The 57,528-nt window shown below is 53.4% G+C and overlaps 1 long non-coding RNA gene and 1 other non-coding gene across 4 annotated transcripts; one reads left to right on the top strand and one right to left on the bottom strand.

The window, feature by feature from the left end:
- Window positions 1-11,553: 11,553 nt before the first annotated feature.
- Window positions 11,554-51,922, bottom strand: KIAA1614 (KIAA1614 ortholog). 3 transcript variants are annotated; one of them, XR_013528963.1, is made up of 10 exons: window positions 51,725-51,922; window positions 47,098-48,044; window positions 46,286-46,349; window positions 35,319-35,462; window positions 27,775-29,342; window positions 25,723-25,879; window positions 23,258-23,498; window positions 18,705-18,832; window positions 17,744-17,928; window positions 11,554-12,781 (listed from the first exon to the last, which is right to left on the bottom strand). It is a non-coding gene; the product is annotated as a KIAA1614 ortholog (transcript). The 3 variants fall into 3 exon arrangements; XR_004736526.3 differs by lacking the exon at window positions 51,725-51,922 and adding an exon at window positions 50,593-50,702; XR_013528962.1 differs by lacking the exon at window positions 11,554-12,781 and having other exon boundaries at window positions 17,103-17,928.
- LOC144580086 (uncharacterized) lies at window positions 37,473-50,281 on the top strand. The gene is made up of 2 exons (XR_013528965.1): window positions 37,473-37,591; window positions 48,666-50,281. It is a non-coding gene; the product is annotated as an uncharacterized LOC144580086 (long non-coding RNA).
- Window positions 51,923-57,528: the final 5,606 nt, after the last annotated feature.

Genomic DNA, 57,528 nt, shown 5'->3' with positions numbered 1-57,528 from the left:
GTTGGGTAGAGTAGAATGATCCTTCAACCCTGAGCAGCATCGCTCTGAATCTCATGACTGAAGCCCATGCTTGGTAACCCAGGGTCAGGGTGGAACTCCAAAATAGCTGCCTTCTGTAGTTATCAGATTTAAAGACAGACTCAGAGGGGCTTGGGATCACTTAGTTTAGTCCCCTTATTAGCCATGAAGACAGTTACAGCTCACCCCAACATATACAGGAGCCATTTGGTGCAGTGCATTCTGGACTTGGCCATCAGGAACTGCACTCTGTCTGGGACCACCCGAAGGTACTTACCTGGGGGCAGACTGATGCTAACTTGTCATGCGTCCTCCTCACCACCACGACCCGATGTGGTGTTTTGCCTTTTGGATAAACACCAAAGCTCTGAAAGTTACAATGACACTTTGGTCAGGTTGCTGCAATCTAGATGTATTTTGGAATTCTTTATTATATTAAAGTCTCTTTATTAATACAGATTGAGGGGCCGGGGAAGAGGAAGAAAGAATCAGCTTGGTTTTTCTCCCCCTTAAATGAACATGTCGGTGCTGTTTTCCTTCAGACATGCTCTTTGTGCAGAGCTGCCCTTCCCCGGGGCTGTGTGGGCGTAACTGTGCTTAGACAGCAATTGTTCCAGCTGCCTGCTGGCCCTACTGCCTGGGTTTCACATGAACATTTCATGCAGTGCACCTGGTTTGCCAACGGCAGCCAGACCTTTGTGCAAAACTGTACTTTACCACTTTTTAAAAGGTTATGAGCTGTCAAGCCTGGAGGCCACTGGTTATTCAGGGAGATGTTTGGAATAAGACCACCCAGCTTCATTGTTTGCTGACCAGGGCCCTGTGCTCTGGCCTTCGTGGCAGCCCAGCACTCTGCTCCAGCCAAGCTTTCCGTCAGCCCTGGGGTAGGACCGAGTTCAGGGTTTTTTCCTGCTCTGCAGAAAGCAGATTTTAGCTGAGATCGTCCTACTGGTAGACAACTGTGACCCTACAGGTAAGGTCTGTTCTGGGAGAAGCAGATGTCTTCATCCTCAGAAAAGTAGCATATCTGTGCCCTGTCATCTGTGTGGGGTGAGGAGAGGACAGCCAGGTGTCCCGCTAATACGGTTTTGGAATTGCTTTGAGGCTCCATGTGATCACTTCCTAACTGATACAGGCTGGGCTCAGCTCTCAACAGACAGACTTCAGAGAATGCTGGGGTGAGGGGTGACCTAGAAGCCATCTAGGAAGGGCGGGAGAAAGCAAGCTGAAACCGGTTATGGGTTCTGTTTCTCTAGCTGCAAATATCCTTTCACTCGTAATCAGAAATTAACGTAATTCAAATAATGTGTAATATGTGACAAAAGTCAGCAGGAATAACCCATTATATTTTTTTCCAAGGATAAATAACTTTATGGTGTTTTTGTTAAATAACTAGAAGACACAAACCAAAGAAGTGGGATAAGAATTAGAATTTCAAATGCCTGGGTGGTTTCCAGATGGTGCCTGAACCCTCAACATAGTGAGAAGAGGGCCAGATCCCCGGTGACAAGGTTTACAGCCCTCAGACAAAGGTAGATTTTTGTTTCCTCTGTATGGCAGGTCTCCAGGTATGATGTGGGACCAGCAGTCACATCTCTGCATGGAGAACTTGCTGGAAATGCAAGGCAAGGACAGCATCCCGGGGGTTCTGATGCTTGCTCTAGTTTGAGAACCACTGCCATCCATGGACGTTAGGCTGCCGGAGAACAGCCCTTGCAAAATGAATTATCCATGGCTTCAATTATCATCATCATGTGAAATAAAATCTGATGATAATCTAAACTTAAAACGCAACCCCCCCCCCAAAATACTATGTAAAACAAAAAACTGGCCATCCTCAAAATTGATATTTTTATACCATGAAGTCTCAGTTTCTCTTGAGATTATATTACAACTGCATAAAGAATATTGTTCAGTTTTAAAGGGAAGTGGAGATGCCACGAGCCTTGTCCTGGGTGTTTTTTGTTTGTTAGATCATTTCTCAGTTTTGTTTTTAGTTCTTTCATACCTAAGCACAGCTCCCTTCTCCTCCCACCCCCTCTAATAAAAGACATGTGCATCTGCCTGGGGCAGGAAAAGTTTGTGACTGCTGGAAGATCTGAATTATAATTGTGCTGTCTCTGGCTGAGCAAGTTATATGAATTCTTAAACCCCCAAGTAGCCTGATACAGTTTGGCTGTGTCCCCATTCAAATCTCAACTTGAATTGTAGCTCCTAGAATTCCCACATGCTGTGGGAGGGACCCAGGGGGAGGTAATTGAATCACTGGGGCTGCTCTTTCCTGTGCTATTTTCCTGACAGTGATTTAAGTCTCAAGAGATCTGATGGGTTTATTAGGGGTTTCCGCTTTTGCTTCCTCCTCGATTCTCTCTTGCTGCCGCCGTGTAAGAAGTTGCTTTCACCTTCTGCCATGATCCTCCCCAGCCATGTGGAACTGTAAGTCTAATTGAACCTCCTTTTCTTCCCAGTCTCGGGATGTCTTTGTCAGCAGGGTAAAAATGGACTAATACCATAAATTGGTAACAGTAGAGTGGGTTATTGCTGAAAAGACACCTGAAAATGTGGAAACGACTTTGGAAGTGGGTAACTGGCAAGGCTGGGACAGTTTAGAGGGCTCAGAAGACAGGAGACTGTGGGAAAGTTTGTGGAATGCCTTTGACCAAAAGCCCGATAGCCATGTGGACAATAAGGTCCAGGCTGAGGTGGTCCCACATGGAGATGAGGAACTTGTTGGGAACTGGAGCAAAGGTGACTCTTGTTACATTTTAGCAAAGAGACTGGCTGCATTTTTCTCCTGCCCTAGAGATCTGTGGAACTTTGACCTTGAGAGAGATGATTTCAGGTACCTGGCAGAAGAAATTTCTAAGCAGCAAAGCGTTCAAAAGGTGACTTGGGTACTGTTAAAAGCATTCAATTTTAAAGGGGAAACAGAGCATAAAGATTTAGAAAATTTGCAGCTAGATAATGCAGGGGAAAAGAAAAATTTATTTTCTGGGGAGAAATTCAAGCCAGCTGTGGAAATTTGCATAAGTAGCAAGGAGCCTAATGTTAACCTCTAAGACTGTGAGGAAAATGTCTCCAGGCCATGTCAGAGAACTTCTTGGCAGCTCCTTCCATCACAGGCCCAGGGTGCCTGTGCTGTGTGCAGTCTAGGGACTTGGTGTCCCCCAGCTGCTCCAGCCGTGACTAAAAGGGACCAATGTACAGCTCAGGCTGTGGCTTCAGAGGGTAGAAGCCCCAAGCCTTGGCAGCATCCATGTGGTGTTGAGCTTGCAGGTATGCGGAAGTCAAGAATTGAGGTTTGGAAACCACCTAGATTTCAGAAGATGTATGGAAATACCTGGATGCCCAGGTAAAAGATTGCTGCAGGGGTGGGGCCCTCATGGCGAACCTCTGCTAGTGTAGCGAGGAAGGGAAATGTGGGGTCAGAGCCCCCACAGAGAGTCCCTACTGGGGCACCACCTAGTGGAGCTGTGAGAAGAGGGCCACTGTCCTCCAGACCCCAGAATGGTAGAGCCACTTACAGCTTGCACCATGCACCTGGAAAAGCTGCAGACACTCAATGCCAGCTCGTGGGAGGGTGGCTGTTTCCTGCAAAGCCACAGAGGTGGAGCTGCCCAAGACCATGGGAACTCACCTCTTGCATCAGCGTGACCTGGAATCAAAGGAGACTATTTTGGAGCTTTAAAATTTGGCTGCCCCACTGGATTTTGGACTTGCATGGGGCCCTGCAACCCCTTTGTTTTGGCCAATTTTTCCCATTTGGAATGGCTGTATTTACCTAATACCTGTACCCCCATTATATCTAGGAAGTAACTAGCTTGCTTTTGATTTTACAGGCTCATAGGTGAAAGGGACCTGCCTTGTCTCAGATGAGACTTTGGATGGTGCGTACTTTTGGGTCAATGCTGAAATAAGACTTTGGGGACTGTTGGGAAGGCACGATTGGTTTTAAAATATGAGAACATGAGATTTGGAGGGGCCAGGGGTGGAATGATATGGTTTGGCTCTGTTCCCATTCAAATCTTAACTTGTATCTCCCAGAATTCCCATGTGTAACGGGAGGGACCCCAGGGGAGGTAATTGAATCATGGGGGCTGGTCTTGCCAGTGCTATTCTCGTGATAGTGAATAAGTCTCACAAGATCTGATGGATTTCTCAGGCGTGTCCACTTGTGCTTCCTCCTCATTTCTCTCTGGCTGCTACCATGTAAGAAGTGCCTTTCGCCTTCCACCATGATCCCCCCAGTCATGTGGAACTGTAAGTCAAATTAAACCCCCTTTCCTTCCCAGTCTTGGGTATGTCTTTTTCAGCAGCATAAAAATGGACTAATACAGGCTGGGCGTGGTGGCTCATGCCTGTAATCCCAGCACTTTGGGAGGCTGAGGCAGGTGGATCACCTGAGGTCAGGAGTTTGAGACCAGCCTGATCAACATGGAGAAACCCTGTTTCTACTAAAAATACAAAATTAGCCAGGCGTAGTGGCGCATGCCTGTAATCCCAGCTACTCGGGAAGTGAGGCAGGAGAATCGCTTGAACCCAGGAGGCGGAGGTTGCAGTGAACCGAGATTCAGGCCATTTGTTCTCCAGCCTGGGCAACAAGAGCAAACTCCATCTCAAAAAAAAAGAAAGAAAAAAAAAAGACTAATACATAACCATACTGTGTATGCAAAATATTACACGGCACAGAGTTTCAATGGAGACAGTGAGCTTGGGAGAACAGACAGACTAGAAGAAAAAGGAATTGAGTCCTTCATTCCCCCCATCACTGAAGTGCTGGCAAATTAGAATATTGGCCAAGCAAACTGGTAGTTGAAAGAGCTTGCCCTAAATTCCATGTGGGATAAGGTGAGGAGGCTACATAGGGTCCTTAAGGGCAGAGAGATCGTGATCATTCCATTTGCCATCATCATCCTCACTGGTATTAACTTTTATCTGCCAGGCACTGTTCTAAGGACTTTGTACTAACATGTAGAATACTAAAAATGAGAAGTTTCCTCATCTGTTACCTCAAATCTGCATGTGAGGAAATTGGGACACAGTAGTCATTTTCCAAAGGTAGTGAGAGGCAGAGCCGCTTACTGTTACTCCCATGCCTAGCACGGAAGGTGCCATATTAGTGCTTGCTAAGTCCTTAGCTTGATTTCTCCCAGACGTAATAGCTAAGGAGAAAAGGTGATGGCAAATAAACATACTGACCAACCTTGTCGGAGAAACGAGTGCTTAGAGAGTTAGGGTTATATGTATCCTTAATAAAAGCAGATCACCTCCCTGCCCCAGGGAGGAATGTGGATTGTGTGGCTTTGGCAGAGGGAGACAGTTTGCATCTGCAAGGCTGAGGGGTCCAGTTCTTCAGGTGGACAGTGACTCTTTTCTACTCATGGCTCTGCTGTGATTTGCTATCATTCCAAAGGTCCCATAATGTTAAAAGACAAGGCCTGAGGCAGAAATGAAACTCACAGGAAGGGAACGCCTGTCCATGCCACCATAATAGGTCACTGTCGTAGAGGACACATTTCAAATCAGTAAATGATCCTTGGCATCTCCAGGTGTCAGCTGTGTGGAAACAGGGCCCGCCTGCCCAGGCGCTGCCACACGGAGCATTAGAAGCGGCAGGTGCAGGCTGGACCTGAGCAAGCATCGCCACAGATGCACCTCAGAGAGGGGGCGACGGGCTCCAGAAGCCAGTGTGGGCACGTGCTCCCCAATCCAGCCTCTTTGGCTGGTGTTTTCTCCCTGCCTCCCTTCCCAGCCCACTGGCTCACATACCATCAGATGCTTTCTCTGGGCACAGTAAGATTGGCTGGCTTTTGAAGAGGTCAACCACTCTAAACTTTCTAAAACTTTTATCTAAACAGTAGCTAATAGTTTTGGCCAGTATTTGATGCAAATCTGACATGTGGGGTAGGTCTTTGACTAAGGCTGTAGGGATGCTCTGAGGAGCAGAACGTTTTCATTCCGTTCTCAACCTGCTGAGGGAAATCCTGTTGAGGCCAGGATTACACCTGAGAACTGGGGATGGAGCAATAAAGAAATTCGCCTAAGGCTGCAGCTAGTAAGTGGTAGAGACAGAATCGGACCCTAGGAGGCCAGGACCATACAAGTCCTCCATGAAAAGAAAAGGCACTGTCCTGACTTCAGTGGTGGCAAGCAGATGTCTCACTAAGCCATCCCTCTAACCTGAGAAGTGGCAGCATAAGGCTGAGCACGGGGCCGAGGGGTCAAAACAGCCATGCCAGTTACTGGCGGATTGAAGCATTGACCTTGAAGTACCTGGATAAAGCATGGATACCAGTTGCCTTGGACTTGACTGTTTCAAACCCCCCAAGCCCGCTGAGGCATTCAAGAGATCTACTGGCTCAGGGTTTCACACAGGTCCACCTTGCTGATAAATGGTTTGGAGCTTTTGTGTATTTGGCTGGAAATATGCAAAAAGTAAATGAGCCAAACAGTTTATTGTATAAACCCAGAAAAGCCTGGAGACTTAGTCTGGAGGGCCCAGAATGAGAATGAAAATTGTGGCTTCTAAATGCTGCCCCCATGACTGCCAGCACCCCTTGTTCCTGAGTTAACACCAGAGCTGGTTGGAGGCTGGTGAGCTTGTGATCTTGGGGGCCATGGGCTCCTAGAGCTGGCTCTCCCGGGAGCCTTTCTGCTCCTCAGGTAGAGTGGTGCCTCCTGCCTTGGGACTTCCATTGTAGCCCTTGGCACTCTGCTCTTTTTTCACAACTGAAGCTGAATCCATCCTGGAGATGTGGGTTTCCTAAGGGCAGGGCAGACCTCTCCCCAGTGCCTGGCACTGGGCCAGAACCCTAAGGGCAGCTCCACACTGTGAGTAGGGGCCTGAGCCCAGACTGCAGAAGGACATGACAAAGGCAGGCCCGGCAGGCAGCCTGGCAGCCACAGGAGAGCTCCGGATGCCCTCCAGGACTGGCAGGGCAGCTGTTAAGCCCTGGCTCCATGGGCACATTGTCAGTGCCAGTCCCCGCAGCCCCCGCCCTCGGGGTCCAGCACTCCAACCTGGCCAAACCCACAGCCAGAGAGTGCTGGGCAGAGCTTCCTGCCAAGGAAGGCTCTTGCCATTTCTAAGCAGGTGCTCTGGCTCCATAGGAAAGAGGGAAGCTTCTCTGCAGATATGTGGAGGCAGGGAGAGAGGGAAGGGCTGTTTATGCAGGTGGTAGCAGCACCTTTTGAGTAGCTCCAGAACTAGCCTGCGGACTGGGGTGGGAAATGGGTTGGGCAGATGGACTAGGGAAGTCCACTTCTTGCCAGGTTAAGTTTGGTAGAGGATAAAGCAATTCTACCTGAAGAATCACAATGAAGTATTGTGTACAAGATCCTGTGGGATCTAAGGGGAGGAGTTGAAGTCAGCATGCAGTATTGGGAATGCTTCCAGAGACAGATACATCTAATATTTTTGAAGGCTGCCATGGGGTCTGTGGGTGGACAGGGAAAGGGCATTCCAGCCAAGGCATGAATAAGCATGAGAGAATGGGGGGGTGCATGGATGGGTGGAGTTGGGGCTGGCAGGATCCAGGCGCCAACAACCAAAGCTCCTGCCAGTAACACCCACCCGGGAGTCCCGTGCCCAGAGGCAGTTTGGAGGACTAAGAAGTCCACAGTCACACCACTGCCCTCCTCTCCTGGGTCACAGGCCACTTCTTGGCACCCCCAGCAAAGAGTGAAAACAAACAGCTGCCCAGGGCACCTATTGAGGATGGAGGCCTCTTCACCCTACCCCAGGGGCTAGGCCATGGCCCTACGGTGTCTGCCTCCCGCAGAGCAGAGCCATGACCCATTTTAAATTACGACTTGGTACGCACATGCAGGAGAAGCATTTCTCAAAACCTAACCTACCCTTGGCTTGTGTAAGGCACTCTAATTTTTATTTTCTATCCTGTCCTTTTTTTTTTAATGATGGTCTCAATCCCCGAAATTGCTTTTATAACCCGTGAGTGAATTTTACCTGCAGTTCGGAAATACTGCCCTGGAAAGGGATGGGCCTGCCCTTTTCCAGCCCTACTTCCCAGAAGGAAAACCGAGACAAAGGCCCTGCATCCTGGTGAGGGTCAGTGGCGGGCAGGCCCAGCAGGGCCTCCAGAGCTGCTTGAGGGTGCCACTGCCCCATAGGCTGTGCAGGCCAGGGAGCCTGGGCTTGAGGGGCTCCAAGCAAGGTGAGCTGCAGTGGGACCCAGGAAGGTGGAAGGATGCTGGCTGGAAGTCGCAGAGGGTCAGGTTCAAATCCCGCCTCCTGACGGGCTCTCAGACCTTGGATCTGTGAATTAACCTTTGAGCCTCGGACTCCTTGTGCATAAGCCGGGCATAATAGTCTCTCCCTGGCAGTGTTGCTGTAGGGACTCAGGGTGATTTAATGACCCCCTCCAGAGCTCTGGAACATTTGCGGTGCTGGCAGGGCAAGGCAAGGCAAGGCAAGGCAAGGCAAGGCAAGGCAAGGGACGACAACCACAGCAGGTCCCTGAAGTCCTGGTTAACACTGGTTTCCAAAACTCCAGGCGGCCTTCGGTTTCTCCAGCATGCTTGAGAGCTGGGGACACCGCATGCACCAGACACTCATTCCTGCATACCCCACCCTCGCCCCACAGACGTGAGGTTCCCTAGCTCACCCCACTTCCCATCCCTCCTGTCCGCCCCAGCTCCAGCTCATCCTCCCAGCCTGGCTCCTACGCTGCCTCCACAGCACCTTTCAGCAAGGCCGGGGACCATGTGGTTCTCCAGTCGGCTCCTGTCCCCTCCCCAACCACGTTCCTGAAGGACAGTGTGAGCCTAGCAGTGTGTGTGTGTGTGTGTGTGTGTGCGTGTGTGTCTATGTGTGCTGGGGTGGGGATGTGTACCAGCACTCCCCCGCCGCGAGCCCGCCCTCTGTCCACTCAGGCTGCAGGCCCCAGCGGCTCTAACAGCCGGTGCCCTGCTGGATACACCCTGCCTCGCGGATGCGGCCTTGGCAGGAAGGCTCCGGCGACCCTCAGGCAGGGCAACAAGCCCGCACCCCTCTCACCTCCGCCCGCGCGAGTCCCCGCGGGAGGAAGAGGACAAAGGCCGAGCTGCCTGGCCCCGCGCCTCCTGCCGGCGTGACAGGAACACTCTGCAGGCAGCCACTTGGCCGGGAAGGCGCCGCTGGCGCGGAGCCTGCAGGTGCAGAGCAAGTGACCACCCGCTGCCCAGGCCGCAGGGACTGCCCGCCCCGCCGGGAAGACTTGCGAGCACCGGCGTCGCTGTGAGGTTGCCTCAGGTGGCCTGAGGGCTGGGAGGGCGTGGGGGGGCTGCCGAGGGCACAGTCAGTCTCCTGCTTGCAGGGCACGCGACAGACCTCAGTCCTCACAGAATCCCTCCCCGCCCCTCGCAGAATACCGGCTACCTCTCACCGCAGCGACAGGGCGGGGTGGGGGGGGGGCGGGTGACTTATGAAAGTGCCCCCAACCCCCAAGGAGATTAGGTGCTTGAGGCAAAGATGGTGCCACTTTCTGCTCCGTGTAGTCCCAGTGTCAGGGGCCTTCTGTGAACCGCGGGATGGACGGACTTTAGACACCAGAAAACCCACACCTTTGCATGTGGCTGTTTCGTTTCTGTGCCTGAGCCACGTGGCCCTTGCTGTAGCTTCCTACTCGTTTTAGAAAGCCCTGCTTGGGCTCACCTGCCTGGTCTGTGCCCTTGCCAGCTACCCGGCCAACCACGAATCATGGCCCCAGGCTGTCCACAGGCTGCATCTACTGTAGCTCCTCTTGCAGCTCAGGAAGCCTCCTGCTATTGTGTATACCTCCCTCTAGGCTGGAGCCCCTTGAGGCTGCGGGTCTTTCTTAAATCCGGGAACTCTTGCCTGGTGCTAGGCCTGGCTCCTGGTGTTCTCAGCAAGAAGGTTCTGATGGGCCAGGCGCCGTGGCTCTGGCCTGTAATCCTAGCACTTTGGGAGGCCCGGGCAGGCAGATCACATGAGGTCAGGAGTTCAAGACCAGCCTGGCCAACATGGTGAAACCCTGTCTCTACTAAAAATTAGCCAGTCATGGTGGCAGGTGCCTGTAGTCCCAGCTACTCAGGAGTCTGGGGTAGGAGAATCACTTGAACCTGGGAGGTGGAGGAGGCAGAGGTTGCAGTGAGCCGAGATTGTACCACTGCACCCCAGCCTGGGCAACAGAGCAAGACCCTGTCTTAAAAAAAAAAAAAAAAAAAAAAGATTCTGATGGTCCAATGTGTGAGGCAGGGCTGCCCCAGGCCTTCAAGGTCAGCAGCTCCCCAGGCAGGCAGATGCAGGCAGACGGGGAAGGTCAGACAGGAGGCTGGAGGAACCAAAGCCCCCTCCCATCCACACAAGGCAGGGCCTACACATTGGGCTGCCCCAGGGAGGGGCTGGGATGCCAGCACCTTTGCCTCCTTGAAATTAGCTCACCACCCAGAGGCCTTGTGCCCTTCCCCTAGCACCAAGCCTTTTCTGGTATGGGGAGGCAGCTGCAGTGGGAAAAGTGGGCCCCAAGTCATAGGGGCAGGATTGGATGCCCTGTCACTGCTGCTGAACTTTGTTCTCTATCTATGTAAACTGAAGACAATGAGCATGACACACCTGGCAGGACTATTTAAGAACTAAGTATGTCACCAGCCAGGGGGTGATATGCCCGAGGTCTTTGCCCATCATCCTCCCAGCCCCAGTGCACCCCTTCCACCTCCTCCCAGCTGGGAAGGCAAGTTGTCCTGGCCATACAGAGAAAAACAGAGCTGTCTTTGGCCCCCAGGAGCTTTTCTCAATATGAAATGTCTCCATTTTTGTGATCTTAAGGCAGGAATTGTGGTAAAGGATGAGCCAGGGTTTCCCCACTTGTAGTTTCTTGCTGTGGGGTCATTTCTATACTTTGGGGTGTGCCAGTGCCCTCTCACAGCCTGAAGCCTCAACCACTTGTTTTTCTGGCCCCTCTGCTCACCTGCCAGAGCCCCCACATTCCTCCTTCATACCCATACCCCCTGTGAGCCATGGGGCTCAGGCCCTCTCTCTCCCCACATGGGCATCATGAAGACAGGGTTCTACCTGGCTCCTGCTGCGAAGGCCCTGGGCAGGGGAACACACTCCAAACCCTACACAGGACTGCCTCCCCACCCCCACCCCCTTCTTCCTGGGCCACAGGCCTGCTTCAGTGCCCTTGCCTGATGAAAGCTGCCCTGACACTCAGGTAAACCTGATTCTGCTGAAGGTTGGGTTTCTTGTCTCCGGGATTTGTTTCTCTAACCACAGCTGGCACCCTGGCAAGTTCTAAAACAGCTCTGGACCTCCTATTCTGCTCCTCAGTTGTGCCCAGCGAAGGCCCCTTGGCTCCTTCTCTCCTGATGACAAACCTTGCCCAGGGCTTCTCTTCCTCTAAAGGACAGTCTGGAGGCTTCTGCATCTACCCTGCCATCACCCTAACCCGGGGTCTCTCAGCCTTTCCTATGGCATGCCCACCACCAGCGCCCATGCCCTCCCCCACTCCTCGGTCCTGCCCGTGGCTAGTGAAGGTCACGTGAGTGTCCAGCCCAGAATTTAGCAACTCAGAGTGGGAGAAGCTTCAGCCTTGCTTTTTAATAAGTTAAGACTGACACATGGCCATCCACTCCTGAAGAGGAGCCGTTCAGGCAGTGCTGACACCCAGGCAGATGGCCCATCCCCGCTCTCCCACCTGCCCACTGACAGCACTGCCAGGAGGTCTGGGCAGAAGGTGTGCAGCTGTGTGATGGCCAGGCACCACTGCAGCCCTGTCTCCAAGCTGGACAGGAGAACTAAGATGAGGCTGCACAGGCCCGGCTGCAGCAAGTCCTGCCTCCATCTGGGCAGAGGCAGCAGGTGGGCAGCTTGGGGCTGGTCTGGCCAGTCCCACTGGCTGGATCCTGGCTGCTACATTTAGCATGTCCTGAAATCAGTCTTCTTTTTTTTTTGTTTTTCAACTTTATATCAAAGAAATTTCCTAGAAATGTTTAATATTCTGGCTACCAGATAATATCTTCCAGGTGTTCCCATACCCAGAGGGGCATAACTTTCCGATTTTGGTTGGGCATATACGGTCAATGGCTGTAAGGCTGGTACTCTAGGACACTGCCCATTTCTGGATAAAGGGAAAAGGCAGTGAATGGGAGTAAGGAGGAACATAGATGAAAAAGGGAAGGGTCAAGGCCAATATGGACATGAGCTTTCTTTGGTTCCACAGTGTTGGAGACTGAGGTAACCTTTGATGGGGAGTGGGACGAGGAGGTGGGGCCAGCTCTCAGGCATCAACCAAAGGGTCCACTGAATCTCCCTCCTCCCCCTGCCAACAAAGGTACAGGTCGATGTTATCACTCCCTCAGACATGGAAGGAGACCCATTTTTTGTTCTCTAGTTCTGCATGAATGGCCTTAAAACACATATGCAAACAGGCTCCTTGCCTCTCCCTAAGGCAGTCCATCGCAGAAGCCCTGCCACAGCGCAAGGGGTTAGATGCCAGCAGGATCCGTGTTTCCGGCACAGAGCAGCTCGGCAGCATGTTCCCGGCCATCCACCCTCAGTGGTTCAGGGCTTCCGAGTTGGTGGCAGTGAGGGCAGTGGCACTTCTGGGTCACCGTGGTACAGGTCTCTGCCTCAGGACACGGATTGACAAGCTCTCTGAGCAGGCCAGCAGCTCCTTAATGTGAGCCAATCCCAGCCCTGCCACCTTGGCCCCGTTCACCTCCAGGATCTCGTCGCCCACCCCCAGCAGCCCCGAGTACAGCTTGGCCGTGCTCATGTCAGCCATCTCCTGCACGTAGATCCCTGCAAAGGAAAACGGGAGAATTTCACATTGACACCCAAATTGAAGATGTGCATCTCTGGAATGCTGATCATGTCAGTGAGGGGCTGTTTGTATGGCACAGGGAAGAGGTGCTCATACAGGGTACTTCTGTGCGCGAACACACACACACCCATCGTTCCACCTCACAACCACAACTGGCTTTAGACACAGATACACTGCGCCTCCTCCATGTCTAACTCCATTCCGCTGTCTCCGCCTTTAACATGGAAATGCTCCTAGTGCAAATAATGTGTTAAGCTGCTGTTTTCATTTATACCTGACTGTGAGTGAGCTGATCTTTTTCTGCGATGAGCTTTTTTTATAGAACAGGGAGGAAAATACTTTTTAAGAATTAAGAACCATACCTACTCGGTGCCTGGCACTGTGATCCAGTTGCTGCCCTCAGGTCGCCCAGGCCCAGCGTGAAGGCCGGGGTGGCGGGAAGGTATCATCAGAACGAAAGTGGCTGAGCTGTATCCACGCCTGGTGTGCTGCACTCTGCTGGCAGGCACTGACCCTGGCCTCAGTCTTACTCAGACATGGCTCCTCAGGTGGGATGAGGAAGCATCTGAGCAAGAAATTCTAGCCATGTATTTTAAAGCTCCGGTGGCCCCACCTCCAGTGGAGGCCTCTGCCTCCACACTGCCTGTTGAGGAGGGCCTGTCCTGCTCGCCTAACAGGAGGGGAGGCTACGGGAAGGCCTGTGAGGACAGACGTTTTACCTTCTGAGCTCCAGAGTGGGGAGAGACCTGTCCTCTCTTCCCCTCACATGCATGTCCAGCTCATCAGCAAATAGTCAAGTCAACCAGAATCCAACCCCTCTCCCCTCTCCCATGTCCACAGCCATTCCCAGCCCAAGCAGTACCACTCCTCTTCTGCACATGCCCCTCCTGCCCACCCAAAGAGGCCCTGCCTGGGTCTAGGAGGCACTAAGAGCCAGCCTTGGGGAACCAGCTTCTCTGCTTCTTTCCCAGGCTCCAGCTCTCAGGGAACCCCATCAGTGCGCCAGGCCCTGGGGGGCTTGGGCTGGCTGGGTTTGCTCCCCTGGCCTCTCTGGGAAGTGTCCAGCTGAGGAGGCCTCCCCTGGCCTCAACCACGGCTGGAAACATTTTAAAATTCCGCTCCAGCTGCTCCCACCTGGGAAAGAAAGTGAGGTGCCAGCTCTCCCAGCGCAGGCTGGAGCCCCTGATGCCCATGCTCTGTGCCGGGTGGACACACAGGCTGAGACACAAGCCAAGTTTGCTGGAGGACTGCAAGGCATGCACCTGGTGCAGCCACCGGCACTGGCAGAATTCGTCAGGCCGCTCAGTGCAGCCTTAGCACCCTCGCTGTTCCCAGCCCAGCTTGGCTCAATCTGCATTTCAAAAATATGAGGCTACTGCCTACACGTTATTGTCTCCACTTCCTTCTCGAATCAGGTTCTTAGCAGGGGCCCGAAAGGGCGGCAGGTCTGTACCTCAGTCTCTGGCTTGACACTGCTGGCCGCATCTTGGACAAGTGGGAAGCCATCTCTCAGGTCCCCCCAGCCCTGCAGGAGCTTTGGGCAGCCCAGCCTCTGGACCTGACAAAAGTCAGGCATTTTAAAGTCTGCCTCTGAAATGTAGGTTTGCAAAAGCACTGATACCTCCTCCTTCACTGAGGTACCTGAAGGTCTGTGGCTCTGAATTTAGCAAATCTAATCTTTGTATACATCCCCCCTCCCTGGGCTGAGGTGTGGAATCCCTTTTGTTGCTTTTTGGCCAAGCTGAGCCTTTTCTGCTGGGCTGTCTCCCCTGACAGTACGTCTGCCATCCTGGCTGCACAGTGCGTTTTCCCTCAGCCCTGTCTTTCACCTCCTCTAGCTGGAGCTTTTACTGCTTGCCCTCCCTGTTTACGGGTTGGTGGCACGGGGAGGGGCAGGTAAGAAGGGGCTCCTGGGGTGAACCCAGGGAAGTGTCTGATGTGCAGCGGTTGTTGCAGGCGGGGAATAATGATAGACCCTGAAAGAAGGCAGCCAGAGCCAGGCCAGGTACTGACGTCACTTCTGCCATTTTGGGGAGACTCGGGTAGATTTCACAACTGAAAGTCATGACACAAATATGACAGAGAGCCTGCTGTCGTAGGCATTTATTGTCTGCTGGAAATGGCCTTTGTTGAGGATGTGTGATCTTTATGTTGTATCCAATTAGAAGCAGAAGGCCAAGCCTGCTGTTCTCACAGGCTCATATAGAGTCGGATGCAAATGGCAGCAAGCTAATACGACAACAGCAGGGGCAGGGAGTGCCTGGGCAGGACAGGGAAAGCTGGCACCAATCCAGTGAGGGGGCCAGGGGCCCTGGGTCACTAGAGACCCCTGCCCATCAGACCTCCCTGACAGGTGACAGGGAGGGGCTCCCACTGCCTACAAGGGAGCCAAAAGGGACTCTGGGGTGAGTTGGGGGCAGGGTATAAGCCCTGTTGTGCACTCACATCAGGTGAATGCGGATCACCCTGGTCCCTGTCTGGGGTTCTCTTCCTCAAACAGACTTTTTCTTTCTGAAGGGAAGGAGAGAAAAATGCTAGGCCCTTTCTCCTGTGTGCCTCATTGAATGCTCCTTAGGACTCTTCTAGGTAGGTTTTGTCATCCTCATTTCACAGATTGGGGAACTGAGGCTCAGCAGGGATATCACCTGCTCAAGGTCACACAGCCAGCAGAGGTGCTGTAGCACAAACATGCTGTGTTGTCCACCTCTGCCTCTACGCCACCTGTCCAGGGGGCCTGTCCTGCTCGCCTAACAGGAGAGGAGGCTATGGGAAGGCCTGTGAGGACAGACGTTTTACCTTCCTGAGCTCCAGAGTGGGGAGAGATCTGTCATCTCTTCCCCTCACATGCATTTCCAAGCTCATCAGCAAATAGTCAGATCAACCAGAATCCAGCTCCTCACCTTTCTCCCCAGCCATCTCCACAGCCAGTCCCAGCTCAAGCACCACCATCTCTTTCCTGGACTGCTGAAATAGCTTTAACATGGGGCTCCCTGGCTCCACCTGTGTCCCACTGGGGTATATTCTCACCCTGCCAAAAGTGTACATCAGAGAGTCTCAGTGCTCCGCTCCAAGCCTCCAGTGGCTCCCATTTCACTTGGCAGAAAGCCAAAGCCCCTTATAGTGGCACAGCCTTGTCTTTCCAAGCTCTGCTCCTCCCGACCCCTCGCCCTCTCTGCGCTTTCCAGCCTGACCTCCTTGCAGTCCTCACAGGCCAAGCCACCCCTCCACCAGGGCTTCGTACTTGCTGTTCCGTCTGCCAGAATACTCTTCCCCCAGACCCCCACGGGGCTCTTCCCTCGCCCCATCCATGCCCCGGCTCAAGTATCATCTTTTCAGAAAAGCCTCCCCACACTCCTGTCTGCACCAGCATCTGCTACACCTGCTTTATCTGTATGTTTCTCAGAACTTTATTTTCACCATCTGACATACGTAGCACATTACACATAAGAGTACACGTTTTATACAAATGATCTAGCTGCTCACTGGGTAGCATATTCATGAAGACAGGGATTTGGTCTGTTGCATTTACTGCTGTATCCCCCGTATGTATAACACATAGTAGGTGCATATATTTGCTGAAACAATGAATGATGGATCAGACATGAGAACTCATGCTGCAGTCTGCAAATGTGGCAGCAGGCAGATTTTTTTTCCAGGCTAAACAACATTGACCTAGGAAATCAAAGCATGGGACTCAACCCCATCAGCAGAGCCCAGCTATAGCAGGCTTCTGCACGTGCCTTTCTGCATCTGTCTCTCCCTTTCTCTCTCCTTCCTTCCCCTCCCCTTCTTCCCCACCCCTGCATACTTGTCTTCCTTCCCTGCTCCTCTGGGGAGTCTTTCATGGACCCTTGCCCTGAAATGCATTCTGGACCACAGACCTTGAGTGTGGGCCTTGGCACGTCACATTGCCCTGAAGGACTCATGGATGGGGCGGAACCGAGAACTGGCCAGAGTGCAGAATGATCTCCAGGATTCCTCCCTGCCCTTGCCTGGGTTTAGTGAGACCCAGAGCACACCCAGCCAGAGGCCTGCAGCCAGGATTCATCTGAACAGAATCCTCGGGCACAGGCCTTAGGGAGGAACGGTGTGCAGAGACAGACAGGCAGTATGTGCCCAGACATGCTCTGCAGCCGGAGGAAAGGAATCATTTCAACACAGCAGCCACATCAAAGGGACTGCTGAGAATAGCAGGCACAGACAGTTTCTCTCTGGCTCTTCTCTGCAAAGATAGCCTTCAAGATTCTAATTTCTTTCTTTCCCTCCCTCCCTCCCTCCCTCCCTTCCTTCCTTCCTTCCTTTTCTTTTTTGTTTGCGACAGTGTTTTGCTCTCGTTGCCCAGGCTGGAGTGCAATGGTGTGATCTAGGCTCACTGCAACCTCCATCTCCTGGATTCAAGTGATTCTCCTGCCTCAGCCTCCAGAGTAGCTGGGATTACAGGCATGCACCGCCATGCCTGGCTAATTTTGTATTTTTAGTAGAGACAGGGTTTCACCGTGTTGGCCAGGATGGTCTCAAACTCCTGACCTCAGGTGATCTGCCCGCCTTGGCCTCCCAAAGTGCTGGGATTACAGGCATGGGCCACCTCTCGCGGCCTAAGATTCTAATTTCAAGATGTCATCAGACAGCAGGGGGACAGTGGAGTCAAACCTGCCAACACTCCCTTGTCCTGCACATTCCCCATGAACCGCAGCTTATTCCTCAGCGGCAGTTGCCCAGGGCAAAAGGCTCTGCAGGTGCAGACTCCTGGGCAGCCCCAGACAATTCAGGAAGAGCCCCTGAGGGGAGAAGTCTAGTCTTGTGGTCGGAGGCTTTGTGATTTCCCAGAGCTCCCCAGCTCAGCCAAGGACCAGAAAAGCCTCTGACCATAGCCAGAAGGCCCTGCTGGGGTTCGCTAAGGCCGCCCCGGTCATGGGACTGAGGAAGGGGAGAGGGCATACCTGAATCCGGGCGCCCATTCCCAGACGCCACGCAGAAGCCGAAAGTGCCCCCCGGGGAGCGCTGCAGCTGTAGCTGGCTGGTGCCGTCTGGGAACACCTCCACCAGGCGGCCCACCGTGCGAACCAGGCTGGGAGCTCCCACATCCTCCACACTGAGAGCACGCCGTGGTGAAGCCCTGGCCAGCCTGTGAGGGAACCAGAGACACAGTGAGGGCAAAAAGCATGGGGCACTGGGTGCAGCTCCTCCCTGGCTTACAGATGACCAATACCTCACAGACTTAATTAAGAGTCTGGCATAGGAGGCTGGGGTTCCGCTGACCTCAGCCAGCAAAAAGAGCCTGCTAGGGCCAGAACTGGTGGGTTTCCACCGCTGTGCAAGGCCTACTTGGAACTAGAAAGCCCACCCTCCCAAAGCAGTGGTTTCAAATTTGGGGGAATAGAGACCTCTGTACGAATCTGAGAAAAGGCATAATTTTATGTCACATTTCCAGGAGCTGACATACACCCTACAGAGCATCCATGAAGCCATAGGCAAGAACAGCCCTCACCAGACAGGGTAGGCTTTATCCAAGCAGGTCACGGGTCATGGGCCTCTCTGGGGGTCTCTGTCTCTACGTGTTTATTTGGATCTTCAGCTGGGCTAAGAACATGCTCTAAACATTCTGATTTCAAGATGTTGTTGGACATTAGAGGACAGTGGAAACAGACCAGCCAACTCTACCTGATCCACAACTCCAGGTCTTCTCAGAGCCCAGTGCACTGAGGGTCGGTGCAGGGCACTGAGGTGCTGAGACTGGTGGCAGCCTTGTCTCCACACATCAGATGTGCTGGAGGGAGGCCTTGCTTTCTCAAGGGACCCTGCTCAGAGCCATGACACTGAGGCACGGAGGAGTTAAGCTTTTGGCTCCACTGGCCACTCTCTAATGAATTTGTCCTCCAAACCGTGTGTGCCCACTCTCACCTGCCAGCTGCACTGTGGTCCCCTGGCCCCGCTACCAGGTAGAGGCTGGACCGGTCCCCCTTGCCGCTCAGCAGAGAATGGAGGTTCTGGAAAGAGGCAGCTTTCCGACGCTGGTGATGGGGTGACACCTGATGGGAAAGGGCCAATATTGCAGGTGAGAAAAGCCACCAGGGTGGCGCTGACAGAGGACGTGGCCCCCACCATGAACCTGAGGGCCCTGGAAGAAAGTGACAGCACAAGCTTTTATCATTGCTTCCAGGAATTCCATGGGAGCCACCATGACTTTACTCAAGGAGATGGGTCTACATAGGCCATCTGGGGAGTCAAGGGATTTTTGGTTTTGTTTTCTCGCTGAAATAATAACTGTAGTGCTATACTAATCACCTCATCAGTTAAGAAAATCGAATGTGCTCATTAAGGAAGAAATGAAAGTAAGTTTGTTATAGAGTAATACCACTTTAGAGTTAACATGCAAAATATTGTTTTGTGATTCTTTATTATGTGTTTTATGATTACTTTCATTCAAAAAGGTAAATTGAATTTTGTACCTTAAAATATTGTGGATAAAAAGATAGACAAGAGATCCTTCAAGGCGTTCGCAAAGTGATGGGGGCAGGGCTGAGCACAGGTAAATTAAAAGGCTCCAGTGCACATTAAAAGGAGATAGTGTGTGCCAGGCACAGTGGCTTACACCTGTAATCCCAGCACTCTGGGGGGCTGAGGCGGTTGGATCACCTGAGATCAGGAGTTCAAGACCAGCCTGACCAACATGGTGAAACTCCATCTCTACTAAAATTACAAAAATTAGCCAGGCGTGGTGGCGGGCGACTGTAATCCCAGTTACTTGGGAAGCTGAGGCAGGAGAATGACTTGAGCCTGGACGGCAGAGGTTGCAGTGAGCTGAGATCGCATCACTGCACTCCAGCCTGATTGACAGAGCCAGACTCATCTCAAAAAAAAAAAGAGAGAGACAGATGATGTGTAGTGTGGTGGAGAGGGACACTGAAGGCGCTGACACTTGAAGCAAGAGCTCACCACACGAGAGAGGTAAGATTGTACCCAGCAGAGGAAAATGGTTTGTCCAAGGCATGGAGAGATGTGAGAAAGCACGGTCATTCTGGAGCATATGCATGGTCTGAGTGGCAGGCCGTACAAGTCGTGGCCTAGAGCCTGGGACCAGACCTGGAAGGTCCTGATGTGCCCTGTAAGGAGCTACTGAGTGATGCTAATACAAGTGACGAGATCAGAACTGTGTTCTAGAAAATGACCCGATCAGGAAGCAATTCTGAAGGTCGGGGAGACAATCAGTGGGGCTTCCATTCAGCCTACATCCTCTTCCCTCCTGCAGTCTGAGAAATGAAGGGGTCAGGGAGGCTGAGGCAGGGAAAAGCAGTCTTTGAAACAAATATCACCCACATTATTGGTTACATTTGGAATCCTTGCTACTGTGGTCTGAATGTCTGTATCCCTCCAGAGTCACAGGTTGAAACCTAATCACCAAGGGTGGGGCTTTTGAGGGTGATGAGGTCATGTGGGCAGAGTGCTCAGGAATGGGATTACTGCCCTCACTACATGAGGTTACAGTGAAAAGAAAGCCACCTATGAAGAAGCTGGGCCTCACCAGACACCAAATCTGCCAGAGTCTTGATCTTGGACTTCCAGCCACCAGAGAATTGTGAGAAATAAATCTGTTTTCTGAAAGCTAACAGCTTCGGGGATTTTGTTATATCAGCCTGAATAGACTAAGGAGTGCTCTAAAAAAGGCAGGTATGGAATCAGGAAGCTTCAGAGGGGGCCTGACCTCGTACCTGAGTTCAAGAAGGCTTCCTGGGAGAAGGGGGATAAGGAGAAGGAAGGAGAGCCTTCTAGATGCAGGCTCAAAGGCTCACGGGGAAGGGCCCCAGCCTGCTAGAGAACATGGGAGCAGCCAGGGTGGGCAGGAGTCATGGCAGGGCAAAATAAAAGCAAACCTCCGGCTGGGAACGGTGTTTCACACCTGTAATCCCAGCACTTTGGGAGACCAAGGCAGGTGGATCACCTGATGTCAGGAGTTTGAGACCAGCCCAGCCAACATGGAGAAACCCCATCTCTACCAAAAATGCAAAAAATTAGCCAGGTGTGGTGGCTGGTGCCTATAATCCCAGCTACTCAGGAGGCTGAAGCAGGAGAATCACTGGAACCCAAGAGGCGGAGGTTGCAGTGAGCCGAGATTGCCTGCTGCACTCCAGCCCGGTGACAGAACAAGCCATGTCTAAAAAAAAAAAAAAATCTACCATTCAATCCTACAGTCCCACTACTGATATCTACCAAAGGAAAAGAAGTGATTATAAAGAAAAAGTTTGGTTCCATATCTTTACAATTACAAATTGTGCTGCAGGGTGTGTGCACATGTATATAGCAGCACAATTTGCAATTGCAAAGATATGGAACCAACCTAAGTGCCCATCAGCCAACAAGTGGATAAAGAAAACGTGGTATATATGCAGCTGGCAGCCTGTAATCCCAGCACTTTGGGAGGCCAAGGCAGGCCAATCACCTGAGGTCAGGAGTTTGAGACCAGCCCAGCCAACATGGTGAAACCCCTTCTCTACTAAAAATACAAAAAATTAGCTGGGCACGGTGGTGCGTGCCTGTAATCCCAGCTACTCAGGAAGCTGAGGCAGGAGAATTGCCTGAACCAAGGAGGCGGAGGTTGCGGTGAGCCGAGATCGTGCCATTGCATTCCAGCCTGGGTAACAAGAGCGAAACTCCGTCTCAAAAAAAAAAAAAAAAAAAATTGCTCGAACCTGGGAGATCAAGGTTGCAGTGAGCAGAGATTGCACCACTGCACTCCAGCCTGTTCTTAACAAACAAAACAAAAAAACTAAGCCTACCAGCAAACACACTCTTGGCAGCATCACTGGCCAGCAGCAAGTATTTTAACCTGAAGAATATCACAAATACTGCGGGGGGAGACAGATCCTTCCTTTATCTTCTTTTTTATTTTCTTGAAAATTTCTGTCTTTTTTCAATTTTTGAAAATGTCTCTCTGCTGCTCATCCTCCCTGCTCTGCCTCCTACTCCTTCTTCCCCAGTCTATTTCCTAGCTCTGTCCACTCAGCTCAGATTGCCTATCAAGGGGCTGTTGAGGGAATCCATGTGGGAAGCGATCCGTGCCTGGGTTCAGAGTCACTCGGGCCATGGAGAAGGTTCCAGGCTCTCTATGACATCGACAGGGGTGGTGTTTCCCTTGGGGGCTTTACAGAGATAGAAGTCCTGATGACAATAAATCTGGACGCCACAGCTCAGATACGTTTTGGACAAATCTAACTTCATGAGAAGAGTGACTTCCTGGAGCACAAGTCACCACTGCTGATTCCCCCCAGCTTCAATCTCTGCCGCTGTTTCTTTGCCTTCTATTCATTCAACCCGCAAATATTTGTTGAGCACTGGCCACGTGCCTCAAACTGTCTTTGGTGGAAGACAGTCAATGGGATCTTCATTCAGTCCACATCCTCTTCCCGCCTGCAGCCTTGGAAATGAAAGGCGCCAGCTATCCAAACCACTCTCATCTGCTTCACTCTGCCCAGGGGAGCAGGGCAGAGAATTAGGAGAAACAGACTAGCTGGAACTCCCTGGAACAGAAGGGGTGTCCAGTGCGCTGGGAGGGAGGGCCTGAGCCTGCTGCCCTGCACTTCCTACCCACTCACTGCAGCGTTCCCTCCAGTAACCCACACTCCAGTGAGGGTTGAGAGACAAAACTCAACTAAACATGATGCCTCAAGTTCCACAAAGGAGGGAGGCCTGGTTTGGCCTGAGGCAGGGTTGGAAGCGGCTCCCTGAGGGGCGCATACCTGCGGTAGGGAAGGTAGGGATAGGAGGAGCAGGTGTTCCCAGGTGGGGAAGGTGGGAGAAAGAGCCCAGCTGACAGTTCAAAGTCAGACAGTGAGTGATCTGCTGACAGAACTGTAAGATGGTCAGCTGTAACCGCGGTCAAGCTTGTGAATGACGAGGGATGAAAGCAGACAGATCCCAGAAACCCTCTGGCCATGCTGAGTGGCCTGCACTTTATCTTGAATGTGATAAGGAACCAATGACAGATGTTCAGCACAGGGTGGCATGGCCAGATTTGCATATCAGAAGGACCACTCCAGAAACCACATGCAGGACCATGGCAGGGAGGCCAGTCAAGGGGCTGTTGATGGAATCCACGTGGGAAGTGATCTGTGCCTGGGCTCAGAGTCACTCCGGCCATGGAGAAGGTTCCAGGACCACCAGGCTGTCAACTCTCTGGGACTTGGCTGAGGTGGCAAAACTGAGGGAGAGGGTGGAGTTTAGAGTGAGCCCAGGCGGCAAGGAACAGCAGTGTGAGATGCTGCCCATCCACCCTGTGTCCAGAGGAACCCAAGTCTCATAAGTCAACCGTGGGGATGCCAGCAGCTTCCCTCTCTGTACCATGGGCTCCTTGGGAGGCATCCTCAGCACCTCCTCCCTCCTTCCATGGAAACCTTTCACTCTGATGGTGGCTGCACTGCCTCTGGCTTCACTCCCTGGGCTGGGGCCCCTCGACTCACCGGGTGCAGGGATTGTAACGATGGGGCCCTGGAGTGTGACACCAGGCGGGGCACAGCGGGCTGCAGCTGCTCCACGCTGTAGCTGCGGGACTTGCCCAACTTGGGCCGGGAACTCTGGCTCAGGGCTGAGAAGAGCTTTTTCAGCCCCAAGGTGGAGGCGATGCTGCTGCTCCTTTTCTTGTTCTGGTCCGAAGGGGCAGCCGAGGGGCAGCCAGGTCCTGTGCCAGCTCCTGCTGATGCCCTGAAACACAAGGGTGGATGTGAGGAGCAGGGGAGGGCCGGGAGGGAGGCGAGGGCCGGCTGTGCCCTGGGGCCATCTCTAGGGCCACAGATGGGCCAGCACCAATGCCTCTGATACATTTGGCGCCAGGAACTGACAACCAGGCTGAAGAAAGAAAGGCCAAGTAGAAGCCTGGTGTGGTGGCTCCAGCTACTCGAGAGACGGAGGCAGGAGGATCGCTTGAGCCTGGAGGTTAAGGCTGCAGTGAGCTGTGATTACACCACTGCACTCAGCCTGAGCAACAGAGTGAGCCCCTAGCTCAAAAAAAAAAAAAAAAAAAAAAAGGCCGAGTGGACTTCTGCCAGATGCTCTGCTTGGGTAGCTTTTGGTGAGAATAGCGCAGGCAAGCACCCTCCCATAGCACTCCTCTAAGTGCCCACACAATCATTCATTCAATTTTTTTTCTTTTTTGAGACAGAGTCTCACTCTGTTGCCCAGGCTGAGTGCAGTGGTGTAATCACAGCTCACTGCAGCCTTGACCTCCAGGCTCAAGCTATTCTCCTACCTCAGCCTCCCAAGTAGCTGGGATTACAGGTGCACGCCACCATGCCCAGATAATTTTTGTATTTTTAATAGAGATGGGGTTTCACCAGGTTGGCAAAGCTGGTCTCAAACTCCTGACCTTGAGTGATCCACCCACATTGTCCTCCCAAAGTGCTGGGATTACAGGTATGAGCCACCATGCCCAGCCCATTCATTCAGTATTTCTTGATGGCCTAGTATGTGGCAGCCTTTTCTAGGCCCTTGGGTGTGTGTATGTAAGACACGCAAGGTGCTTACTCTCAGGAGCTTATGAACAGCAGACCAGGAAGACAAAGGAGACGTGTCCCATGTAGGTGAAGCAGAGGCTGACCAGGTGTTTCTTTAAAATGGAGTGGTGGGAAAGGTCTCTCTGAGAAGAGGAGCTTTAAACTGAGAGCTGAGTGACAAGGAGCCAGGGCTGCCACGGCTGCAGGTGAGTAATCCCGGTGCAGGGAACAGCTGGTGCTGCAGCCCTGGGCAGGAAGAGCTCTGCGTGTTTCAGAACCGGAAGGGGCCAGGCCATGAGGCTTGGGCGTGCGTGACGAGAAAGGGGGAAGAGACGGGATGAGAAAGGGGGAAGAGACGGGACGAGATGAGGTCAGACAGGCAGATGAGGCGGATTCCACAGAGCAAGGCCAGCCACAGCCAGCATGTGAAGTCTATTCCAAATGCAGGGAAAAACCATTGCAGGGTTTTCAGTAGAATGACACCATTTAACCAAGGTTTTAAAGAGCGACTCTTGACTCTTGTGTGGGCAAGTGTGAAGGCGGAGAGCAGGCAGGGGCTACTGGAGTTGTACAGCAAAGAGGCCACAAGTCCAGGCCAAGAGAAGTGGTGGTAGACGGGATTCCGGAGCTGGCAAGGACTTGCAGAGGGCTACAGTGGGAGAGAAGGAAGAGGGAGCAGCCCCAGACCCCCGGATGTGGGCTTGAGCACTGTGCGGACAGACATCCCGGTGATGTTTGCCGGGAAGAGGCCATGGGGGAGGCAGTTGTTGAGCTTTTGATTTGAGGAGCCTATCAGACCCCCTAGTGGAGATGTCCAGAAGAAACTGGGTGTGCAGCTCTGGAGTTCTAGAGAGCAGATGGGGCTGGAGATGGAGAGATGGCTCCGGGTGTCTCTTCAGGCCTGGAGCTGCCTGTGGCCACCAGGCATAGTGTGCCACAGGGAAGAGAAGGCCCTGGCCAGAGCTCCGGGCTCACCAAGGTTTTGAGGCAAGCCAAGGAGGTCCCCAGGGCCAGGACTCAGACCCCACTCCCCCACCAGTTGAAGGAGAAAAGGGAAATGTGACTGCTGGGCTCTGTTTCCTCAACATCTGGTTAATTCCGAGCACAGAACAGAAGCAAGCCTCTCAGACAGGTAACCCCATCCTGGGGGCTCCCCCAGGGTTAGGGCCTTGCTAGCTTTGCCCCAGGAGCTGGCACAGCATCTGCAGCTAGAGGCCATTCAATGGATGGTCCATGAATGAATGATCAGGTGCATCCATCTAAATGGCTTTGGGAGAGGAGTGGTAGGGCTGCCAGGCTTGCTCATAGTCTAGGGATCCTCTGAGGACTAGAAGCAGTGCGGTGGGTCATGCCACCACTTCTGGGGCTCTCTGCCCCTCCCAGAGCCCCCATTCCCACCCCCTTCTGCAGTCTGGGCTCTTTCTCCTGTCACTCACTTCGACAGCACATGTCTTCCAGATCCCGACTCTGTCCTCTGCAGGCTTCCCTCTGATTCCTGGCTGAACTCTGGGTCCTCTGAGAACAGGGAGAGGGTGATGCCCGTGGAGTTGATGGTGTCAACATCTGCTGAGCTGGGAAAGCCCTGGGAGCCTCCTGAAATAAGCACAGCATCCCACCTGAGTCAGGTTGGCTCTTTCCACAGGTCCTATGGGGGAAAGGGACATTTCCAATGACGGGGAGGGTGTGAGGAGCTGGAGAGGCAGAGTCCCATGAGAGCAGTGGAGAGACCCGGGAAGCAGTGAGGGAAGGTGGGGTGGCCTCTTAGATGACCAGGGCTGAGGACCCCTCATGAGTGTCCTCTAGGCTGGAAACTATTTGAGGACAGGGACTGAGTCTTGTTGACTGCTGTAACCTCATCATCCAGCGCAGGAAATAGTCCATTTACTGGTCCACAGTAAATAGTCACCGTGTGTTAAATGCAAGGTTGACTGTGATAAGCTATGGCCCTTCCATATCAAGGGACATAGTGGGAACAGGGAAAATTTTTTTATTCCTGGGACAAACCCCACAATCTTGTCAGTTATGATTTCTAGGAGTTTTCAAGTAGCCATCGTTTCTGGAGATCTTTTATGTGCTAGGCACAGAATGGAATCCTCTCCGGAGGTGAGCTCACAGGATCCCAGGAGATGGCTCCATCATTGTCCTCACTTTACCGAGGAGGAAGCTGGCAGGCTGAGGGATTGAGGGACTCACCCAGGGCCTCACTCACTCTGCTCCAAGCTCCGAGGTGAAGGCCCAGACTGCCCAGAGAGGTCAGCAGGTCTCAGAAAGGAAGCCCTGCAGGAAGTGGTTGGGGCAAGCCCATGGCCTGCCTAGAGCCCACCAGAGAAGGAACCTGCCACTCAGCACAGGGAGGAAGGGAGCCCAGAAACAGGCCAGTTTGTGTAAGCAAGGGAAGGAGAGGAACGGAGTCTGTGTATTCCTGTGCAGTGGAGGGGACTTTGCATCCACATCTTCAATAATGTCTGTCATCTCTCTGCCCTCTCTCCCTCCACTCTGTTGCCAAGCCCTGGATCCCTCTTGAGCTATCCAAGCCCCAGGCCTGTCAGAGCCATGGGCATATTAAAGCAAAAATGTGTGGAGTGTGCCTGTTATCTCTGCCTAAAAGTGAGCGGCAGAGTTGGTCACCTGGGATCACAACAAATGGGTGAGCGGCAGAGTTGGTCACCTGGGATCACAACACTGAGGATAAGGCCTGAGCTGCCAAGCTATGGGATTCTCCCACAGCGTGAGGACCCCTGCCAAGGCAAAGTGGTGAGACCCATACCCTTCGGCAGTCTTGCCAACAGGCCCAGGGGTCACGGAGGGTCTGGTACCAGAGAGCACACCGCCTAGGAGCCCTGTTTCCCTGGTCACCAGGTCCTCTGGACAGTGTGTCTGCCTGGCCACAGAATGCCTCAAGGGCAGGACTCCTGCTGATGTATTCACATATGCATTCCCCACAGTGCCTAGTACAGTGCCTGGCACATAACAGGTGCTCAGCCAATACTGACGGAATGAATGAGTGAATGAATGAAATGAAACAATGATGCTGAAGGGGCAGGGCCTCTGCCATGTCATTAGTGGGCACCTACTGCTCTAAGCAGATAGTAAATCCTGGAGCTGCTGCCTCTTCCTGCTCTGTTGGGAATAAATCCCTTAAAGCCCAGGCCTCCAACAGCCATGGAGCTTGGAGCTTCTGCCCACACCTCGGGGTTCCCAGCAGGAAGAGGAAGTCTCCACTGCCTTCCCCATGGTTCGGCCTCTCCCAGGAGGGAGTTGCTTATCTGCCTCCAGGCTGGTGGTGAATTCTCCATCCAGCCACCACCAGCACCCTGACACCTCAGAGTGGCTGCAAGGGGCTGCCGGGATAGTGTGTGACACTGCCATCTGACTATTGAGATAGAAGGGGATGACTCTGAAGGCCTGGGTGTCACAGGTGGGTCCGGGCCTCTGCTCTAGAACCACACCAGGCCTGTGCTGGGCAGGAACCAGCGGCAGCCCCTTACCATCTCTGCTGTTCTCCAGGGGCGGCTCCGGCTCCCGGCTGCGGGGGCCCCTCTCCACCCTACCCTCGTGGACGGCTCCCCTACAGGGCTCCTGCAGCCCCCGAGGTGCGCTGTTGTTGCAGTTGTTGGTGGACAGGGCCAGCAGTGAGTGCCTGACCTGAGGGCAGCTGGGCTGGGTCTGTGATGGGGACAGCTCACAGGTCCTGAGAACCGCACTTCTTGAAGGAGGCCGGGGGATACCCACAGGCTCTCCCTGGTCACTTGGCCTGCGCTGTCCAGCCAGGGCTGCCTTCCTGTGAGATGTGGGAGAGGTGGTTTTCCGTGAAGGGGGAGGGGTTGGCGTCCAGCCTTCAGGGCAAAAGGAAGCTGTTGGCTGCTGGGCTTGGTTCGGGGCAGAAGGCTCTGCAGGGCCCTGTTGCAGGGAGGAAGGAGAGACAATCTCCAGGGACTCATGGCTTTCTATAACCTGGGCCTGGCCTCCTGGCCCCAATGATTCAGGCGCCCTGGGGGAGGTGGTGGCATAGGCTGTCCTGCATGGAGTCCGAGAATCCAAAGAGTGAGACTGGTGACTTCCCAGCCCTGGTCCAGGCTGCCACTGGGGTCCCAGGGATACCCGCTTCAACTCCAGGCCGGGAGGCTTAGGGACAGCATCTTCTCTCAAAAATAGAGTCCCCCCAGCCGTGTGTCCTCTGTCCTCCTTCACCTCATTTCCCAACTCCACATCATCAGCCCCAGGCAGGTGTTGCCGGGCTTGGAGGCCCCAAGGCAGCTCCGTGTCAGCCTTCTTGGGCCACCTGTGGCCTTGAGGCCTGGAGCCCTGCAGTCTCAGTCTTGGGCTGCTACCTCGGGTCTGCTCACAGGCCTGGCTGGCCTGAGAGATCCCTGCCTCTTCACTGTCGGTCCTGCAGCTGTCCAAGGTGTCTGTGCTGTCCAGGGCAGAGTGCACCTCTGCAGGGCACACAGTGTCTCCGATGTGTGTTTCCCGGATCCATTCTGTGTGGAGCCCGGGCTCTGCAGGAAGGAGCCGGAGTGGGGAGCTCAGGCCTCCCAGTAACCCCTCCATCCCACGGGGAGCCTGGGGCTCCTGGAGGGCCCTGGGGTCAGGGGCCGCCTTCCCTTGGGTGGGCCACAAGTTGTTGATGCAGCTGCCACAGGCCTGGCACCTCCTCTCGCTGCCCAGTGTGGGAGCCACCAAGGGGCCCCTGCGGTCCAGGCTGCCCACAAGCCGGTGGAATGCCCCCTGCCCCGCATCCCGGAGCCGGGGGGGCCCGTTGATGTAGTCGGCGAGGTCAGGCTTGGAGCGCAGGGGGCCCTGGTCCACCGCCTGCAGCACAGTGCTCAGCACCTGGCGCTGGCGTTGCTGCAGCCGCTCCAGGTAGCGGCACTCGGCTTCACGGGCAGACTCATCCTCAAAACGCACGTGCGACGGTGAGGGGCCCCGCCTCGGCCTTGGCCCCGGCCCGCCGCTGGACTCTCCGCTGGAGGAATCACTAGTGTGCCCATTCTGGAGGCTGTCTCTGCAGGCAAGGGTCGTCCTGGGGTCCCGGGCTGGGCTTCTGTGGCCGTCTCTGATGAACAGACAGAAGGAGAGAGGTCAAGGGCAGAAATGTGGAGAGGTAGCGCATAGGCCCTACCCCCTCCGCGCTGGGCTGTCTCCCACCGTGCTCAATGGCAACTGCAGCCCACAAGGTTACTTCGCAGCGGGCTTCTGGGGAGTCTCTGCAAACCAGAGTAGCTTGCAAGCCGATCCTGATCCTGAGACGGTCTAAACAGAACCAAGGCCACCTTCCCTGCTTTTGGCTTTCCCTCTGTTTCATGGCTCAGCCTGAGTTAAGATGAAACACTATTGGATGGGAAGATGCCAAAGTCCTCGTGTGTGTGTGTGTGTGTGTGTGTGTGTGTGTGTTGTGGCGGGGGAGGGCGCTGTCTGTGTGTGTGCATCTGTTAGGGAGAGGAAGTGAGCCTGACCACCACATATTTTTGGTAGTGACTGTGGAAACATGTATTTGCTATGATGCTCTCACGGGAACAAGACATTTTAAGTCTCCACTTAAAGGAGAGGCTGTATGAGAACTGAAGTCAGGGATTCTTTTTTTTTTCTTAGTGGCAGGATCTCGCTGTGATGCTCAGGTTGGAGTGCAGTGGCACCATCTCAGCTCACTAGAGCCTCAATCTCTGGAGCTCAAGTGATCCACCTCAGCTTCTCAAGTAGCTGGGACCACAAGTATGCGTCACTATATCTGGTTTATTTTGGTAGTTTTTTGTACAGGTTTCACTATGTTGGCCAGGCTGGTCTCAAACTCCTGGGCACAAGTGATCCTCTCACCTCAGCCTCTCAAAGTTCTAGGATTACAAGTGTGGACCACTGAGCCCGGCCTGAAGTCAGGGTTTCTAAGCTCTTGCTCTGGAAGTTTCTGCTCAGCGTTCCACATCACTTTGCTTAGGCAAAATTCAGACAAGGCAACGGTAACATTTCTCCTTGGGCTCTGGAATCTTGACTGTTCCAATCCCCACTTCATGCCTGCCCCTCCCCAGCCCTCGCACACAGTCTCATCCTGCTTTTACTGGGGATGGCACTGCTATGCTGGGGAGAGTTTGCCCATCTGTCATCCACTTTGGTTCTGGGAGACACTGTGACAGGTGGTCAAGTCCCATTCTGTTCCAGACAACACCTGCACACATCTCACACCAGGGCCCCCCAGAGCCAGGTAACCTGAGTTTCAGGCCACGATGCAAATGGAACCAGGCTCATGGGCCATTTTCTATCAGAGAGCATCCAAGTAAGGACCATACTTCTCCCTTCCTTTTCCCAGCAGTGGCCTCTCACCAATCCACTGCTAAGTGTTGAGATTCTGTTTCTTGTCTCTTTCACGTACCACTTTTTCACTCACACAGGACCCCTGCAGTGGCCTCTGATCCAGCCTCTCCACTGCCTCCTGTCTGTAGGTCCAACTGCAGCACAGCCTTTATCACACTAACCTAGAAGAGGGCACAGGGCCAACTGCATACACTTTGGAGGGAAAATGCAGGCTCCGCACATTCCTTCCCACTTCCTCTTACACTCCCAGGCCTTCAGTCCTCCAGGTCTCCTTCCCTGACTTCATGCAACCCTCCTGCCTCATTTCCTGGATCTTTCTTCTTAGCCTACCTGCATTTGACTTCTACCTATTGGATGCTGAATGCTCATGGGAATGCAAAAGGCAATGGGCAATGGGGGCTCCACACCTGCTTCTACCTCTGACTCCAGTCATTTCCCCCCATAAGCACTGCTCCAGGGTGAAATTTTTTAAAAAAAGAACTGCTGGCAAGGCATGGTGACTCATGCCTGTGATCCTAGCACTTTGAAGGCCGAGGTGGGCAGACTGTCTGAGCTCAGGAGTTTAAGACCAGCCTGGGCAATGCCATGAAATCCTGTCTCTACTAAAATAGAAAAAATTAGCCCAGTGTGGTGATGCACGCCTATAGTCCCAGCTCCTTGGGAGGCTGAGGCATGAGAATAGCTTGAACCCAGGAGGTGGAGGTTGCAGGGAGCCAAGATCTCACCACTGCACTCCAGCCTGGGCAACAGAGCAAGACTCTGTCTCAAAAAAAAAAAAAGAGAGAGAACTCCTGCTAAGCAAGTGGATCTGCCTGCTTGGAGATATCATGAGTCCTTGTTCATGTGGAGCTCATGGTCAGCTCTCCAGAAGCACACTCCCTTCCCACAGCCCCCAAAAGGAAGGCTCCATCCAGATAAACAGCGTCACTCAACCCCCAGAAACAGGAGCTTTCCTGCTGGGCAGATGCTTTACCCCACTGCACAGATAGGACGTCTTCCCAGCCCAGCCCAGCTGATGCAGGCAAAGGCCCACAGGGAGAGTCTGCACACAGCTTCACACAACAACCCCTCCACAGGCCCCAAAGTTAGTGCCCTATCTGCAGAACGTGGGCTGTGATTTCTAGGGAGAAAAGAAGCCTAGCTTTAAAGGCAGTGCAGTCCTAATCTAACAAGGGATCCAGGGTCCTATGAGCCACATTGGTGGCCTTAACTTTCACACGTCAGATGGTGAATTGAGCCATCCTGGAATTCACTGCAGAGGCAGACACTGTTTTTGTAAAAAGAGAAATTAAGGAGTGCTTAATTACATAAGGTTCTTTCAACCCAATTATTCCAACTCAGAAGCCCCACCGGCAGTGTCAGCAACAGTGCGTAAAGGCAGGATGAGGATTTTGAAGACAAGTGCGGGGCGAATGAGGCAGCTGAGCAGTGAGCAAATCCCACACCCACCAAGTTCTCAAGGGGAGGCTCCGCAGAGGCCCCAGCAGTCACCCCTCTAGGGGAGGATCCTGCCACAGTTCTGGAGACATCTGGCTTCACGGGGACCCCTTTCCAGAGTCCCACTTTCCATAGCATTGCTGACCTAACCATACACTCAATGTGATGTACACACACTCTGCAGTCTCAGCACAGCCACTCTCTCTAACCCGGGACAGTAACACCTACCAGCCCTGCCTCTTGCCAACGTGTCCTGCCCTCCTGCCTCCAGAGACACCCATCTAGGCATGTCTAGCCCCAAAACGGCAAGATCTTGTACTTCCAGGAGCTGCTTCATTTCTGTATTAATTTGTTTCCAGAAAAGTGCAGCTGCTGCTACCTCTTCACCTCCTGGAATCCCTGTCTGTTCAGGCTTGCCCCAGCTGCCTCTAGCCAGACCTAGGATAAAGAAGGCCCTCTGAGACTGCTCTGCCTGCCCCTCCTCTTACATCACCTTTCACCAAGTCGCTCTTTAGAAGTGACGCATCTGGGCCGGGGCTGGGGCCTCCTGCATCTAACTGAGGCCTGGGACCTGTGTGCCATTGCCGTGTTAACTCAGTATGGCCCTCCAGGGTGATTTGATGGAGCGTAACCTTTAGAAGCATCTGCAGCAAGCCATCTGGCATTGATTTTTCAGCTAGACCCTCTGAGGATTCAGCAGCGCTGCCAAGTCATAGTAATTCTTTTCTGGACATAGCAGCTGCTAAAGTGGGTCACCTTGCATTTCTATAGCATTTCTGTGGCCTGGAGACAGCCTGCAAAAGGGAGCCTACTTTAAAGTTAGTGATTGGGGTTATTGTAAGCTGCTGGAGTGATCTGAGGAAGAAGTGTCCAAGAGGACCTTTACACAATGCAGACTGTTTTGCAGATAGTCTTGACTATTTTGAGGCCACCCGACCTAACCTAAATGCCTATACAAAGTAGGACAGAAGAGTTGCTTGGAAGTCTTAAGGTTTTTTACCTTATATAAATGTGAAGAGGAATAGTTAGGATGCCCTGAAGAAGCCACGTCCATTCCTAACAAGTGCCCTCCATCTAGAGAGAGAGGCAAAGCACAAGATGTGGAAAGGCAAAGTTTGCTTGGCACCCCTTGCCAGGATTGAGGGTCCTCTGAACCCCTCTCCTAGGGGTCACAACGACCTCCGTTCATGAAGGAGTCATCTCAATGGCTCCATGAAGCTCCTTAGCCTTTAATGAGCAGTTCGGCACCCTCCATCAACGAGCATCAGAGGAACTGGATCTCGGTCCAGTTCCACCAAGATCCCCGCTCCCTAAGAAGCCCTGCTCCCTCCAGTGGCACGTGGTGATTCAGACAGGCAGATGCAGCATGTCCACTATGCCAGTGAAGCCGCAGGCTTTGCTAGCTACAGAAGGGGGCCTGCCTGGGCCTGGCGAGACCTGGCGTAGCTTAGCAGCCTCATCTCAGGCCCAGGCGCATGACTGGAAGATGGCTCCGTGTGGTGGTGAAGGCCATGTGTAAGTGGTTCTTCAAGGTGCACCACAGGCAGAACAGGCAGAGTGGTGGGGATGGAGTGTGTTGCTCAGGGGGCAGTCATGTATATGATGTGCTGGTCTGAACGTCCTGACCTCGTTGTTTTCTCATGTCTTCATTCCTGACAAGCTCTCCCTCACCACGGCTATACCATTGTGAAATCGGGGATGATGTCCAGATCTTCAGTTCTGATCTCTCCTCCTCTAAAAATCCTGTATCCAACTGCCTGGGGCGATTGCCAGTGGATGTTCTGAGAGCACCTCCCCCTCCAATGCCTGACCCTGCACTGAGCCCTCACCCCTTGGCTGAGGCCCCACCAAACACAGACACCGAGTTGGAACCCTGGGCGCGTTCCAGATGCCTCCCTTCTCACACTTCCCACACCCCTGCAACCAAATGAGGAGTAGTTGGAGCTCACAGTCCTGCAGCACTCACTGCATGGCGGCCGCTGTTCCAAACTTTATGCGTATTAGCTCACATCGCCCCACAGCAACCCTGTAAGACGGGCACTATTACAATTCTCATTTTGTGGGTCAGGAAACTGAGGCACAGAGACTTCCGCAGAGGCACCCAGCTGAGTTCCAGAAGCAGAAGTCAAGCCCATGTGGTCTGGCTCTAGGTGTGGCACTCACTAAGCCTGTTTGCTTCTGGTGCTTGGGGTCTCTGTGAAATCTCCACACCCTCCCCTTCTGTACCGCTCAGCAGGGCCACAGCAGCATCCTCCTCACCACACCTGTCTCCCAGCCCCAGCACATCTCTGCAGATAGAATGGCATCACTGAAGTGCGATCATGCTGCCCACCTGTCCAGGGTCCTCCAGCAGCCTCCAGATATTGCAGCAGACATCAGCTGTCTAACTGTTCTGCAGGCCTGGATGCCTCCATGACCTGGCCCTAGTGAGCCCTCCAGCCTTCACGCCACGTGGCCCAGCACATCCTTACCCTCTAGCCTGGCTGAACTCCTGAGCACAGTGCTTCTGCTCAGTTTCCATCCCCAGGATGCTCACCCTTGCCTCTCTCATCTACCCAGTGCATATCTATACTTCTTTCAAGTTTCAGCTGGAAGTCACCTCCTCTCAGGAGCCTCACCTGTCTTTTCCAGGTGGAGTTAACAGTTTCCAGCTCAGCACACATACTTTTCCTTTTTTTTTTTTGAGACGGAGTTTCGCTCTTGTTACCCAGGCTGGAGTGCAATGGCACGATCTCGGCTCACCGCAACCTCTGCCTCCTGGGTTCAGGCAATTCTCCTGCCTCAGCCTCCTGAGTAGCTGGGATTACAGGCATGCACCACCATGCCCAGCTAATTTTTTGTATCTTTTTAGTAGAGACGGGGTTTCACCATGTTGACCTGGATGGTCTCGATCTCTTGACCTCGTGATCCACCTGCCTCGGCCTCCCAAAGTGCTGGGATTTCAGGCTTGAGCCACCGCGCCCGGCCACTTTTCCTCTCTTACAACACAGTCCACAGAATTGGATATCTGTTTGCCTCTCTTTCTCCCTGGAGACTGTGACCTCTATCCCCTCAGGGATCCAGATCATGTTTCATTCATCTTTATATATCAGTGCCTGACTGTAGGCCCTCAGGAAAGGTGTGTTGACTGACTAAATGATCAAAGCAAGAGCCTTATATGGAAAACACACACACACACACACACACACGAGGAGTGAGCGGCAGCATTTGGCTAGATCCAATTTCTTCACACTGCTGACCCTTTTCTGCTATGGCCCTCCCAGGCCGGTCTGGCCCAGGTCCCACTCACCGGCTGCCCTGGGCAATGGTGGGCACGATGTCATGGCTGGCACGGAGGGGCCGGGTCCTGGCCTTCATGCGGGCACTCTGCAGCAGATGCTTGGCTTCCTCATGCCTGGGGCTCAGCACAGGCTCCGGCTTGGGACCAAAGGACCTGTAGGGTGGCACACAGGCCAGGGTGGCAGGGGAGGGATTAGAAGAAAATAACGCGGATTAGGAGGGCTTTAGCAGTGTCAAACACTGGCTCTGCCAGAAAAAGCCCTGCATGTGCAGCCTTCCTTCTCTAGCTCCCATGCACAGGGAACCCAGCCTGGGGGCCTGCAGCCTGGGGCTGGGAAATGGCCCTGCGTGGCTCTGGATGGGGGCTAGGTTACTGGCCAGGCCTTGGACATCTGCTCAGAGACTGGAGACAGAGACCTCAAGAGGATCTAGAAAGGAGAGTCTCCAGATTATTCTATTGTTCCCTGCCTGCTGTCCCCAGGCAGACAGCAGGAGCGATCTGGGAGGAGGAGGGGGAAAGGGCCTAGGGTTGCTGGGCTGGGCCTGTGCCCAGACAGATGGTCTCTGCACGCATCACCTCTCTCCTTCTGTCTCTCTGCACCCACACTCACAGCACCACACTAGCGCCCACTGCAGACACAAAGAATCAGGGCTCTGTCCAGCACAGATTGGGTCCTTTGGGGGAATGGCATTTTTATAAATCCTGGTGTTTTCTAGCCTTAGTCCCAATCCAAAATCATCAGGCACCAGCTCAGGGCTCACGGGCTCAGGGCTGAGGGAAATTAAACTGGACCCAAACCAAGTCAGCAAATGGCTCCATTTTCATAATAATAAGGGTCCTCCACCAGCCCCCACCCCCTACCAGATGTGCTGCCTCCCTGGCCAGTCCAGAGTTGCAGAAAATGACAGCAGTCCTTTTTCAAAGCTGTCTCTCAGCTGGTGACATGCAGCCCGCGCTGGGTTACAGCTATAACAGCAGCCCACAACCTCCCACTGACAAGCCGTTGTTCTCCACGGAGCTTGCTCCCCCCAGCCAAGCTGGCCGAGGGCAGGTGTTCTCTCCACGTGACAGATGAGGGTGTCCAGAGCAGACAGGAACGCTGGCACATTGTTCAAGGTCGAACGTCAATTGCAAGCCGAGCAAAGCACACGACAGCCAGCCCCACTGCCTCCAGCATCGTTCTGCAGCCCCTGTCCTCTCCCACCTTGGGTCCCAGGGCAGGCAGAGGATGTTTGGGGGCAGACACACTCTTTGGGGTAACTCCATCATCCCCACTGGCTGCCCCTGTCCTTGCTGTCACATATGCTGGGCTGTCCTCAACAGTGCGAGTACACAAGTCTCCGGCAGGTAGAGACTCAACACAGTCTTAATCTCAGAACTGCAGCCTCCCACCCCACCCTCTATTCCACGTGGAAAAGGGGGCCTGGTCCTGACCGGGGGAAGGAACCAGGCAGTTTCCTGGGTGACAGAGATGAGAGTGGGAATGGCACAGCTCTGAGGCCTCCAAGGAAGGCTTCCTGGGACGTCTTTGGACAAACTCTGGGCAGACTGTGATTTCTTTTCTTGTTTCAGTCTCTTTTTCTTCTCCCCATTTGCATCCAACCCTGCTCTGGGGCCACTGGGGAGCAGGAGGAGACTGCTAGAAGAAAGGCACCATCTGTGCCTGTGAACCCTGGCAGGGCCCAGGCATGGCTTTGGAACAAGGAGGGTTTTACTGGAGGGATGTGAAAGCGAATTTCCAGGCCCGCTGCCCCATGAAGCCTTCTTTGGCAGGAGAGGCCTCCCTCTGCACAGCTTACTGAGCAGACAGCTCCTCCAAGGCGGCTGAGAGCAGCTGTGCTCCCTGGGGCTCCTGCTCCGACAGCAGAGATAATGAGGTTACCAGCCCGGAGAGGCGCCCTTGCAGCCGTGGGCCTCTGGCTGCCAGCCCGCACACTCGGAGCCTTCCGGTGACAGCTGTGGTTCCATGGCTGTCGGAGGGCATTTGTCTCAAGACCTGGTGGGCAGGCAGGAGGGCCCCAGGCAGCTGGCCAGATGCTGCCAGGATCAGCCTTGCCCCCAGGTTTTTAAGCCATTTTCCAGCTTTGCTGTTTCCTTTCTGCTCCCTCCTCTTGGAGCTGTTACTTTTTTTTTCTCATCAGCTGTCTTGCTTCAGTTCCTGGCAGACAAAGCTGGTTCTCCACTGATTAGAAAAGCACAGCTTTTTAGGCGCCTGGAGGCATCCATGCAGTACCACACTGAGCAGGGAGGAGTGGCAGTCACCTTCACAGACTGCAGCCAAGGTCAGTGTGCACCCTGAGGAAACGAGGGCCTGGCCAGCCACGTGGAGGGAAGGTGGTCTTTCTCCAAGGCAGGGAGCAAGCAGGCACAGGGGGTGGGTGCTGAGTCTGCCTAGTCTTGCTGCCCACCTCTCATCCCACATCACACCAGTCCACCCGAGGCCCACCCAAGCCCTCCAAGCAGACAGGTTCAGACTCTCTCATCTGAGGAAGACTTCCCAGTCTAATCCGACTCTGGCCTCTGCTGAGGGCACACAGCCCTAGAGCCAGCCCCTTCCCATCACGGACTCTAAGCCACAACCCCAGTTCCCACAGTTGCTCTGAAAAATTCTTAGAAGGGTTGGGGTGGTCATTGCATGGCCAGGCAAAGGCAATTCCTACCTAAGAATCGACAGCTTTTTGCCACTCTCTTGAAAGCCTGCGTTTCTGGAGCTCATTAGCTCAGAGGGTGGAACATATGAATAAAGTGGCTGAGTGCTTTGCCTCCCTGGGCCTGTTTCCCCATCTACAAGCAGTGGGGGCTGGAGAGGGGAGATGACTCACAGTGCTACCCTGCGACCCTGGATCTTTGGCCACATTGTCTGATAAGACATAAGGTGGGGTATGAGATTTCGAGGTCCCTGCTTGGGGGAGTTCCCACCACAGATGTTTGGCTGTCAGTGAGTGGCAGAGCCTACAAAGAGCTCATTGCTGGGGAAAGCTGGAGTTCCACTAGTGTATACCGGCCCTTCCCCGGCCCCTCCAGTCACCTGTGTCCTCGACTCCTTCACAAGGTCAAAGGGCAGCGTGTGGTCCCCTCCACTATGGGCACTCCCTTTTTATCCAGTTTCCTAGTGGAGGGACAGGCTTAGCTGTGGCTTGCTGTCCTCCCACCCAGGCAGGGCAGGAGAACCACCACTGCTCTCCTAGCCAAGGAGGTCAAGGGGACAGAGTGGCCTTCTTCTGCAGCCATCATAATCCTGGATTAAAATAATAAGCTCAGCGGGTCTGTGTTTAACCAGTTACATGGATGGAGAAATAATCTGGAATGTAGAGTGATCTGGCACTTCCCAGATTCCAGGATGCAGCCAGTAGAGGGAGAATATGTAGTGTACAGAACACAGAGAAACTTTTGTGCTTAGCATTTGTTCCATTTTTGCGTATCTGAAAGCTTTCTGATGACCACAGATAGAGCTGTCTTACTGTTTGTTATTCTGTGTGCAATTTTCTGAATGAGGGGAAATGAAAAAGGTGCACCTGGAACTGATTCTGGCTCATGTGCTCCATGAGGGCAGGGACTTCGTTTCAGACAATCATGCTGGTTGCACAGGTGTCTTCTTCCCAGGTCTGCAGGACACAGACAGGACACAGCCTAGAGTGGCGGGGAAGTGTGTGGCTTGGGGGCAGCCTGCCTGGGGTTCTAATCCCTGACAGCCACTTCCTAGCTGTGTCACCCTGGCAGGTTCCTTAGGAATTCAGCTTCAGTTTCCCTATCTGCTAATAAGGGCTCATTTGTTAAATTAAGTGAGATTGACTCCCTTAAAAGAGATTAGCACAGAGCTGGGCACTTGGTGCTATTATTATTTTATCATTAGCACCACTGTTTTGTTAAATTACTCTTACCCCCTTACTAAGCAAAGGATGGAATCCCTGAACATGTACTAAAGTCACCTGCAAAGAGGTCACCTTGTCTGCAAGGAGAAGGCATGTTTGGAAGTGACAAACACTACATTGTAGCTGGAGGGGGCCTGGTGGTTCTGCTCTAGACTTTGAAAAGCCTTTGACAGGGCTCCACAGAAAAGGGCTTCCATAGGATAGAAAACAGGAGACGGCCGGCTGCGTGATCATGGAGGAAAGCTGATTCCCAGACAGTCAACAGGCCCTCCTGTCAATGGAGAAGGAGGAGTGGGAGTCCCCCGGAACGGCAGCTAGGAGAATCCACCTCCTTCAACAAAAGGGTCTGTATGGAGGCCTGCAGTGCGTGCCTAAGACACTGACTTCTGAGGAGAGCAGAGCCACCCTGTCCCTGCCTTCCTGCAGATGAACAGATTGTCTGCTGAGCCCCTGCTTGTCCTTACCACTGCCTCAGCTCCCATCTGGGGGGCTTTGGGCTGCCCCTTTGGTCAGAGCCTCCTGGCCTCAGGTGTGGGACCCGGGTGGCCACAGAGGAGGTGGGTGACTGAGATGCCCTCAGATGGGGGACCAGTGGCTTGTTCAACTCCGGCAGGTAGGGGAGAGGGTTTTCTTTTCTAGAATTTCAGACTAGCTACTATCAGATGAATGGCCTTGGATAAACGGACTTTCTGGAGCTCCTTGATTGGTAAAGATTGGAACCATCATGAGATTTTCATATGTGATGTGTATGTGGGTGTGGCAATGACACAGCATGGGACAGGGTATCAGGAAGCTCCAGGTGGCACTGGGTTTGTGGTGGGGCTTCCTTCTCCACCCAGGGTGAGACGCTGAGAGAGTGTTAAGAATCCTAAAACATTGTTGAGTTGTTACATTTAATTTTTTCTTTTGCTTTAGTCTCGGTGGGGCTGGGAGTGGTAAGGGGACTTTCCTTTGGGCGTGTATATCAGTGGGGTGGGATGGGAGCCGATGGGAGAGCTAAGGACAGGCAGGGGTTCAGTTGTTCTTGGTTACACAGTGCCCTGGGGTGTTCTCAGGCACCTCTACAGCCCTGGGCATGCTGGGGTGGTGCAGGACTGTCTCTTCTCCCACACTCAGCTGGGACTCACCATGCCCCCTTGCCGAGCCCTCACTCACACTCTTCCCTGTATGTCTCTGCCAGACGCTTCTGACTGAGAGCCTATTCCCTGCACACACTTGCAGGCAATGGGGCCTGGAGAGACAAGAACAGTACAGTTCTTGCCCCAGGAGCTGAGGGAGGAGATACATCAGTGCCAGCGATGGCTGCAGCCGGTGCAGGCACAGAGAGCAAAAATGGGCAGTTCCATGTGAAACTGCGCTGGATCGCACCCAGTGGCTGGCTCACAGGGGAGCTCTGTGATACTGTGATCTAATAAATACAGATTTGGTCCCACCTCCTGGCGCGCCTGGCACGCAGCTCCTAAACCCTTGGACTCTCAGGAATGATCAGAGTGCCTTTTGTATGGTAATGAGACGGCTGGTGGCTAAGGGTCCCTAGATAGCTTCAGGATGTGGGCTGGTCACTAAAAAGACCAATCATTTTGATGGCTGGAATTTTCAGCCCTACCCCCTAACCTCTGGCAGGGGAGAAGGGCTGAAGTTTGAGCTGACCCCCAGTGGCCAATGACATCATCAATCATGCCTACATAATGAGGCCTCCACAAACACCCAAAGGCCTGGCAGGGGAACCTGGGGACAGCTGAGTTTGCGAAGGTTTCTGGGGGTGGTGCCCCATTTCCCGGACCTTGCCCCATGCCTCTCCTCACGTGGCTGTTTGTGTCTTTTGTAATATTCTTCAAAAGAAATGGGTAAATGCAAGTTAAGCCCTTCCCTGCGTTCTGTGAACCATCCTGTAAAAAGTAATCAAACCCAAGGAAGGAACAGTGGGAGCCCGATTTATAGCTGGTTGGTCTGAAGTGCAGGTCACAAGCTGGGACTTGCGACTGGCATCTGAAGTAAGCATAGTCTTGTGGAACTGAGACCTCAACCTGTGGGGCCCGATACTGTCTGCAGGTAGACAGTGTCAGAACTGGGTGGAATCAGTGACAGTTAGGTGTGGTCCACAGGAGAACTGCTTGGCGTGTGGGGACAGCTGCACACGTTTTGGTGGCTGGAGGTGAAGTGCTCTGTGCTGGGCTGAGTGTGTGAAAGTAGGTAAAAACATTTTGGTTTTTCCCTATCTGTTTCCAAAAATGCTAATTAACATATTAAGCTGTAAAAGCCTGGGATTTTTCTCACAGCTGTGGGCCTGACCACTTGAACCACAGGCCAAGTCCCTGAAATTCTTTTTTTTTTTTTTTTTTTTTTTTGAGACGGAGTTTCGCTCTTGTTACCCAGGCTGGAGTGCAATGGCGCGATCTCGGCTCACCGCAACCTCCGCCTCCTGGGTTCAGGCAATTCTCCTGCCTCAGCCTCCCGAGTAGCTGGGATTACAGGCACGCACCACCGTGCCCAGCTAATTTTTTGTATTTTTAGTAGAGATGGGGTTTCACCATCTTGACCAGGATGGTCCCGATCTGCTGACCTCGTGATCCACCCGCCTCGGCCTCCCAAAGTGCTGGGATTACAGGCTTGAGCCACCGCGCCCGGCAAGAAATTCTTTAGGGCTGCCTGTCTTTAACTTAAGAGTGCAGAAACTGTCTGACGAGAGGGAGTTTTGATTGCTCCCCCTTCCCCTCCAGCCATCCCAGCAGGGGCCTGAAGATCAGACCGCCTACCCTCCCCCGCTGCCTGTGAAGTGATCTGGGGATCACTCACAAGGGTTTCCTGAAGGGTTTGTACGCCAGGGACTGGGCTTGTGGATCCCCACATGGGCATGACCCCACCACAGGGATGAGGGAAAATAAACAACCTAGGACGTCCCCTGAGCTTCCTTCATCACTACAGCACAAATAAAACAAAACTGAGACCTTCTCTTCTCCCTTCTCCCCACAGCAATCGGTAACTAAAGCCCCTGCAGACACACTCAGAACCTGGGACCTCCCAGATCACACACACGCAGAAGGTCCCGATATGCACCAGGATGGGCCTGGGCCACGCAGCAGCACTGCCTCCATGGAGACTGCGAGGAGGAGGCTGCTGGCCACCTGGCACAGGCTCATGAGCCTCCGAAGTTGATTTGGTGCAGGGTCTGGGGCCAGCATTGCGCTGATTACTGTGCTCCTCACGGTCACACCCTTTCACTTGTGCTGGGTTACTGGGATCCTAAGGCAATCTGTGATCCCAGTGTGTCTCTCAGAGGCTCACGGAAGGGAAGGGGCCCAGAGACAGCCTGAACACGGCTCCCCATTTCACTGTCCTCTCCCCTTCTCTCTTATGGGTCCTTCCAGGCATAGATCCCCTTTGCCCTCTCTGAGGCCCAACCTCTCACCTCATCCTCTCCCCCAAAATCCAAACCCCATTTCCTGAATTGTCCTGATAGTGACCTAGGAGAAAAATAAGTGTATCCCATAGTGTCCATCACCTGCCCTTCTTTGCCCATACCTGAGAACAGAGCGGGCTAGGAGGGGAAGGGGACCTCCAGATACCTAGCCCAAGGGGTGGCCTGTGGGGCAGGGACAGGGCGGCTCATGGCAGTGCCGCACGATGGTAAGAGCACCACCCTTGAAGCCAGGCAGCCCTGACTTCGAATTCTGGCTCCAATAATTGGCAGCTAGAGGATCCTGGGAGTCACTTAACTCCCCCCAGAGAGGTCTCTCTGTTGGTGAAACAGGAACAATAAACAGTTTGTTATTAGGATAAAATGGGAATGCAGAAACGTCACTTAGCACAGCACCTGCCATGTAATAAGAGCGCAAAAACGGCTGCTGCTGACATTGGCTTTTGCCTGCCACTAGGAGGCTCCAGTCTTCTGCAACTGAGCCTTCTCTTACCCCTCAGTAGAGTGGGGACAATCCTGGGCCAGGAGTCTCCTCTGCATTTGACCCTTAGCCTTTAAGGTCCTGGGTCCTTGCCTCCCAGGCTGACTCCTGGTGACTGCCCCACACAAGCCAGGCCAGCCCCCAGGCTGTGTTGAACTCTGCAGTCACCATCACATCATGAGCTCCTCATCGTACGGCTCTGCAGAGCTATAACCATTATGGACACCATCAAATGCATGCTGGCTTAACTTGGTTGTCATGGTGATTTGATTGCAATACTTGACTGAATGTGAAGGAAGACCTCAAACCCTCAGAAGATCCAAGGGGCTCACGACCTCATGAGTGAGGTCCTGCCCTTTCCTCCTGCCACAGCACATCCTGACTGATGTCCTGGGGCCCCCTTTGGGGTGGCCATCTAATGGTCAGCCACAGCCTCAGCATTCTCTGCCCAAAGTCCTTAGCCCCTTAGAACAGATACTAAGCCCCAGGACTCTGGCCTTGAGTGGCACTCCCCGGGCATAGAGCCGAGGGAAGCATGCCTTACTCCAGAGGTCTCGGAAAATTCACCGATACAGAACTAACATCCATCACTCCATCCTGCTCTGGGGAAAGAGGGAGCCCTGCAGGGTTTTAGGGACCACCTTAATGTTGGCCCAGGGGACTCAGGAATAGAGCCAGTCAGGGAGCCCTAACCAAGGGGCTTCAAGATATGGCCCTTCAGCTTGGGTGTCTACTCAGCAGGGACCTCACTGCAGAGCGCCAAGTGAGGATACAGGGCACTCAGAATGACTCCCAAACAATGTGGTTCTGTACAACACTCTGTGCCCTGATCTGCCAGGCACTCTAAGGGAATATTTTGTTAACGGTCTTTGAACAGGGTCCTAAAACTCCACTAAGAGATCTTTTCTCTCTCTCTACACACACACACACACACACACACACACACACACACACAGGCACACACTCTACAGTACACAGGTACACTCACCCTGCCTGAACTCTGATGCAGCCCATGGCTGCTGGGGGCCTGGGCAGCTCAAACAGCAGTCCAGAAACCCCAGTCCCAAGGATTCTACACAAATGCCGTTTCCTCACGGTATTAAGGGAAAGTCCCTCCTTGCCCATGATTGAGGTTCTCCTCCTTGAAAATGAGTGGGTTTTATTCCGTAGTATCCAATGGGCTGTCAGGAGCTTTGGCTTCTCTTTTCAGCAGTGACCCCTGAGCAGAATCCCCAGTGGCTGCGTCTCCCCTCATCGAGGGAGGAAGTGTGGGGGGCGCAGCTGCAGGGAAAGGCAGTACCTCCTCCACAGTGGGGGCATCACCCAGCCTTCTCCTTCAGGGCTCCGCACAGGAGGGAAAAAGACAGAAGGCAAATTGAACAGGGGAGCAGAGCCGGCTGAGGCCCACAGGTCTCTCTGCAGTCACACTCCTCAACACTGTGGCAGGGCCAGCAGGGGACCACAGGAGGGCCTGGAAACAGCTGCCATGGAGGAGGGGGGAGAAATTCCTGGCAGAAGGGGAGGCAACTATGATTCCAAATCATAAATAGCAAGGGATGAAGGAGCCATATATCCCCCTCTCCACCTGACCCTCAGCCAAGCAGAAGCCCAGTGGCCTGAACCTGGCTGCCCTCGCTTGGTTAAGGCAGGTGTGGGGCTGGGGGACTGCAGAGGACTCAGTGTTTGTGTCTCCTGGAGATTCCTATGTTGAATCCTAATCCCCAATGTGAGAGTGTTAGGAGGTGGGGCTTTGGGAGGTAAGCAGGTCATGGGGCACGGCCCTCATAAATGGGATTAGTGCCCTTAGAAAAGAAGCCCCTGAGGGCTGCCTTGCCCCTTTTTCCACCTGGGGACACAGCAAGAAGGCACCATCTGTGAATCAGCCAAACACAGCCCTCTCCAGACCTGAATCTGCTCGTGCCTTGACCTTGGACTTCACAGCCCCCGGAACTGTGAGCAATACATTTCTGTTGTTATAAGCCACCCAGCCTGTATAGGGTTTTTGTTATAGCAGCCCAAGTAGAGAAAGACAGAGGTCCATCCACGTTTTTTGGAGGGTGGTCCTAACTGAGTAGGATTTGTGCAGGAGCTGCCTTACACCAGAGGAACAACGGTGTGGACCTCTGCCCTCAGCAGAAACCACAAGACCTCACGGAGGCTGACATTACCAGACAGCTGGGGAAATGAGAGCTCCTAACCTCTCAGCCTCATGGACCAGGAGCCTGGCAAAGACTGAGGTTGGGTTCAACCTCTGTGCAGGTGCCGGCTGCAGTTCAGGCCTGCAGATGGCCCCACTCGCACCTTGAGTGTACTCGTCTTACCCGGCCTGGCTCAGGACACTGCCCCACTTCCTCTGCTATACCTCAGTGGGTCCAGCTTCCCCAAAATATTTGTTGGAGGGGCTGGAGTGAAGGCTGTGGGATAGCACGGTAAGGCTGGAGGTGAAATCTTTGACATGATCCCAGCACAATCCCTTGACTGGGAATGGAATTGGGGTAAGGCTTCGTACACTTTCCCCAGAGATTTTCACATCCATGATCTCACCTTAGCCTCACAATGGTCCTGTGAAGTGAACCAGACAGATGCTATTTCCCCAACTTTAAAGATAAAGAGGCCTGACCAGTCGCATTGGCTCACACCTGTAATCCCAGCACTTTGGGAGGCCGAGGCAGGTGGATCACAAGGTGAGGAGTTCAAGACCAGTCTGGCCAACATAGTGAAACCAAGTCTCTACTAAAAATACAAAAAATTAGCCAGGCATGGTGGCACACGTCTATAGTCCCAGCTACTTGGGAGGCTGAGGCAGGAGAAGCACTTGAACCTTGGAGGCAAAGGTTGTGGTGAGCCGAGATCACACCACTGCGCTCCAGCCTGGGCAACAGAGTAAGACTTCATCTCAAAAAAAAGAGAACGAGGCCTCGGCAAGGGAAATAGCTCCATGGACATGAAGCAGGTAGTTAGCAATGCACTTTGTTTTCTGGTGGTTTTGCTCAAGTAGCAGACAGGCACCACCCTGGGGAGGTGGGGGTTACTGGCACTTTCTACAGGGTCTCAGGGTTGATGATGCCCACTGGTCTGCTGGTACAGGAGTCTGCCATCTGCTTGACCTCTGATTTTGGGAAGTCTCCTACTGTCCTGATGCTGAGTAAACAGAGGGACTGTGGTGAGGAGGGAGGGAGAGAACATGTGGGTTCTGAGCTCTTACCTGTTCTGGCCCGAGTCCTGCAAGGAGATGGCCGAGTCCCAGTCCACATCCCCCATGGGTCGCTCTAGGATCCAGAGTAGAAGCAGAGATCAGGGCAGAGCCAGAAACGGGGCTCTCAGCTGCCGTTTAGTGAACACTGAGGAGAAGGGTGTCCCCTGAAGCAATTTACTCCCAGGATAAATCCAACACCTTGCCTGAAAATTGGAGGCCGAGTCTGTCATGATGACTGCTGTGGCCACAGCCACACGCTGAGAGGACCATGTGCATTGGCCCAGGGATGGGGTAATGAATGAGCTTGTGAGATTTTTGGGATGAGAAGGCAGGAAGGGAAGGAGGTTGTCCTCTCAGGCATGGACATTTGTACATGCCATTGGTGCTACCGTCTGAGCTCAGCCCAGCTGCTAGAACACCCAGCCTCCTTTTAGGAAGGGGTTCCTGTCTACTTGCCCCACAAGAGGGCCCTCACTAGGGGTGATGGCATGTCACTAGAGGGAAAGGCAAAAAGCCACTCTGGAAAGGAATCCAAGCCAAAAGGAAGACATCATAGTGGCCTCTAACCCCAGGCACACAGGGTGGCCTCCCATTGGTCTGCAGGGTCATGGGGGTCTTCAGCAGACAGGCTGCCTGTGAGGTGGCAAAGAATCTGTATCACCAAGAATAAGAGGCTATCCTGATGATTTTGGTGGCAGGCACCTGTCACGCTCTCTCTCCTTTTCTGTCCCCTTCCTCTGTGGGGCCCCCTCCTCCCCTTTTCCTCCTTCTGGACTCCCTCCTGCTCCCCCCACCACCTGGACCTACACAGTGTGCTTCACCTGGTACAGCTGTGTCCCAGGACGGAGTCCAGGCAGGGGTTCCCGCCTTGTGGGGGCTCTGCCCAGAAACACTGAGCATCTCCTGCAGCAACAGGCGGTTCCTCTCCACCCGGTCAGACAGGGACAAGGCGCTGCTCCCAGCGCCCAGAGCCTGCAGGTCTCCAGCTCTCCAGGGCTCCCCCAGCAGGGCTGTCCTGGGGGCAAAGTCCTCCTCGGAGGTCAGGGATGTGCTGTCCAGATCTCCCTCTGTGACCACGTCATCTGGAAAAGGGTAGGACCTTCCTGTCCTTGGGCTGGGAATGTGGATGATTTTGTTACAAAGACCAGGACCCCCAGGTTGTCCAGGAGTAATTCCATGGATGGGGCTCTGTTGCAAAGAGCTGGGCCCCAGCAGTGGATCTCTCTCATGGTCAGGCAGTGTCCATTCGGCCTCTGGAGGCCATGGGCTCCTCCAGTTGCAGTACTCACGCCCAGGGCCAGGTGGCCTGGGAGGCCTGGGGCCCCCATCCCTGGCGGGTTCCTCCACACTGACACCGCTGTCCAGCTGCCCATCAGGCAGGTTCTGGGTATGAGGAGCCATCACAGCACCTGGCAGGAAAGACCCCTCTGACGGAGTCCTGGCTCCCCCTGCCTTGCCTCGTGTGCATTTGGGTTTCTTGGGGGATGACCACTCGTGGGAAGTGGGGCAGGGACTGACTCCCTGTTTGCCACCTGTCATCTTCTCCTTCAAAGCCCTCACCTTGGATTCCAGCACAGAGGGGCCTTGGAGCTGTGTCCCCCATACCCTGGGAGGCTGGAGGGCCATCAGGCTGGATGTTCTGTTTTCCTGAGGGCAAGGCCAGGGTCTTGGAGGGTGTCCATTATCTGGCTGTGGCTCGGGACCACTCCACTCCATAGCTGAGGTCCTCTCCATGGGCCTGGCTGCTCCACTCCCTGTCTTGGGCCCTCTGGAGGAGAAAACAGACAGAGCTCCTGAGATCCAGCACAGGACTAACCCCCGCAACCTCTCGTGCCCCAGTGTCTTGGTGTTGAGTCCTGTCCAGATGAGAGTAACTTGGAGACAGAGCAGAGGACGCCCTCTAGACCAGTGGTCCCCAACCTTTTTGGCACCAGGGACTGGTTTCATGGAAAACAATTTTTCCGATGGGATAGGGTGGGGTGGAATGGTTTGGGGATGAAACTGTTCCACTTCATACCATGAGGCATTAGATTCTCATAAGGAGCTTGCACCCTAACTCCCTCACATGTGCAGTTCACAACAAAATTCATGCTCCTATGAAAATTGAATGCTGCCACTGATCTGACAGGAGGCAGAGCTCAGGTGGTATTGCTCACCTGCTCACCCGCCACTCACCTCCTGCTGTGTGGCCTGGTTCCTAACAGGCTACGGAGTGCTGTGGTCTGTGGACCACTATTGGTTCAAGGCGTGGGTGTTGGGAATCCCTGCCATAGATGATATGAAAACACTTCTTAAAAATGCAAATCATTGAAGATTACAAATAAGTGATTGCTGAATTTTTTCTTCCAAGTCTGAGCAGTGTTCTAGCTTTTCTATCCTTGGTTTACAGATGGGCAAAATGAAGCTTCAAATGACAACTAATCCTATGCCAAACGTGGACCACAGTGAAAACCAGGGTGATTTCCCAATCCCTGGCCTCTTGCTTTGCTGAAGGGTAGTTTCAGTGGAGGATGCCCACATCTGCTAACTCTGCTAACAGGCAACATGCTCTTTCCTCTCCAAGGGGAGCAAATGAGGATGATGGATATCAGGAAGACACCAAGCAGGATCTGACCCTCCGGTAGAAGGTGATGCACCCAACCTTACCCCTGACCCCTGATGAACAAGCCACAGGACCAGAGCACAGGGTTGTACTCAAAGGGAGACCTTGACCAGTCATGAACACCAATCAGGCATCTGCTGTACGCCAGGCGGGACTGTAAGTGCTTTCAAACTCACTCCCTGCCAAGAATCCTGTTATAACTCTGACAGAATGGCATTATTGACCTGGCACAGTGGCTCACACCTGTAATGCCAGCACTTTGAGATGCCGAGGCAGGTGGATCACTTGAGGTCAGGAGTTCAAGACCAGCCTGGCCAACATGGTGAAACCCCACCATTAAAAATACAAAAAATTAGCTGGGTGTGGTGGCGGGCACCTGTAGTCCCAGCTACTTGGGAGGCAGAGGCAGAAGAATTACTTGAATCTGGGAGGTGGAGGTTACAGTGAGCTGAGATCCCATCACCGCACTCTAGCCTGGGCAACAGAGAGACTCCAACTCAGAACAAAACAAAATGACTTTATTATGCTTCTACAGATGGAGAAATAGGCATGGATTACGACACACAGGTGCTAAGGGGAGGGCCAGTTCGGAATCCAAAGCTTCTCATTCCAAGCCCAGGCCTTTTCCAAAACATGTAGTGATCACTTAACCCCACTCCCCTTATTTCTTATATGAGAATGTTCCATCCCCAGAGGCTGGGTGACTTGCCAGCATTGCAAGTTTATCCCTTCACAAGGTATGAAGGTTAGCAGGGATTTGACTGAGGGTGGTGCATGAATACCTACATGCCACAGAGTCTTAACATTTATTCTACCTTCTGAGAAAAGGCAACTTTAATGTCATATATCTAGATGTGCCCCACTTGAAGTAAGCTTCATGTATAAAAATTATGTATATAAACTACAAATTATGAGTTATCCACTTCATAACACTGATCAAGGAGTCACCATAAAATTCTCTTAAATGGCAAGTCCCTCTGTAGTTGTTTATTAGAATTCAATTTATACACAACCTTTCAGGAATGCACATATTTTATAAAGCAAAATACACATAAAATGCGAAATGTCGCATCAGTTTTAAGCCAGTAAAGTTTAAGGATGATCTTTAGGAAGACAGAAATAATTTGTTCTATGAGTTAATAGAGAATGCAGCAAGTTTCCCTTTGCACCTCCTTCTTCTCCTCTCAAGTTCAATCCAGAAAACAGGGGATTAGAATGTAATATGAGCATTTTCTACTAAGTTAAAAGAACTTTTTGCTTTTGGGAGGCTGAAGCCGGAGGATGGCTTGAGCCCAGTAGGTCGAGGTTGCAGTGAGCCGTGATCGCACCACGGCACTCCAGCCTGGGCGACAGAGCGAGACCCTGGCTCCAAAAAATAAAAGTAAGAATTGTTAATGGGTAAACTCTGGTAACAGCATCCCAGAGACCTTAAAGAATGAGACCCTCCCACTGGGGTCCCATTGGCAGGGGCTTTCGGGAAGATCGGTCAGCTCAGAGCCGCCTGGTTTTGTGGCCCACACACTGTGATGTATTTCCTCTAACTCAGGCCAAACGAAGATGGACGTGAAGGGCGGGCCTCCCCACGACCCTCCAGCTTCAAGCCCTTGGGAGGCCCGCTTCCCAGCGGCCGGGGCGACCCAGGCTCCCCGCTCCGCCGCCCCTCGGGTCCGCCACCCCCACCCGGCAGGCCCGGCGCCGCTTCCTCCATACTCACTGGGGGCTGCCGCCCGCAGGTTTGGCCGCCGCCGCCTCCGTCCCCTCCATCCCTCGGAGAGGCGAGGCCCACTCCAGCCCCTACTCGGTCCCAGGCCCGCTGCTGGATTCGGGGAGGGACTTCCAGCCCCGAATCTAGGCGGGAGGGAGCGTGGCACGCAGGCCTCGCCCCTCGGGGCGCGGCCGACCAGGGGTCCGAGGCTGCGCCGAAGCCGGGCCAGCTCCCAGCTCTGCGGGCAGCCCCCGGGTCCCGGGTGGGTCCGGCCCGCGCAGAGCCCTGCGGGCCGCACTCCCTCCCGGCGGGAGGAGGGGAAGCGGGGTCGGGCGGGGAAGGAAGTGGCATCGGCTGTACGTTCGCGGCTTTGCAGTGGAGGGGAGAACGGCCAAGACCAAGCCCGCGCTTCCCGGGCCGCGCCGGGCAGAGGGAGCGGAGGGCGGAGAGGAGGGGCCGCGGGAGGGGCTGGAGGGTCTGGAGGAGCCGGGCCTGGGCCTCCCACTAGCCGGGAGCCCCGCGGAGCCGCCTCTCCGCGCGGCGGCCCAGGGAGTGAGTGGCACTGGCCGTCAGGGGCGTAGGAGGGAAGCCCCGGGGCGGCCCCGAGCGTGGGGACGACGGGGCGGCCGCCGGCTCGCAGGGCGCTGGCGCCTTCCCCACGGGACAGCGGGCGCGAGAGCGGAGGCCGGGAGCGCGGGCGGGAGCTGGGGACGCACCCCGTTCTCGCCAGCCCAGCGCGCCGCCGGTAACCCTACACCCGGGGCTCGCCTTTCGGGTGGAAGCCGGGGAATGACTTTTGTGCGGACTTTTCCGGAGGAGCCGGCCGCCCTCTCTGTGGGGCCGCCTCCCGCCCGGAGGAGCCGCTTCCTCCGAGGTCAAGGTCGTTGGTTCTCGCTCTCCAGAGGCGCGAGGGAAACGCGGAGGGGACGCAGTCCGCGCCTCCCGCCTTCCACGGTGCCGGCACTGCCCGCCGCCGCCTCGGTGGGGACCGGGTCTCGGGGTCCCGGCGTCTCCCTAGCCTACCTCGCCACTTTCCCCAGCGCGCGGTGGGGGTCGCAGCCAAGGGCATGCCCTGCAGCCGCAGCCGGAACCGACGGCGCCTGCTTTCCCCTTCCACCCGGAGGCGGTGACCGAGCCTCACCTATTTCCAAGCCTGTGTTTCCACAAAAGACGGGAAGCAATAAAAGTGGCCCCAGGAGATTCCGGAAATCTCTACAAAGAGAAAGTGGCCGTTCGCCTTTCCTTCAGCCGACAAGGCTTCACTGTCAAGCATGGGGTTCTCGTGAACCTCCAAATGACAGGACCAGCACAGCAACAGTAAGGGCCGCGCCGTGTGCCTGGGCAGGGAGGAGGGAAGGAAGCTTTCTAGAGGGGCTGCCTCCTGAGGGAGGAGGGGGTTGTGCTGCAAAAGGTGGGCGGGCGGGGGTGGGGGGTGGGGGGGGGAAGCGGGGCGTCTGGCAGGCGACAGGAGAGCGGAGTCTGGGATGCCCTGAGTGGACTGGCCTCTTGCCAATTTGGGAACTTGAGGATTATCCAGGGCAAACCCTCTGTGCCACAGTACAGGCCCAAGGTTATGTCACAGGCGTTCGAACCAGAGCGACTCCATCTTGTGTGAGGGCGAGGAGAATGAGTCTGGGGCTTCCAGTAAGTTAGCTATTCCTAGCTTCTAGATGCTTACGGCTAGGGGAACAAATTAATAACGTTTACTAAACAGACCCAGACTTAGGAGTGTCCTGATATCCTGATATCTTGAGAACAGGCTCATTCCTAATTTTGCTTTTAAGTTAATAATATCAATTATTGCAAAATATAGTGATTAAGAAAATTAATCCTTTATCACAAACCCTTGTAGCAGGAGTAACTGTACTTTCACCACTACTTTTTTTCTTCTTCTTCTTTTTTTTTTTTTTTGAGACAGGGTCTCACTCTGTTGCCCAGGCTGGAGTACAGTGGCAAGATCTTGGATCATTGCAACCTCTGCCTCCCGGGTTCAAGTGATTCTCCTGCCTCAGCTCCTGAGAAGCTGGAATTACAGACATGTGCCACCACACCCAGCTAAGTTTTGTATTTGTAGTAGAGATAGGGTTTCACCATGTTGGCCAGCCTGGTCTCAAACTCCTGACCTCGTGATCCGCCCACCTCAGCCTCCCAAAGTGCTGGTATTACAGCGTGAGCCACCATGCCCAGCCCACCACTTTACTTTCTTACTAAACCTGCTTTTGCTTTGCACTGTGGACTTAACTTAAATTTTTTTTTTTTTTTTTTTTTTTCAGACAGATCTTGCTCTGTTGCTCAGGTTGGAGTGCAGTGGGGCAATCAATTCTCCCACCTCAGCCTTCAGAGTAGCGGGGACTACAGACACGCCCCACCAGGCCTGGATAATTTTTGTATTTTTAGTAGAGATGGGGTTTCACCATGTTGGCCAGGCTGGTCTCAAACTTCTGGCCTCAAGTTACCCACCCATCTTGGCCTTCCAAAGTTCTGGGATTACAGGCATGAGCCATTGCACCTGGCCTTGCCCTGAATTCTTTCTTGTGAGAGATTCAACTCTTGGGGTCTGGCCAGAACCCCTCTCCTGTAGCAGTTACACAGGTCTGGTGACAGGTGGTCTCCAGGGTCCGGTTGGCCTCTGCCCTTCCTGAAACTCACCATGTTCCCAGCACAAGAAGTTCCTGGAACAAAGCACTGACTGCTTTTGCTTATTAGTACTGATCGTTTCCCAGAGTGATACCTGCATTGTTTGCAGAGGGCTTACTGGGCACCAGGTGTTGGCTAAGGAGTTTAAATTCGTTATCTCATATTTCAGCCTCAAGAGTGGGCACTTCTTTCTACAGACACTGAGTGTAAGTGAACTCCCCAGGATCCACCGCGGGGTAAGCGGCAGTCTGGGTCTCTTAGAGTCCAGGCCCTTATGCAGATACACTGCACAGTGCTGTCGCCAGCATCTGCCTGTCTAACAAGGAAAGATTTGGTTTAAAAAAAAAAAAATCATGAAATGCTGTGATACTGAAATGTGCTGGCACAGTGACTTGGCCCTTCCTGGCTTACTTGTTTCTGCCCTCTAAGTTGAAAACCCCTCAAGACTCCTTCTCCTGCATGTGCAGTGTTAAGTCTGACGGCAGCAGCACTGTCACTATTAGTGGGGAGTCCTATGAGCTGAGATACCCAACATAGCATCTTTTACATCCTTAAAACAACCACGCAAAATAGGTATAGTGTATCTCCACTTTGGTGATAAAGAAATCGAGGTGCAGAGAGGCTAAGCCGCTTACCCAAGGCCACACAGCCAGTGTAGCTATAATCTGAACCCAGCTTTGTCTGGCTCCAGGATTTTCTGATTTGTTTCCTCTTTATAGAGGCCCCTCTGAATTCAGACTCCACGGCTTTTGCTTCCACCCTCCCCCAGAAGTTAATGATCTATAAGGCAAGTTTCTGAAAGTTCCAGCAAAGGCTTAATGTTTAAAGAAAACCTGCCTTCCCCTAATCTTTTGAGATGCAAAAATCTCTTTCAGTTTATTTGGGTTAAAGACTTTGTCTTTTTGTTTTTGTTTGTTTTTTCCAGGGGAGTGGGGTGTCACATCTATACTGAGGCTTTAAAAGCTACCTGTCCTAAAGATAACCATGAGCAAATCCTTAGAATGCTGTTAAATTAGGACATGTACATGTTGGGGGTATTCTTGTTCATCTGGATTCCGGTTGGTGTAGCAGATATTTGTTTAGCTCCTATGATGTGTCAGAGGCTGCAGAGACAATTTAGCACCCAGACCCTACCCTTGAGGAATTTCTGGTCAAGTTGAGTTGGGGAGGGGCAGGCACATAAACTTTCTAAGTACACCCATCCAGGTCAGCATAAGGTAGTGTAGGTTGCTCACAGAAAAGACTACACTGACGGGTGTGTGTTGGGTGAGAAGAGGTACCACAGCTAACTGGGCCTTGGAGAATGAGCAGGAATTCGCCAGACAGAGGGGGAGGGGTGAGAGGGCATTTCAGGTGAAGAGATTAGCATAAATGCAGGCGGAGAGGTGTGAAACTGCCTGGTTTCAGTGTTAGTAAGTGTAAAATTTAACCCAGGAAAGGCAGGGGAAGGATGAGGCTGCAGAGCAGGGGAGGTTGGGTCCCAGTGAGCAGCTCAGACTCCACCCTGTGACTGGCAGCACCTCGGTGTGGTCTTGACCCCGCCTTAGCCCTTGAGTCTGGCACACTTCTGGGCTGAAGAACAACCTTGTTTATTTCCTTATGCATCAGACACTTTCATTATCATCTTCTGAAGGGAGGTCTAGGAGGAAAACAAATAAAATGTAAACTGATCACAAAGCCCCTTCCTCTGCTGACAACTAGGGAAATGGACCATTCCAAGGAGCCCCTTTGACTTACTCTGGGTGAAAACACAAGGTTCACCCCTCCTCCCAACTTTCCATCATGCTCTGAACGTTGGAAATATGGAGTCATATGGGCTGTGGAAACCAGGTTTCACTCAGGATGAAGGGAAAAGTGACAGAGATGGTCCTTCCAGCTCACACCATTAGAGCCAAGTGGGACAGGAGTGGGGTGGGGGGACCTTTCTGCCATCCCTTGAAGGTCCAGCCTCAAGGAGCTTGTCCAAATGAAAACTTGCATTTCCTGGAGTCCTGGTGACTCCTTCTTTCTCACAGGAACGTGGTCCAAGGAAGCAACTGATTCCCAGACGTAGGTCTGCTTTCATCTCTTTCTCCAGCACAGGAGCAAGGGCGTGTGTGGGGTCTACCACGAGCTGCTTCCTCCCTCCCCAAACCCTCCTGAGGCTCCCCCGTACTCCCCACCATGCTGCTGGGAAGGATGATTCTGAGGCCCCACCTGTGCAGATTCTGATTCTTTTGGTTGGATCAAAGCCCAGGAACCTGTTTCCTTCCAAATTTCCCAGGTGATGTTGAGGACTGGTCAGTTTGGGGAAGCACAGGTCCTCAAGTTAAAACTCAAAAGCCTTTTCATGGCACATGGGTCCCTCCAGCCTCATCTCTCGTCCCAACCCCCGAGAGCCTGCCCTGCTTCCTCACTATATTGAGTTGCTTCTAATTCCCTGGCTGGTGACACTGTCCTGTCTTCTTGTCTTTGCCCAGGCGGTCCTTCAGCCTGAAATACCTGCTTCACTCCACATGCACATATCCTGCTGTGGACTGAACTGTGGCCCCCTCCAAATTCATATGTGGATGCCCTCACCACCCCTGTGGGATAGTATTAGGAGATGGGGCCTTTGTGGGGTGATTAGGCTTAGAGAAGTCATGAGAGTGGGGCCCCACGATGGGATTAGCATTCTGACAAGAAGAGACCCCAGAGAGCTCTCTCCATGCCCACCCTTCCCACCACGTGAGGACATGATGAGAAGGCAGCTGTCTGTAAACTAGGAGGGGAGTCCTCCCCAGTGCTCTCCCAAGCTGGGATGTGACCTCAGACATTCGCCTCCAGAGCCATGGAAATAATTTCCTGTGTTTTAAGCCACCCAGTCTATGGTGTTTTGTTATGATGGCCCAAGCTGACTGACGTCCCCATCCCAACTTATCTGTCTCCTCCTAGACCTTCCACACTCAGCTCACATGTCCCCTCCTCAGGGAAGCTTTCCCCCACCCCTCCACAGTCCTCCTTTGGTGGAGCACCTGCTTCTATCAGAGATCTTGTCCACAGTTGCACACATGTGAGCCCTGTGTCTCCCACTTCACAGAGACTTCTTGAGAGCAGCACCATGTCTGATCCTTCCTGTGTCCCTGGCCCCTAACAGATGCCCACCACACAAAAGGTATGGACCAAGTGCCAGGTGATTAAATAAAAGAAAAAATTCCTATCAAATAGCCATGCCCAAGAGAGAGGGCCACAGCTTGCTAAGAGGATCAAGGTCATCTCCAAAGGATTTGGTTCGTCCACTCAGTATGTACAGTCATGCCCCAGGCACTGTGAGAAAGTCAGTCACCAGCAGAGCTGGGAGCTGTGCCCAGGCTTCCTGACTGAGCTGCTTACATCCAATGCCCAGGCTTCCTCGCCCCTGCCCCTCTTCCCTCTTTTCTCTTTCTCAAAATGCCATCCATCACTGGCAGCAGTGTCAGCCTTACACCTCAATTCCAAGTGAGCCTGGAAATTTGGAAATAAAATGCCCATCAGAAGAAGTAATGGACAGAGTGGGGAGAGGAGAAGGTAATGAGAGAAAAGTGTGCAAAAACAGGCTGGGAGAGAACACTAGGAGAGATGCCGTCAGACAGAGGACAGTCGGGCACCTCCAGACTATAGCCGCTGGTCTTCCCATCACGCCTTTCTGCATGCTGCAGCACACATGGGCACCCGCACTCACACACACCAGCTCTGGGCAGCGCACCACCCTGAATCTACAGATGCCCGAAGGAGAACAGACGCATGGCTCTTACCTGGTTGGGGTCAGCCTGCACGGCTCCCCAGGCTGGCAGGCAGGAAGCCCACTGGGATGGGACCAGGACCCTGTCTGGGGACTTTAACTGCAGACTTCACTGTCTCTGCTCACTCACCCTACATCAACTCTGACTCTGCCAGGCATCTGTTCCCATGCCCAACTCCAGCTGCGGCTTTTCATTTCATAATCCTAATCACAGGGAAATGACTGGGATTAGGGAATTTTTTCCCTCTGAGACAAGTCTTGCTCTGTTGTCCAGAGCTGGAGTGCAATGACGTGATCTTGGCTCACTGCAACCTCCACCTCCCAGGTTCAGGCAATTCTCCTGCCTCAGCCTCCTCAGTAGCTGGGATTGCAGGCACATGCCACTACACCTGGCTAATTTTTGGATTTTTAGTAGAGATGGGGTTTCACCATGTTGGCCAAGCTGGTCTCAAACTCCTGACCTCATGATCCACCCACCTTGTCCTCCCAAAGTGCTGGGATTCTAGGCGTGAGCCACCATGCCCGGCCGGGAGGTATTTTAATACTTTCCCTCCTAGTCTACCATGCCT

Source organism: Callithrix jacchus, chromosome 18 (genome assembly GCF_049354715.1).
Source record: "Callithrix jacchus isolate 240 chromosome 18, calJac240_pri, whole genome shotgun sequence".
Lineage (NCBI taxonomy): Eukaryota > Metazoa > Chordata > Mammalia > Primates > Cebidae > Callithrix > Callithrix jacchus.
This window is presented reverse-complemented; position numbering and strand designations above follow the sequence as displayed.